Source organism: Amphiprion ocellaris, chromosome 4, assembly GCF_022539595.1.
Source record: "Amphiprion ocellaris isolate individual 3 ecotype Okinawa chromosome 4, ASM2253959v1, whole genome shotgun sequence".
NCBI lineage: Eukaryota > Metazoa > Chordata > Actinopteri > Pomacentridae > Amphiprion > Amphiprion ocellaris.
Genome location: NC_072769.1, coordinates 27,262,179 through 27,333,958, shown reverse-complemented (window position 1 = coordinate 27,333,958; position 71,780 = coordinate 27,262,179). Strand labels below are relative to the sequence as shown.

General features: G+C 39.3%; 3 protein-coding genes and 2 non-coding genes across 9 annotated transcripts in view; 3 read left to right on the top strand and 2 right to left on the bottom strand.

Annotated features, from left to right (window-relative positions):
- Positions 1 to 16,789, top strand: part of LOC111581447 (protein kinase C beta type) — a 42,302-nt gene extending 25,513 nt beyond the window's left edge. Inside the window, exons 7-17 of one of the 2 annotated variants that reach the window (XM_023289628.3) lie at positions 51 to 185; positions 344 to 440; positions 527 to 673; positions 754 to 927; positions 1,078 to 1,169; positions 3,531 to 3,593; positions 3,671 to 3,809; positions 3,892 to 3,972; positions 4,053 to 4,160; positions 6,899 to 7,039; positions 15,165 to 16,789. In XM_023289628.3, the coding sequence (XP_023145396.1) occupies positions 51 to 185; positions 344 to 440; positions 527 to 673; positions 754 to 927; positions 1,078 to 1,169; positions 3,531 to 3,593; positions 3,671 to 3,809; positions 3,892 to 3,972; positions 4,053 to 4,160; positions 6,899 to 7,039; positions 15,165 to 15,317 (1,330 nt within the window). In that variant the 3' untranslated portion in view covers positions 15,318 to 16,789. Of the gene's footprint in view, positions 1 to 50; positions 186 to 343; positions 441 to 526; positions 674 to 753; positions 928 to 1,077; positions 1,170 to 3,530; positions 3,594 to 3,670; positions 3,810 to 3,891; positions 3,973 to 4,052; positions 4,161 to 6,898; positions 7,040 to 7,394; positions 9,743 to 15,164 lie in introns of those variants that run through there. The other variant, XM_023289620.3, reaches the window with a different exon arrangement.
- Positions 16,790 to 23,264: 6,475 nt separating this feature from the next.
- Positions 23,265 to 41,113, top strand: cacng3a (calcium channel, voltage-dependent, gamma subunit 3a). Its single transcript, XM_055009626.1, has 4 exons — positions 23,265 to 24,026; positions 29,724 to 29,807; positions 29,884 to 30,024; positions 38,038 to 41,113. The coding sequence occupies exons 1-4, from the start codon at positions 23,816 to 23,818 to the stop codon at positions 38,595 to 38,597; spliced, it is 996 nt and encodes a 331-aa protein (XP_054865601.1). The 5' UTR covers positions 23,265 to 23,815; the 3' UTR covers positions 38,598 to 41,113.
- A 1,481-nt stretch (positions 41,114 to 42,594) lies between these two features.
- On the bottom strand, positions 42,595 to 42,676 carry trnal-aag (transfer RNA leucine (anticodon AAG)). The gene has a single exon. It is a non-coding gene; the product is annotated as a tRNA-Leu (tRNA).
- Positions 42,677 to 44,246: 1,570 nt separating this feature from the next.
- On the bottom strand, positions 44,247 to 44,328 carry trnal-aag (transfer RNA leucine (anticodon AAG)). Its single transcript has one exon. It is a non-coding gene; the product is annotated as a tRNA-Leu (tRNA).
- A 636-nt stretch (positions 44,329 to 44,964) lies between these two features.
- LOC111580853 (E3 ubiquitin-protein ligase RBBP6-like) lies at positions 44,965 to 61,726 on the top strand. 4 transcript variants are annotated; one of them, XM_023288772.3, is made up of 20 exons: positions 44,965 to 46,099; positions 46,868 to 46,967; positions 47,222 to 47,261; positions 49,807 to 49,848; positions 49,989 to 50,077; positions 50,212 to 50,308; positions 50,440 to 50,582; positions 50,778 to 50,950; positions 51,352 to 51,455; positions 51,905 to 52,257; positions 52,350 to 52,413; positions 53,034 to 53,091; positions 53,182 to 53,230; positions 53,324 to 53,650; positions 53,832 to 53,927; positions 54,096 to 55,674; positions 56,756 to 57,384; positions 57,507 to 57,577; positions 57,673 to 57,760; positions 58,986 to 61,726. In XM_023288772.3, exons 1-20 carry the CDS (start codon positions 45,934 to 45,936, stop codon positions 59,971 to 59,973), a joined length of 5,256 nt encoding a protein of 1,751 aa, XP_023144540.2. In that variant the 5' UTR covers positions 44,965 to 45,933; the 3' UTR covers positions 59,974 to 61,726. The 4 variants fall into 4 exon arrangements, with proteins under 4 accessions (XP_023144540.2, XP_035812466.2, XP_023144539.2 ...); XM_035956573.2 differs by having other exon boundaries at positions 54,042 to 55,674; positions 57,510 to 57,577; XM_023288771.3 differs by having other exon boundaries at positions 54,042 to 55,674; positions 58,989 to 61,726.
- Positions 61,727 to 71,780: the final 10,054 nt, after the last annotated feature.

Sequence of the window (71,780 nt, the reverse complement as noted above, 5' to 3'; positions counted from 1 at the left end):
GATCTTAACTTTCACTTGACCGTCCTCCCCTTTTTGTTCTCACTTCTCAGCAACCTCAAAGAAAGCGACAAAGATCGCCGGCTGTCGCTTGAGGTCTGGGACTGGGATCTGACCAGCAGGAATGACTTCATGGGTTCACTGTCCTTTGGGATCTCAGAGCTACAGAAGCAAGGGATAGATGGATGGTGAGATGTCGAGATGATGGAGGAGGTTTTGCAAAGTTACACAGGTGTAGGCAGAAATAACAAAGGCAGATGGTTCATTATTTAGGGGCTTCATTGTCATAGTAAGCTGATAATCCTGGGTTTTATCTGACACGGCTCTGTTTCGCTCGGGGGTTTAGGTATAAGCTGCTGTCCCAGGAGGAAGGAGAATATTTTAATGTTCCCGTCCAGCCAGATGGAGAGGACGGTAATGAGGAGCTACGACAAAAGTTTGAGGTGAGATGTGCAGAAACGGAGGAGCAAAATGAAAACTGGTTTAATTTGTGGTCCTTCTTATTTATCTTGATTCCGTCTTTCCTCAGAGGGCGAGAGTGGGTCCGGGGAAGCCTACCGACTCCTCCTCCTCCTCCTCCTCCGTGTGCAAGTACGACAGCAACGGCAATCAGGATCGCGTCAAGCTCTCGGACTTCAACTTTGTCATGGTTCTGGGCAAAGGCAGCTTCGGCAAAGTGAGGCTCGTTAGCGTGGACGTGTTAATGGTGGGGAAAACTAAATCGAATCGCTCTGAAGATCATTCATTTCTTCTCAGGTGATGCTGGCGGAGAGGAAAGGTACTGACGAGTTGTATGCCATCAAAATCCTGAAAAAAGACGTGGTGATCCAAGATGACGACGTGGAGTGCACCATGGTGGAGAAGAGAGTCCTCGCTCTGTCTGGAAAACCGCCATTCCTCACTCAGCTGCACTCATGTTTCCAAACCATGGTAGGACACATACAGAAATATGGCGACTTGCAATGAAACCGACATGTCTTGTGTGCATTAGTTTCAAATTGTTGTCATGATTATGCTTTAACTCTGCATAACCCACCCAAAAGCTGCTACATAGAAGGTTCTCTTCATTAATGCTTCCAGGACCGATTGTATTTCGTCATGGAGTATATTAACGGAGGAGACCTCATGTACCAAATCCAACAGGTCGGAAAATTCAAGGAGCCTCATGCTGTGTGAGTAGAAAACCACACCTTGTGGGTGTTAATGCTCCCCAAAATATCTTCCACTTAAAGACCGGTGAGAATCAAACAGGTTTTTTTTGCTATATTGGTGTTTTTTATATGCTGGAAGTCACATCATGAGCGAAATAAGTATTCATGACTGAACATTTCCACCTTGAAACTACAGTGTAACGATGACAAAAACTCACATTCAGACTTCAGAGTTTTGTACTACTAAGCAAGATTAGTGGGTTAGCAGGTATATTGAACAGAAAATCAGAGTTTTAAAAAGTGGTTCCCTTTTTACTGGCTATATCACCATGGTAATTGTTGCTGAGGAGCTAGATCTCCATGGTAACATATGCTGTGGAACTAACCTGGTCCATGTTCTGTTCAGAGTTTCAGATTTAAATTGGCCGTAAAAAGCGTCTCCCTTTATCCAAATCGTTTCCTGACTATTATTTATGAGTGATAGAGATTCTCAGCTGAAGGAAAATGTTTTATCTGCAAACACCTTAAGCTAAATCCATTAAATGAAGCCGTGTAGTTACAGTATCACACACTGTATGCATCGTGTTGCCATGGGAACATATATTTGGTTGGTGATGCAGAAATTGCATAAATATGTTTTCATGTTTGGTCCATTTGCTCTGCTGGTTCTGCAGCTGATAGAACACAGATTAGTTTATTAGTTTTTATTACAGAGAATATTCAATCAGTCACATTAGTTTCACTTCGATTTGGCCACAAATTAAAGTGATTTCCTGCATTATGGGACAGCGTCAGACTGAAATGTACTTCAATACAATATCATGTTTGAATATATGAAGTTGAAAGTTTAACAGTTTTATTGTGCAGCTGTCGGAAATAAACATTGATCAGTAAAATGAATACATTAACACACATTTAACAGTTTTCTGTCAACATTCTTGTCTTGCATCACATCCAGTAGCAGCTTTTTACCGTCACACATTTTTATATTTCTCATTGTTCTCCATTAAGACAACCTGTTGACTGAAGCAGCTGCACATGATCGTTTCATTTACTGCAGAAGAGTCACATGACGTCTTCAACTCCACCTTTTATGTAACAGAGTTTGAAGCAGAAAGTCTGAATTGACAAAGAAAGTTGAAAACCATCTTCATACCTGTTAACTCTGACTGAGGTTTTAGTTTTTGTTGAGCCGACTCACACAAAGGAAATCTGGATATGTTGAACTGGCTTCATAGTTCAGTTCTTTCATACATAACAAACCTACGTAACCGATCCTACCAACTTGCGAGGTGTTTGCTTCTAAATCGTTTTTCTTCAGTATTGGTTTCTAGCTGAAACGTGTGACTGAATTACTCAAATCTTACAATTTTTTTACCGTAGAGTAGTTTTACAGTGTTTAAGGTGAGCTGGAGTGCTCCAGCTGCAGTGTAGTGCAGTGTTTGTTTTTTTGGTGTTGCTTTTACTTTTATTCTTCACATTTTTTTTCTACGTATGAAGCGGACTTGAGAAAGCACACAAAGAATTCCAATGTACCTGTATTGTAATGTACCCCTGCAAATGTCAATGAAAACTCTATTCTATTCCTAATTTAAGCCATTTTAATGCAGGAATGGATTATTTTCAGGGGAAAAAAGTCTTCATATGGAGTTTTAGGGTTAAATCAATGACTGGAGAGGAACTTTAAGGATTCATTTGTTGATTACCAAGATTAAATTTGGTGTCCACACTTGAGCTTCTAGCAGGAAGTTGTCAGGTCAAGATTATCAGGAGAATATTTTATGTATTCCTAATTTATTAAAAATACAAAATCATTTTCTGATTTGCTCTGCTTTGTCCACAGTGGAAATATACATTCCTCTCCTTCAACTTTTTTGGGCTCATCTGATGAAACGACAAAGGGAGTGTAAAGTTTAGATCTTCATAAACCTTCTACCAGACGACAAATCCGCAATTAGCTCCTAACTTGACATTTATGCGCAACGTATATCAATTACTTGCAGCTGCTTCACAGCAAAAGCCCTACAGCTCAGATGATTCATTCACTTCTTGAGCACTTTGCATGTAACTCAACTCATATTTTATGCATAAGCACAGTGTGAGAGTTCTTAAAAGCAGTGTTACCGGGTTGCCTGGTAACGATGTGCTAATGCCACTAATGATGTTTCTCATTCGTAGTGTTTAAGCTACAATAGATGGCAGCAATGGTGTGATACTAATATTACATAGAATTTAAGGAAGAAAAAAAGAAAAATATCCAACAAAGAGCCAGAAATTTGAGATATTAGAGCATCTTCCATCCTTAATAAACTGTATAACATGGATCTGTGTGAATACAGATGAGCTAATGTTGTTCGAAACTGGTGTTTGTCTGTGTTTCAGGTTCTATGCAGCAGAGATCGCCATCGGCCTCTTCTTTCTTCACTCGAAAGGCATCGTGTATCGGTGAGTGAGTTCTGAATCAGCTCGACTTTTCACATGCAGTTTGCAGGTGTGACTAATACCTGTGTGTGTGTTTGCAGAGATCTGAAGCTGGACAACGTGATGCTGGACTCTGAAGGCCACATAAAGATCGCAGACTTCGGCATGTGCAAGGAGAACATGTACGATGGAATTACCACAAAGACTTTTTGCGGAACGCCGGACTACATCGCTCCAGAGGTGCGTTTACAAAGTCATTCAGCGGCCAATAGATCCTTCATTCCTTTAATCTTTTAACCTCTGAATGCCGTCTTCCTCGTAGATCATAGCGTATCAGCCTTATGGGAAGTCGGTGGACTGGTGGGCGTTCGGAGTGCTGCTTTATGAAATGCTTGCTGGACAGGTACATTCGCTGTTAATGAATATTTTACTAAAACGACAAACAAGAAGTGAAAGTGATGCCATGTGTTTGTGCCCCTCCAGCCGCCGTTTGATGGCGAGGATGAAGACGAGCTGTTCCAGTCGATCATGGAGCATCATGTGTCTTATCCTAAATCCATGTCCAAAGAAGCCGTCGCTATCTGCAAGGGGGTAGGAAAGCAGACTTGTATGCACATAAACAAAGAGAATATCTACTAATCTGGTCTGGTGTTATTTATTGTATCTCTAACTGAACGTGTGAGTGCCAGATAATGAAACATCCTCAACATTTAAGCTGCAGCATGCCTGTTTGCATGTAGCAATATCTTTTTATGCTTGGTTTAACATCAAAGTGACTGACAGAACCATGTTTTGTTAGACTTTACATTTAGACATTTTGTAATACTGGGATTTAAGATGCTGATCATGAAGATCTCCATATTCCTGGGTCAATGCCGGAGCAAAGAACCTTCAGGGAAATAAATGCCACCAACATACTTCTAAAAAAATAACATTCTCTAACAGAACAACCAATACCGAGTTATATTAAAGCTTAGAAGTGAAAGTTATACTTAGAAGTGAAAATATGTTATGTCAAGATAAATTATCAGATTTCCCCTAAATACAGTGCCATGAAAAAGTATTTGCCCACCCCACACCCCACGCCATCCACAGTCACATATGATTACTACCAGGCTTGTTGAATCTAAACATCACTAAATAGAACCTGTCTGTCATTGTGAAGTAGCTAAAGGGTCTGAAAAAGCAGCACACGATGCCACGTTCTAAAGAGATTCAATAACAGATGAGAAACAAAGTCATTGACATTTATCAGTCTGGAGGGTTGCAAAGCCATTGATGAAGCTCTGGGACTCCAGAGAACCACAGTGAGAGACATTATCAACACATGGAGAAACATGGAACAGTGGTGAACCTTCCCAGGAGTGGACCAACAACCAACATTTCTCCAAGAGCATCGACATCTAATCCAGGAGGTCACAGAAGAACCCAGACGAATATCTAAAGACTTCGCTGGCCTCAGTTAATAATGAGGAAGACTCTGGGAGAAAATGGATCCATGGGAGAGTTGCAAGGATCAAACCACTACTGACTAAAAAGAACATAAAGGTTCATCTGGTATTTACAAAAAAAAAATATCTGGATGAGCTCCAAGACTTTTTGGATAACATCCTGTGGACTGATGAGTCAGAGGTGGAACTTTCTGGAAGACATGGTTCCGTTACATCTGGTGCAAAGCTAATACTGCATTCCACAAGAAGAACATGATACCAGCAGTGAAACATGGTGGTGGTAGTGTGATGGTTGGAGGACCTGGATGACTTGTCATCACTGATGGAGCCATGAATTCTGCTCTCTATCAGAAAATCCTCCTGGAGAAAATCCACCACCAGTTCATGACCTAAAGCTCAACACTAATGGTTTATGCAGCAAGACAAAGACCCAAAGCACACAAACAAGTCCACCTCTGAGTGGCTCAAAAAGAACTAAATGAAGGTTCTGGAGTGGCCAAGTCAATGTCTGTACTTGAATCTAACTGAGATTCTGTGACAAGACCTTAAAAGGACAGTTCAGTCTGAAACAAATATTTAATTACAGTTGTTGCTGCAAAGGGACCAACCAGTTATTAGGTTCAGGGGGGCAATTACTTTTTCACAGGGGTGATATAGGTTTTCAATAAATCATCCTTTAAAATCTGCATTTTGTGTTTTGTGGGTTATCTCTGTCTAATATTCAATAATCTCATTTTATTTCAATAAAAATAAGTTAGAAAATCTGCAACATTCAACTGTGAGAAATGTGCAGAAATAGAAGATTTCTGTCTGATACTGTTTCACAGCGCCGTATACTTCCTTGCATGTATTTTCTCACATTTTGTAACCCGACCTGCAGAAAGTTCAGTTAAAAAGTACTCCTTGTCAAAAATCAGTGCCTACATTACCCATGATGCAACACAACCGCTGGCACTTGCAGGATTCAAATGCATTATGCTAGTAGTTGCTAACATAGCATTACAGCTGAGGCGTAAGAAGAAGAGCTATTTTTTTTCATCTCCCACTGACCTTCACACACCTTGATATGAAAATAAATCAGTGCAGTTCTTGTAAAAAAAAAAAAGGTTAATTAGGTGTCACTTTTCTTATCTAATACGCATCTATTGAATGTTGTGAGGCAAGTATATTAGTGTCAGTCAGATACTCATCACGTCTGTAATTTTATATTTAATTGTTCATTTTCTGTCCATGGCAGGGAGCAATGACTGTCACACTATTTATTCTGCCTGTTTGTTTATCCCCAACCTCTTAATTAGTAATTTATTCTTTTATTTACTAGTTTATAAACGTGCACATTAATAAACATTGCTGTTTTACATCTAATTACAAATGTAAAAATATCAAACGTGGCATAATTACACTATAATGTTACATACTAATTAAAACTTACAACTCATTAGTGCACAACAAATCACCTGCAAGGCAACAAACTGAAGAGTATTTTAATCAGTTGTAGAAACTGGCACTAAGAGTCTGTGCAGTAACACACCATTTACTACACTGTGTCTTATCTTATGCTGTTTCTACTTATGGTTGTATTTTTAGGTCATATTTTTCTACTTATATTTATACTATAGAACATATTTTTTGACTTTTGTTTATATTTTTAGGTAATTTTTTAAAATTCTGTTCATATTTTTTGAGGATATATTTTTCCACTAATTTTTATATTTTTAGGAAATATTTTTCCACTTATTTTTATGTCATTTTTTTCTACTCATGTTTATATTTTTAGGTCATATTTTTCTACTTATGTTTATATTTTTGTGACTTATTTTTCCACTCATGTTTACCCCAACAAATCTCATCTCATGTTTTATGTCTGTGTGATTTCAGCTGATGACCAAACATCCAGGTAAACGTCTTGGATGTGGTCCAGAGGGCGAGAGAGACATCAAGGAGCACGCCTTCTTCCGCTATATAGACTGGGAAAAATTGGAGAATAAAGAGGTCCAGCCACCTTTCAAACCGAAAGCTGTGAGTATTTTCCGCAAAAACACGCTCGTCCTTCACCGACGGCCTTAGAAATAAAATTTAGTCAAACTTTTGGAGGTAAGTCGTAGAAACGATTAGACCATTCATCCCTTGAACCCAACCATCATCTGCCGTTGGTCACAACTCTGGCAAACTTTTGTGAGAGTCGTCACCAACGAGGAAGCTTAGCTTGCATGTTGAACCAATGGAAATCCGCAGTTTCGGCTGTGAGCGATTTGATTGGTTGACGCCATGTTTTAGTTGTATTTCTCTTTTTTCTCTTTGTTGTTGTTCTTTTGTTCCTCTCATCCATCATCAAACTCTCTCCATCCCCCTCCCCCATCTCTCTCCATGGCAGTGTGGGCGTGAGGCGGAGAACTTTGATCGCTTTTTCACTCGCCACCCCCCAGAGCTGACCCCCCCAGATCAGGAGCTTATAGCCAACCTGGACCAGGAAGAGTTCCAAGGCTTCTCATTTGTTAACCCTGAGTACCCTCACACAACTCACTGACTATGTCACAAATCACTGTGCCGAATTAGTAATCCTGTAAACCTCACAAGCATCCTGTACAGAAACAACAAAAACGACAACAATCACCACAATGTCATATCCAGGCTGCATTCGGCAGGGTGAAACACTGAAGAAATAACACGATATTTTACCACTTTATTTGCTTTCATTCCCAAAGTGCAATGAGTAAAATTATGTCAGTCCAGTGTGGGCATATTAGGTATGGAGGCTGAGTCGGGAAATTATTAGCTTAGCTTAGCATAAAGCTTGGATGCGTTTGGAAACCGCTAACGTGGCCTTCTCAAGGCTCAAACATAAAACAACCAGAACTAAAGCTAGAAATTAATCTTGTTTGCTTTCCAGAAATGTAAAAACCCATGCTACGTTAGCCCTAAAGAGCTAATTCATTAACATTAGCTGCACATGCTAATGATTGAGTACTAAGAAGCAAATTTCAGGTTATCAGCAGAAAACAACACAAGAATTAAACCAGAGCAAAAAATACTTATCAACAAATCAACATGCTATCCCATCACTGAGACTGAAATATTAAAGTTAAAAGCTTCTCCAGCAGTGTCATTTGTATATTTGCTAATTAGCAAAAGTTAGCATGCTAACACACTAATCTATGATAGTAAGCACTACAGACATTTTAGCGGCTGAACATCAGGTTGTTAGTGTTTTAAGTGTTTTACCAATTTAGTTTCTGGGCCTCATAGAGCTGCTAGCATAGCTGTAGATTATTAGTCAGATTCTTTGTCCAGACTGTGTGCACATTAAACAAATTAGATAAAATGTCTGGAACAAGCCTCACTCTTTCCCTCCACCTTCCAGTCCTTATGCTAAAATGAAGCTAATTATCTCCAGGCTGCAGCTCTTTCCCAATCAAATGGCCGATACTAATCATCTCATCTGACACTTGGAAAGAAACCAGATAAGCCTTTCACCCAAAATACCAACTTATTTCTTTAATAATGTTTAGATGGAAACGCAGGTGCCTCAAATGATAATAATCATGAGATATAAATGTGTCAAGGTGACAGTAGGAGGCCAGTCCTGACTTTACAGCAGATTAACTCATCATGTTAGAGTCGCTGCTCTGGATTTGTATCGTTAGTGCAGAAATGTGGCTCTCTCCTGTATGCTGCCCGGCAGGTTAATGTCCGACCTGCTCCGTCTCTGTGTCGCCCTCCCTGTTATTGGTTATTGACTATGACACCCTATCAGTGGTATTGACAAGTGTACTATGATCACATGTTGGTAATTCATACAGTGTAAAGTGAAAACTGACCAATTGCTTTGCTATGATTGTTTGAGTACTAATCAGTTTCCTAATGTTGACTTTACATTTGTCTATAGGACCAAATACTTACAAACTTTCTGTTCAGTCAGTGTTGTAGTGAGCTTAACTGCATTTTTTTCTTTTTGCTGATTAAATTTTTGACCAGAGAACTAGAGATCTACATACAGTCAGCAAGACTTTAAGTCTTCATCAAGTTGAGAGCTCTTTTCTGACAACATTCACCACATTACACTGTGTTTTTAACAACAGAGGACATATCTCTTCGCTTGTACACAAGTATTTTTTGGAGAATATCGTGTATGACTAATTTGTTTAGAGTCTTGTGAAGCTGGTAGTTTGTGAGTTACAGACACAGGATGTCCTAAAGTGCCAATAAGGTTCATAATCACAAGGATGTAAAAAAAAAATAAAAATTTGTCCTCAACAACTGTGATGAAGGGCAGCCATCTTGTGCCATTTTGCAGTACATGTATAATTATTCTAATGTGCATTATTAGCTTAACTGTTCACCTACAATAGAAAACTCTTGGAAAGTCATTTTCATATCTGAATTGTCTAAGTTGTATTATACTTTTGTAACTGTGTACAATGCAGGGTTCTAATGTGTCAAATCTTGTTCTTTGAGCTCGTATCAAAATAACGAGGAGGCGGCAGCAGAGTGACATCAGAGATTTGTTTTACGAAAATGCTCACTGAAAAAGACGGGGAGCTTTTTGTGATGATGGTGACGAATCAAGGCTGAGATAACGAGATAAAATACATATATTGACTTCTGTATCAGAGAGATGTTTGGAGAAATTGTTTCTGGGTGAGAGAGATGCTTCTGTGGATTGTGTAAATGTCCTGTATGACTGGAAACTGATAATATACTCACTGGTGCCTACCAGACTAATCCTGCTGTGTCTGCCTTGTTCCTGCTGCTAACTACACTTGAAATATTTTGGGCACGTTTGTTTATTTTATTTCAGTTTGATCAGAGGATCAGTTTCATTCTTCTATCTGCAGGCAAACATCTGACCAGAAGTGACTAATTTAGCGCCACATAAAGACACAAAACAGCCTAAATCTGACCAAAGGTTAAGAAAAAGCCCCTCAAATGCTCATTAATGGAACAAAAACAAGAAACTCTGACAGAACCAGGCTCAGGAAAGGTAGCTATCTGCCTCGACCAGTTAGGGTGAGGGTGGGGATAGCAGAACAGACAAGCTGATTTTTAATATTTTTGTGACAAACACTTGTGCCTTCTAGCATCATATTAAATTGCTGCTGAGTTGCAGCTAATAAGTTGCTCGGGTTTAAATTGAGACTTTCTTTCTTCTTGGAAATAAAGAATGCCTCCATTTTTCCATATAATTAGTATAAAATCACGTTTTAGTAGTAGAAAACCTGAGTAGAAGCTAAAAAATTATTATATTAGTTGTGAACACATCTGCAGATGCTCTGATGGTTATTGTTTGGACTTCAGTCTGTGCAGCTATAGCTATGTCCAGTATTTGTACCTGCAACACTTCAGTGACAAATGTGAAAACACCACAGGAGTCCAGAAATAAAGTAGATTAAATACAACACTCGGTCAGCACAACCGTCACTCCACACACCCACACAGCAGCTGCATTTAGTCAGCGTTAGAGCCATTAGAATCAAATGTGTCACGATCATAATTGCTGCTACAAGTGCAGCAGACCCAGTGACAGCTCTGTCATCCCAAGGCTGCAGTCATAATTGTCGACAGTCTGTCTGAGTTAGCGGTTAGCGAGAGAGCTGGTGAACAAGCTCCTCTAATTTTCTGTCTGAATACATTCGTACAGACGTGTGCCTGATGGACACGGCTGATGGTGATTAGTGTCACAACAGCAGTAAATAAGAGGCTGAATCTCTGTGGGTCAGAAAAGATGGAAATGTTAAGGCACAGATTTTCATTGTAACCTTTTGAGAGCTCCATGCAAACCTTATTTATCTTGCGATTAAAAATGCAATATTTATTCAAGAGAACGGCGCTTCCTAATGTAACACTAAGACTACCATTAGTTAGCGTTGGTTCTCTTAGCACAGATAGAGCAACTACCCTGTCAAAAGAATTCACGATAAATTTTATCGCAATATCTGTAGAAAAAACTTACAAAATATCAATATTAGTTTTGATATCAGTTTATTGCAATACCCCTGTTGTCAACTGTTTATGTATAAAACTTCTTGTCACTCCATCACAACTGAGCAAACAAGCTGAATTTTTGAACATTTTTATAGTAAGTTTTGAACCTGTTGCAAAAAGATTGTATGTACATATGAAGTGAAGTGGTTTATAACCAACTGCAATGATTTGTAGTAAAACTAATTTATCAGGTGTGTAATAAATTATAATGAAATGTAATGTTTTGACCCAATACTAGACAATGCAGATGCCCGTTGATGCATAAAAGAGAAATTCTTTTTTTTTTGTACTACACATGGTCACATACTCAATATTTGCATTCAATCACAAAATACCCAAGACTATATACTCCTGGTTTTGTTCCACAAGTAAGAAAACCCCATTAAAAATCACATGCAACACTAAAATTACCATTAAAAGTATTGGTTCTTGTAGCACAAAGAGCCATTTTCAACGCAAACATATGTTGAATCTGTTGAAAATTACATATACTTGCTGTGGCAAATGATACATACATTGAAGAAAAGCTGTTTATTTTTTGTTGTTTTTTTGGGGGGGTTTTATTTGTGAAGACACGGCTGTTCAAAATTTTGGGGTCACCCAGACAATTTCGTGTTTTCCATGAAAAGTCACGCTTTTATTCATGTGCTAACATAATAGCACAAGGGTTTTCTAATCATTAATTAGCCTTTCAACACCATTAGCTAACACAATGTAGCATTAGAACACAGGAGTGATGGTTGCTGGAAATGTTCCTCTGTACCTCTATGGAGATATTCCATTAAAAATCAGCTGTTTCCAGCTACAATAGTCATTTACCACATTAACAATGTCTAGAGTGGTTTTCTGATTCATTTAATGTTATCTTCATTGAATAAAACTACTTTTCTTTCAAAAATAAGGATCTTTCTAAGTGACCCCAAACTTTTGAATGGTAGCGTAGATGTGATTTTGAATGAGGTTTTCTTACTTTTGGAACAAAACCTGGAATATATACTCTTGGGCGTTTTGTGAAATAATGCAAATAATACGTTTGTGATCATGTGTAACACAAAAAAACATATTTAATGTTGAATTTCTGTTTGATGAATCATCAACGTGCATCTGCACAGTCTAGTGTTGGATCAAAATATCATATTCTAATTTATTGCACACAATAAATTAGTCATTTGTTGGTTGTAAAACATTTAATAGCTTCACATGCACACACAATCTTTTTGCAGCAGGTTTAAAACTTGTAAATATGTTGAAAATTTTTGCTTATTCACTCAGTTATGATGGAGTGAAGAAGTTTTATAAACAAGAAAAGCACACAGAGAGCGCAGTACTCCACCAAGGCTGCTCAGTCGTATCATTTCCGACAACTGAAATCTTGAAAAAACTCAGGCAGTCCTCTGTGGGCTACCTGGTTGATCCTGCCAGTAGCATAAGCTTGTCTCAAAGATTAAGCCATGCAAGTCTAAGTACACACGGCCGGTACAGTGAAACTGCGAATGGCTCATTAAATCATTTATGGCACAATAGATGTAGCCACAAACAAAATGACATTGCGCTGAGGCATGTGTTAGGCATGTGCACGTTATGTACGAATACCGAATCGCGTGACCTCAGTTTGTAGCAGCTGGCGGGAATTGATGGGACTCAGAAACACCACCACAATTTAATCAAGTGTTCCTTGTTTAATGTTGGACGGATACGTCCACAGTGGTGGATTTGTAATAGGATCACAATCATGATGTTGCGTTCACTTGTCACAGCTACAGTGACACTGTGCTTCTATCTTGCAATGCAATCTTGAACAAATCCGTGGATCTAGACTATAAGCCGCATCACTACCAAAATCTAATCAGGTGATCCTTGTGTCAATTCTGACCTTCCTTGACAATTTCATCCAAATCCATTACTCCGTTTATGAGTTATGTTCCGCACAGACAGAAAAACAAACGTACGCCGTTTGTCTGTTTTCGAAGATATTTACCATATGAAGTACTGATATCATATGAATAATGCAAGTATTGTAAATAACTAACTTTGTTTCCCAGTAGAAGTTGCGATAATATCTTTATTGTGAACTCTTTTGGCTGGGTAGTTGTATGGTGGCTCAAATACCTTAGGATTTCATATCAATGTAAAACATCAATCTACGGATGCTCTGCAGAACTTCAAGCTGTCATTAAATTCAATAAATAACATTTCTGTATCACATCTGCTTCTAGAAATCTATATTATAGTGTGTTCTCCCCATTTATTCCTATTTACTGCTTATTAAAGCTACATACAGGAGCTTTAAAATAAAGTATCGCCCTCAAACCAAACACACCTGCAGGGTCTCACCTGCTGAGTTAGTGGTGAATACATGGACCAGTGTAGAGATGTTTCCTCATTTCAGCTGGATTCCCTGTGATCAGACAGAAGGAGGAGGTAGGAAACTAAACGCTCCGTGTGTGTGTGTGTGTGTGTGTGTGTGTGTGTGTGTGTGTGTGTGTGTGTGTGTGTGTGTGTGTGAGATACATGTGTCTTGCCTGAGGCTCACTGCTTCACTTCCCTGTGTGAAATCCTTTCCGGTTTGTGGTTTGGTCTGCAGCTGCTCTGTTTTATCGATCCTTGTCTGTTCTGCTCTGGAACATTTGCTCTTCCTCTCTCTCTATTTCTATCTGACGTTGGAAGTTTGTCTTAGGTCTTTCTGCATCTGTGCTGTTCAAGTGGTTCTGGTTTGGTCTCCTCCATCTTTTGACTGTTTCTGGGTTTTGTTGGCGGGGTGTGTTTGTTTTTTGTCGACCAGTGTGTTTTTGCTCGGCTTAGACTCACGGTTTACAGGTGATCAGAGGTGAGGATTATACTGGACTTAAAATCAAAACTCGACTCTGATTTAACAACAGCGACTTCACGTAGATTTAAAGTAATAGTTACAGAAACAGGTTTTACTTGCTGTAACTGGTCCTCCTGTTCATACTGGATTTTAAACAGTCTCCTAATATGTGTCTTTAATTATAGTGAAGGCTGCTGGTGAAGGAAATCCTGTTTGTGCAAAAATGAATTCAGATTTGAATCCAGAATGATTCTTCAGGTGTTTGTCAAATCAAGTACAATAATTTTTTTACTATAAAATTCCCTTTATTAGTGTCTACCTGCTGCAAATTTACACAGAAAACTGCTTGCAGGGTCACAAAAAAAGGAGAATTCTGTTCAACAAATAAAACAACTGAGCTCATAAAAGATTCAGATTAGCTTTTGAATACATTTTCTGAAAATAAGGACTCTGCATTGGCAAGACAGGTAATTTTAAAGACCAGTATAAATGGAAGGAACGATTACCAGCAACTCCACCTGTTTTAATGTTCATATGAGCTCTGGATTATCATGTAAAGACACATTTAAAAGACTGTGAACCAGCCCTTAATGGAATGACCCGTTAGCTCCAAAAGACTAACGCTGCACTTATCCACATATTCATATTATGACTCAAATTACAATTTTGTGAAGAGGTTCGCCCACAATTATGACCCAACTCTGCCATTTCCCTCAACTACACAAAGTGTTTCAGGTCATTATTTTGAAGCCTGCGCTGTTACTAGCTGCCGTTCAGCTGCAAGCTTTAATAAACCCACTGAAGGGTTTGAAAATGTTAATGCAATCAAATTAATGCTCCAGATATTTTGCATCGATCCAACAGTGGCCAATCACTCTGCAAAAGCAGAAGAGGAAGGTATCTCTGACGTGGTTCAAAAAACAAACAGCATGTAGCTAATTAAAGTCATTTCTTTACTTCTAATGTGAATTTTCAACATATTCAGTCAACACATGACAAAAACACATCTGTTGGGTAATATATTCTAACTTATTGGGAAAACATGTTTTCAGGGCTTTTAAAATGTTAAACTGACAATCATTTTGCTGAAAGGTCGACTGGTTTTGATTTACAACCCGTAATTTTGGACTTGACCCTTCACTCAACAGACCTGAGAATCTCATGTGTTTTGTAAACTTTGTCCCACCTCTGCAGATTATTAAAATGTGTCTGTGTGTATTTCCTTCATCTTTGTGCTTTTATCAAACACTTGTCCTTATTGCTTCTTCTAAACTGCCTTTTCGTTGCACTGCTGATCCACCCTAACTGTAATTTTCTAACTCTTTCTCTCCGCTTATTGTCTCTCTGTGGCAGAAATCTCGCCGAGATGTCGGGAACTTTGACAAGGAGTTCACAAAGATGGCGGTGGAGCTGACGCCGACCGACAAGCTCTTCATCATGAACCTGGACCAGAACGAGTTCCAAGGCTTCTCCTACACCAACCCCGAGTTTATCATACAAGTGTGAGGAGGACAAAACTTTACTCCAACCCGCACAGCCCAGTTACGTCTCATTGAAAACCTATCCGGCACGTCATCCAACAACCGCGACTCCACATCCCAACCAGACCATCCACCATCACACTCGCTCCACAGTCACAGAACCTGCCGACAGTTTTGGCTGCCGGTCGGTCGCAGAGGGACTGAGTCTGACTTGTGTCGACCGCACGGTTTCCAGAAAACTCCAGGCATGGTCGGAACACGCCGGACCTCATGGCGAGCAGATCGATGCAGCAGGCGGCGATCAGGAGTCGCAGTGGATGGGAAACTGTGTGTGTCGATAAACAACAACATGTTTGTTTACTTGATTTCCTTCTCTTCAGCCTGTAAAAGTTGCGTCATGAACATTCCATGATCAATACGTCAAGTATGTGCTCACACACACACACACACACACACACACACACACACACACACACACACACACACACACACACACACGTCTGTGCAGGCTGCGGAGTGTTTTGAGCGACGATTTATAACCTCATGTCTAAGTTAGTCCTGAACTTAGTCTTAAGCACGTCTCGTCTTCCAAACTGATGCAACAAACAGAAAAAACTAAACAAAAAAAATTAAAATCCCCCCAAAACTCACTGTTTGGCAGTGATATCTTTAAAAAAATGTCTTTCTCTTGCTTAATCTCTCTTTCTCTTTTCTCTATGGCACTGTGTATGCAGTGGGTTAGTGCTGTGTAGGCCTATACAGTCTTTGTGGTGCAGCTCCTCTATGCATGCCATGTCTGTTGGTACAGTAGTTTAAGATTTGCTTTTTGACGTTAACGCGGAGATGATCAACCCGACGAGGTGTCTCCAGTTTTTCGATGCAAGTCCGTTTTGAAATATCCCACGCTCAGATCAAGTTTTCGTTTCCACTCTGAATGCTGTGTGTATCTAAAAGTGTTGAAATATGCTAGAGAGTCGAAGGACTGTTCGGACAGCAAAATACGAGACTCTGTGAAATGAACATATAAAGTCGATGTAATACTTCTGTACGAATTGTGTTTCAGTGTATGTGTAAATAGGAATGGGACTAGAGCTAGAAGTGGTTTTCATGTTATTGTGCACTTCTGCTATTCCTCTGCACTCCAACCCTGCCAGCTGTCACTTTATTCTTTGCTTTCCCATTTTTCTCACTTCCCCCCTCCTCCTCCTCTCCTTCCCTTACAAGTCATCATTCGATCTGCTCTTTCTTCGTCCTTCTCCCGTCCCCAGCTGACATCAGTACATTTTAAAGCAACGAGATAAGTAAGACGAGAGAGGGGAAAGGAAGGGGAGAAGACAGTGTTTACTATGCAAAAGGCAGGAGGAGAAGAGGGCAACTTTTATCAAGCAACCTGAAGAAACAGAGTTTATGGACCGTGTACGTGTTGCATGCGCCGTCTTTACCTGGCGTGAGAAACACCAACAGAGTGATTCATTAAAATGAATTATCATAAAACCATTTCAGTAACTGGTATTTTCCTCTTCATTTGAGCACACTGGAACATAAAATCTAACCTGCAAGATTGCTGCCATTATGACACTGCTAACAGTTGAAAGCTGCAGTAATTGGTTTGAAATTTCTTGAAATTAAAGCAGCTTTAATCAGCATTTTTACATCAGTAATGTACCAAATGGCAGTGTGATAATGTGCAGTTGTGTTGCTGTACAGTATTATTACCTGAATATTTAGCTTTGCAAAACTCTTTAACAACTCGGTGTTCACAACCTGCTCAGCACCAGCGGGGGTTTAGCTAAAACCACATATGCAGTGCTGTGAAAAGGTATTTGCCCCCCTGCAGAAATCTTCAGTTTTTGCATATTTCTCACGCTTAAATGTTCACTTAAATCATCAAACTATTTTTAATACTAGAAAAGCCCTCAGAGAGCGCAGTACTCCGGCTAGGCTGCTCAGTTGACGTATCATTTCCAACAGATGAAATCTTTAATAAAAAATGACCTTGCGCTGAGCACAGGCATGTGTTATGCATGTGCACGTTATGTATGGATACCGAATTGCGTGTAAATTACTCTTATAAAGGTCTGTTGATCAGTTCATCACTTTTGGCAAGCCTTTGTTTTGCTACTGTTAAAATAACCGTTCCCTCCATGCTTTTATTTTGAAGGTGTATTTTTAATGTTACAGGCTTTTATTTTGTCACCCTTCCAGCAGCACAGGAAGTGATTATCTAAGAAGCGGTTTCTTGACATGACGAAGACGCTGCCGAAAAGTCCGAAAATTCACATAAAGATGAAAGACAACAGTTTGACGCTGTTGCTGTTTAGCAAAGGATGTGTCTAAACTTAGAAGCACTTAGCGGGGACAAGGTCTTATGGTGAAGAAATGAGTGAAGGACAGGAAGGTGAATTTGTGTTCAAAATAAGGCTGACGGCTGAACTTAACGTGTCTGGCTGGGGTTTGCTACATTGCGTGACCTAAATATGTAGCGGTTGGCAGGAATTGATGGGACTCAGAAACACCCCACAGTTTAATCATTTGTTCCTGGTATGATTTCCAATAGATAAATCAGAGTCAGTTTGTAGTAGGAACGCAATCATGTGATCGTCAGCAGGTAACTGACACAGTGTTCACGTCATGGTTACAGTGACGCCGTGCCGGCTGCTATATCTGGCAATGGAAAATCCTTAACATATCCGTGGATCCAGACTATAAGCTGCATCACTGTAAAAATCTAATCAGTTGGTCCTTGTGTCATTTCTGACCTTCCCTGAAAATTTCATCCAAATCCGTTAGTCCGTTTTTGAGTAATGTTTCACACAGACAGACAGACAGACAGACAGACAGACAGATTCACAGAAAAACGTACGCCGATCGTCACATAACTCCGCCATTCCTTGGCAGAGTAATTAAACATAGATAATCCACAAAACACAAAATGCAGTATTTAAATTATAGTTGTTTGAAGAATTATTGAAAACCTATACCACCCCTGTGAAAAAGTATTTGCCCCCAATACAGAAATCTATACTTAAACATTCCTGATGATCAAACTAGTGTTTGTATTTATTTAGTATTAGACATAGGTAACCCACAAAACACAAAATACATTTTTAAGTTATGGTTTCTTGAAGATTTATTGAAAACCTATATCACCCTACGAAAAAGTAATTGCCCACTTGAACCTAATAACTCGTCGGTCTCTTGGCAGCAACAACTGCAGTTAAATGTTTGTTCCAGCTTGTGATCAGTCTTTTTCATCACCATGGAGGAATTCTGGTCCACTCTTCTCTGCACAATAATTTTAATTCGTCCACATTAGATGGTTTTCCAGCATGAACTGTCCTTTTTAGGTCTTATCACAGAATCTCAGACAGATTCAAGTCCAGGCTTTGACTCGGCCACTCCAGAACCTTCATTTAGTTCTTTTTGAACCACTCAGAGGTAGACTTGTTTGTGTGCTTTGAGTCCCTGCTGTTGTGTTCTATCTGTAGGGGGGCAAATACTTTTAACAGCACTGTGCAGTACAACTAACAGCTGGTTCAAAAAGAGTTCATTCAGCCGTCTCTTTGGATCAAGTCTTTACGATGGACAAGAGACTTACTGGCAGTGTAATTTTAGCACTTTATATTTGCTTCTTAGAGTAACCTGTGGCTTGTTGTCTTAAAGGTGGAGCCTGCCATTCTGGAGAAGCGTTGTTGCTATTTTGCTAGTTAGCATACTTTGATAGTTGATCTGCCTTAATCCAAGTGCTGTGGACGTCCACATGCAGTTCGGACTGTGCCAGACACACAAATGTGGTGCTGTTTTTTTTTAAAAGTTTTATTTTTTTTTTGGCAGCTTTTTATTGGATAGGTGCAGTGAGAGAGAGACAGGAAACAGGGGAGAAGAGTCAGGGGAAGACATGCAGCAAAGGGCCGCGAGCGGGAATCGAACCCGGGCCAGCTGCGTCGGGGACCAGCCCCTGTACATGGGTCGCCCGCTCAACGCGTTGAGCTATACGGGCGCCATGTGGTGCTGTTTTGAGGAGAAACTGACCAAGGAGACTCTCACATTCTTTGTGACTCATAATTTAAAGAGCTGTAATTGAAATAGTTGCTGCTGGACTTTGGCTTTGATTCATAGCTACACGATCTCTATTTAAGGTGCCCAAACACAGTGGGCAGCTGTAAATTCTTTGGAAATTCTGTGCTCTGTCCGCCAGGAATAATCACACTCACTACTGCAGCTCAATCTGTAACCAGCTGCTATATCACGTAGAAATTCACAGCCAGTCTTTTAGAAACCCCATCTGCAACAGACTGACTCGTACCTTTTGTGTCTTTCATGAACAGAACTGAATGCTTGTACGCTTTCAAATTCTGCGCTGGATGCAGAAACCATGAATTTGCTTTTGCCTTCCCTTTCTCCCTGCAGGAACCTCAAAGTGCACAGCTAAAATAGCGTTGAGTGGGTCATTGCAAAAGCAATTTATATAACAATATTCATAGAATTTGACCAAAAGTGTATTGAATAAGAATTGCATACTCCCTCACATGATGTCTGGCAATTATTTGGCAGCTACTTGGTGCTGGAAGCCACACAGTGAAATAGAGATCATTTGAGTGCAGCAAATGTGTCTCAAGTGACTGTAGTACAAAGACATCTGTATCTGGAAGGTCCTGTCACTGGTGGATAAGTACTTCTGGATATAACTAGAACATGAAGACTAAAAAACACTCCAAGAAACTCTGTGAAAAGGCTGTTGAAAAGTATCAGTCAGGACAATACAAGAAAATGTCCAAGTCACTGAATTTTTCTCAGAGTACAGGTAAATCACAGAAGAATATGGCACATGCAGAAATCTGGCTAGAGCAGGACGTCTTCAAAAACTGAGTGGCAACAAAGAGATGAGTGAGGGTTAGAAGACCACCAAGACGCCTATGAATCCTCTGAAGGAGTTACAAGCTTCAGTGGCTGAGTAGAAACAACCGTTCTTCATCAGTCAAAGCTTTTTGGGTGAGTAAGAAAGAGAAAGCCACTGTTGAAATAAAGCTTAAATCTTGACTACATTTTCTCAGAAGGCATGTGAGAGTCAACTGGAAAAGGGTTCTTTGGCTTGATGAGATCAAATTTGAGCTTTTGGGTCATAAACACAATCTCCATAGTGAAGCACGGTGGTGGCAGCATCATTATGTCAAGCATGGTGGTGGCAGTATCATGATGTGAAGCGTGGTGACGGCATCATTACTCATGGAGGGTAAATCAAAAGACTCAATGTAACTGTGGCAAAAAGTGTTTTCTAAATGCTGAATTGAAGGAGGCTACTTTTTCCTTTACATAATTTTAAGTGCTTGACAATACGTACTTTTTAGAACAACTGTATCCAAAAACACCACGAGGACATTTCAGATGTTTACCTTATCAAATACTGGATTGGACAGTTAAGTGTACCTGTATGGATAAAATACACTTCAAACACCATATGTGCTATTCACTGCAGAGCTCCAAGATAAAACGCCAAGATAAAGCTTTTAAAGTGAATTGACCATGAGGAACCTTATTGGTTTATAGGCTGATTGTTTTTACCTCTGCACACACATGCTCACTCGCTTTCCAAACCATTAAATATTCAAATTCTAATTTATTTTTCTATTCATTCATGCAATTTCCTGGTAGACTGAATCCTAATGAGGAAATTAATTTGAAGGACATGCAATGAGTAAATATTAGCCACAAAAAACCCTTAAAAAAACATATGCCTCAGACTGTTTGTCATTTAGAGTGTTCAAAATGTTCTGGGATAATATTTTATCAACCCGATTAACATGTAAAATTCTGTCAAAGTCTTGAATGGAGATGCAGTTACACTTAAAGCTTTCGGTTTTACTTTTAAGTCCTCACTGGGACCAGGTAGAGGTCATTTGTCTCTACTCTTTTGCAAAACTTTAAAAGAAGCGGACTATTTATCGTGTACAAAGCTTGAGCTATCCATTTCTAACCAACGAGATACAAAAGTGAACAAAACCCGAACAACATACAAGATAAAATTCCCTTGTGTTTCCATCCCAGTGTGTGTTTCCCTGAACAGAAAGAACTGCTCAAAAAAGAAACTCAACTTTGACTGCACCACGTGGTTTGATTCGACTCCTTCAGCATCATCTCATGTGCAACTAACTCTGGAATATTTTGGAATGATGTCTGTGAATTTTATCACATCATTTTCATTTGAAGTGGATTAGAAAAGTATCTCTAAATAGTCAATATGAACAAGATGAATGATCACCGCAACCAAACCTGCTGCATTGTTACATTAAATCTGAAAAACAAGCTAAATTTACCAGCAGGACTCGCAGGTATTGCAGTATTTGAAAACAGTCTGACTTTTAAGTTCAGATCAATACTTAATTTTCCATCATTTAGCAAAATAATGTCCTCATATCACAGTAAAAAGTAACTGGACTTCTCATTTTGGTTCTTGAAGATGTTTCACCTTCACCCAGGAGGCTTTCTCAGTTCTAATGGACTGATCTGGAGTCCCGGATGTTCATTTTTAGCCTCCAATCACATGACTCCAGGCGTTAATGGTGGTGACACTTCAGGTCTGCATTAAAAGTGACCGGTAAGTTGTGTTGTAGGCCACCTCCTCTATTTACAGACGCCTGTTCCAGTTTAAAATTAATGGCTTCTTTAACCGCCGACTCAACTCAAACCATCGACCGTCTTTGTTCAGATTGTTGATTGGTCCTGACATGACCAGGCAGTTTCACCACCATTAACACCTTGAACCAGGTGGGTCTAGGGATATTAGGGAGCACTGAGCCGTGTGATTGGGGAGTGATAATAAATATCTGTCAGTTGTGTCATTTTCGATGGCAGCATAACTCCACCAGAGTGTATTTGTCTTATTATCTGGGACCTAAAACTTTGTTGTGTAAAATATTTTTTACTGAAGGTGTAGAATTACATGAGGAAATTCTGCATTTTCACAAAAGTTCTCAAAGAAACATCTTACACTTGGAGTTATTTTAGGGGTTCAGTATTTCCAGAAATACAATTCCTGCATGCATGAAATTTGGTTAGGACTTGGACAAAGACCTCAAAGTTTTTGAAATGTGAACCAAAGACTATTTTTGGACTGTCTATACCATCTATATATACACACTTACATGAACTCTGTGGGAACCAAATGCCACCCACATTTTAAAATTTTGCATTTTCTTCGATTTTCAAGGGCTGAAAATTACTCCGCCAAGGAATGGCGCAGTTATGTGAAGTTTGACATATCTTTGTATGTCTGTTAGCAACATTACTCAAAAACAAACGGATTTGGATGAAATTTTCGGGGAAGGTCAGAGATGACACAAATACCACCTGATTAGATTTTGACGGTGATGTGGCTTATAGTCTGGATCCACGGATTAGTTAAACATTTCTGTATCACTGCAAGATAGCAGCACAGCGTCACTGTAACTATGACAACAAGTGAACACTACGTCAGCTGCCTACTACAAATCCACGGCTGTGGACTTATAGGGACTTACGCATCGGAAATCATAGAAGGAACAACTGATTAAATTGTGGGGGTGTTTCCGAGTCCCATCAATTCCTGCCGCCCGCTAAATATTTAGGTCACGCAGTTTAGTTTCCGTACATAACGTACACATGCATAACACATGCCTGTGCACAGCGCAAGGTCATTTTGTTTGTGGGTACATCTATATTAAATGACCACATTCTATGGTGCTGTGATTTCTACCATGAATTTTTTTCAAGATTTCAGCCGTCGAAAATGATGCGACTGAGCAGTCTTGGTGGAGTACTGCACTCTGAGTGTTTTTCTAGTTAAAGAATTGGCCTCTATTAGAGTCGTTTGACTCTGCTGGAAATGATTCAGTTGTTTTTTTTCTGTTTTGTTTTGTTTTTTTGTTTCTGACAGTGAATTTACAACAACAACAACAACAACAACAAAAAAGTCAGAGAACTCAATTTTGGGCTCCAAATAACAAATAGATAAACTCTGATGCACCAACATATGTTCTTAATTTTGTCTGAACTGCCATTAACTGACCCACTAGTGACTCCCTACCAGTCCCAGAACCAAAGAGAAGTCCAGCTGCTTTTGACTCTACTCAGACATAATGACCTTAACTTCCTGGTTTGGTGCTGAGCTGGTGGTCCTCAGACCCCACTGGATGCTCAGTGAACATCAGCAGATGCAGGCGGAGTTATCCTGCAGTGTGAGCCTCACCGTGGAGCTCCAACAAACCACAGGAGTCCAGAGAAGCGCTGCAGAAGCTGTTTTCTCCGAACCACCGCGCCGAGGGTTCTGGTTCCTCTCTGGTTCTTCACTTCTTCTTCTGACAGCCTCCAGAGATACTTTTCCTGCATCTCTTTCACGTGGAAACATCTAAACTTTTTTTGCCAAACAAGTTCAGGAGGATGTGTCCCGTCCAGAAAGCTGCATGAGTTTTACTGCAGAAGATGCGTTCAGAGTCTGGATCCGCACCGAGATGAAGCTCCGAGTCTGTAGCCGCCTCTGAAGCCGACATGAGGCTGTGTAACCGGGGCGTGATGATGCTGCTGACCACGGCGGGGGCTTTCTGCGCCTTCAGCCTCATGACCATCGCCGTGGGCACCGACTACTGGCTGTACTCCCGCGGGATGTGCCGCTCCAAGAGCCAGAACGACAACGAGACCGTCCGCAAGAACGAGGAGGTTCTGACCCACTCGGGTCTGTGGAGGACCTGCTGCACGGAGGGTGGGTCACACTGCTGCACATGAGAGAATACAGAATGTTTATCCTGTCTGGAAGATTCTTAGAAATGCTCTACAGTGGTTTAAAAAAAAAGAAGAAGAAAAAAAAGGTCTGAATAACGGTTCGAATCTGGCAGCAAAATTGCCAAAAACTGCGTTACAAATGGTAAAATACTATATCATTTTAGAATGAAAACTAAACGGTGAAAATAGAAGTAAATGTGTGCAAAATATTGATATTTTTGGCTGATCAAAATACAATGCAGCAGTGTCATTTTATGGTCACACATTGTAAAAAGAAAAATTATTATCATTTGTAAAAATATAAACAACAAAATTGGGAAAATCTGTGAAGGAACATCTTTTGTGTTAAATATATAGAATTGGTCTCAACTAAATATCTAGAATAGAATAGAATAGAATAGAATAGAATAGAATAGAATAGAATATGCTTTATTGTCATTATACAGTGTATAACGAAGCTAAAGACCGATCCAACTAAATGGATTGACAAAAAAACTGACTGACAAAAAAACTCCTAAAACTGTAAATATACATACATACATATATATATATATATATATATATATATATATATATATATATATATATATATATATATATATATATATATATATATATATATATATATATATATAAATAAAAAAATATATATATATATAAATAAAAAAACAATGAACATAATAGAAAATATGTGCAAACTACTGATATTTTCAGCTGATTAAAACACAATAAAAGTCAATTTATGGTCAAACTAAAAAAACTGCTATTTGTAATAAGACAGATGTGATATTATTTATAATTGACATTTTTTTTCAGGTGTTGTAGATAAATACTTTTTTCTGTGATTTTACTAGATATCTATAATTTAGCAAGATAGGGGAAATCTGTGAAGCAACAGCTTAAAAAATATAATTTTTTTTGGTTAAATATACATAATTTATCTCTCATCTAAAAATAGTTTAAAAAAACAAAACAAAAAACTAAATTGGAAAAAAATCGTCAAAAAATGGTATAAATCTGGCAGAAAAAAAGTAAGACATATTTGATCTCCCAAAGACTGTAAGAAAAAAGGTCAAAATAAGAGTAAATATCTATAGAATAATTACTTTTTTCTGTTTTGTAAAATAGTAGATTAAAATACAGTAAGATGGTCTCACATTACAAAAGATCAAATTTCTATTTGTAAAAATGCAGATTTTTGATGTGGACATAATTTACAGGTTTGGCCTGTCTGTGTGTAAAAAAATACTTTTTTCTGTGATTTTACTAGATATTAATTTTTAACTTAAGACAGGGAAAATCTGTGAAGCAACGGCTCAAAAAATATTGTCTTTTTGTGGTTAAGTATACATAATTTGTCTCTGAACTAAACATCTGTTCAAATAAAATAAAAGAAGAGAGAAATCCATAAAAAAATGGTAAAAATCTGGCAGACATTGTGCTAGAGAAAAAAGTTCAAATATGGTGAAATACTTTAGCATGCAAAAACTTTAAAAATAAATAAATATTAGCAAATATCTATAGAATAATGACTTATTGACCGATTTAAAGAAAATAATATGGTCACACACTGAGGAAGAATTGATGCAGACATTGCTGACAGTCTTTGCCTGTTTTTAAAATTTTTTATTTTAGTTTTTATTAACAGGTTATTTTCCAGTGAGTTTACTAATTATTACTGTAATTCCACAAAACAAGAGAAATATGTAAAATAACAATAAATTGTTTGAAACAATAAATATTTTTTACAGTGCCTAATAATTTAATGCCTGCATGATACTATTATTAATTAATATCAATAGAATATTATTGCAGATGAATTAATGTTTAAGCAGCGTTTTACTGCAGATGCTTGAGGTGGAGCTACGTTTAACTATTTTATACACTCATTAATATCATCACAAGTTTTCTGTTTACATATTTAATTTGTTAAGTAACTAGTGAGGCTATTAAATAAATAACAGATTTTTAAAAAACACGATATTAAATATGTAATACTGCAGATAGGATGTAATGTTCTGATCAAACCAGATGAACTGTCAAGAAAAGAGGTAAAAAATAAGTTTTAAAGCAACTTTTTACTACTTTTTTACTACTCTTTAACTACTTAATCAGTATAATAATAATAATAATAATAATAATAATAATAATAATAATAATAATAATAATAATAATAATAATAAAGGTTTTTCTTATATTTCTAAGCACCCTTCAAAACCAGTACACAAAACATATTGAACTAAAATATAACAATCCAACCACAGTAGATGGTCAAACCTGCAGAAATACATCAAAAATAAATACAAAAGATTAAATCTATACAAGCTTTTTAGATGTTGACACTAAAACAGACCTGAACTAGCCATTTGCAGATAAAAACAGCAGTAAGCAGTAACAATACATCTGAGGCTTCTTCTTTGTTTTTGTTCTGTTGAAAGCTTTCAGAGGAAACGTGTTCTCCTGAAACATATTTAATCTCAGATGTATTCATGATTAGATTGGACAGATTCATGAGGACGCATCTTAGAGAGAAACAGAGAGGAGATTAAGTCGTGGATATGTGATGGATGGAAATGGCATTTTCAAATATTTATTGCTTTTTAATAGCACCGTTCTTTTCCTTATATCTATATCCTCTGTCTTGCTTTGCCAATAGTCTGAGCGAATAGAAAATGTTCAGCTGTCTTATTTCCTCCTCTGCTGCTGCCCCACTACCTCTAAAAGCTCTAAAATAACTACAAAGCATGCAGAGGACATCAGTGCTGCAGAAACCTGGTGTGTTTGTTCCCAAAAAAAGACACAAACAGAAAGATCCGAAGATGAAAGATGCCATTATGTGCAATAAAAACCTAGGGAGGTGAGTTAGTGTAAAATAATTATTTTTATTTTTATTTATTATCTTTAACCTCCTAAGACCCGAGCTTTGGCTGGGTTTGCATTTTAGATTTCTTCTAGTTATTTGGGATAAGGAGTAACCAATAAATATAATAATCAGATAATATCTCATATCTGATGATTCTGTTTATTATTGTTATTATTATTATTATTATTATTATTATTATTATTATTATTATTATTATTATTATTATTATTATTATTATTATTATTATTATTATTATTATTATTAATAATAATAATAATAATAATAATAATAATAATAATAATAATAATAATAATAATAATATGAACAATATGCTCTTTTCGAAATAACAAATGATGTCCACATATGTGGATGCCAGGTCTTAGGAGGCAACATTTGTTTTTAACGACATGTAATTGATCAAAATACTACAATTCACAGGTTTGCATGAGTCGAGGCACAGCAAAGGAAGGCTAAATAAGAGTTTTATTACGTTTTTGTGGTTATATTTTTCATTACTAGCAGTATTTCCTCCAGTATATTCTTTTAACTTATCCAAAAAAAACACACCAAACACACCAAAAAAAAAAAAAAATATATATCTGTATATATCTGTATATATATATATATATATATATATATATATATATATATATATATATATATATATATATATATATATATATATATATATATATATGCTTTTTTGTATTTATTTTTGTAATATTTTTTGATAACTGGAAGCTGTTTCATCTGATCTGAAACTTAAGAATTTGTATCTGAACAGTTTTTCCTTCATAAATTTATGATTTTAACACTGCTTTTATTGGAGCTGGTTTATTATATGGTTTGTGTAGTTATAGTTGGCCCTCTGTGTGGCACATTTCATAATAGCACAGGTTATTTTAATGTCAAGCTACAACAAAATTCAAGTCTGACGATAGGCTAACATTGTAAAAACATGATTTCTAATGAAAGTGCTCAGAGGAAAGTCTACTCCTGAGAATAACGAGCACAGAGACCTCAGGTTCACATCACGCCGGCCGTAATTTGAATAAATGTTTTCTTGCTGCAGCGCTTTCTTTTCTCTCTGACCTGCTCTCTGCGGCTGAGTTGTAGTATCTTTATTATTGAATGAATTTTGTTTTGGTAACCATGGCGACCGAGTCACACCATCAATACCGGTCAATCAGTGCAGCACATAGAGGGACACATTTATCAATAAAATCCTGTGTGTGCAAATGTTGAAAAGCACTGCTGGGCCAAAGGTTACTGAAAACAGGAAGCGTCAGTACAGCTGATCTTTAAATCTTCAGGCACGCTAAAACACACCAGAGACCTCACAGGTTGTTTTAGAAATAAACAACGGAAAATGTCCAGTGGTAGCAGCCAGGACAGAAATGAGGTGAAAAAGTGAGAACACTTTATAGAAATATGTGCATACCTACAGGCATTCAGTAAAGCTGCAACCAGCATGCAAAGATGGTAAAAAATCTGGCAGATGTACCAGAAAAAAACTGTTAAAATAAAAAATAAAAACAACAACAACAACAGCAACAGTAAATATTGATAGATAGATTGATTGATAGAATAATTACTTTTTAAAAATGTATTTATTTATTTTTAAGCAGATTAAATTACAGTAAAATGGTCAAACATTGAAAAAAAATACTATTTGTAAAAATACAGATTTTTGACATGGACATTTTTTACAGTCATTGTGTATAGAAATACTTTTTCTGTGATTTTACTAGCTATTTTCTATAATTTAACAAAATTTTAAAAAAAAAAATAAAGAATTTATTTCTCAACTGAATATCTGTAAATAATAAATCAATAAATAAGTAAATCCATAGAAAAATTATAAAAATCGGGCAGACATTGTGCCAGAACAAAATGTAAATAAAAAAAGGTTAAAATGACAGTAAATATTTATAAAATAATGACTTTTTAAAAGCAGATTTAAATACAGTAAGATTGTCAAACTTTGAAAAACAACAAATTGCTATTTGTAAAAACATTGATTTTTGATGTGGACATCATTTACAGTTTAATGTCAATAAATACCCTTTCCTGTGATTTTATTAGATCTTATCTATAATTTAACAAAATACTGGAAATCTGTGATGCAACAGCTTTAAAAATATTGACTTTTTTTGACCCCAAACTTTTGATGATTGTAAACATATATTCACTACTAACATTTACGTTATTAAATATTTTCACCACTAAACTTCTAAATTAAATTATTTAAGAAGGAAAGTACATGTTTCCAAAATACATCTATGAAGAAAGGTCACAAGTAGGCGTTAGTTCATGTTAAATAGTCAAATAAATTGTGACTTAAATCAACCAGAAGCAAACTTAAGAACAACCCAGAGCTTCTTTTGTGTGAAAACAAGATGTTTTTGTGTTCACTATGTAGAAGATGCCACAGTTCAGATGGTTGTTGTTCTTAATCTTTCATGTGCATAATAATATAAGATAAGATGAGATAAGATCAACTTTTTTGATCCCACAGTGGGGAAAGTTCACCGTTACAGCAGCTCCAATGGAGAAATAATAATATAACCTGAATCAAAAAGTCAGCAGCTGAACTGGATGAAAAGTAGACAAAAATCAATCCAAAACAGCCCCTCAGATGGCAGCTCATAGCATTTACGTAAATCACTGTGAGCGATTTTTTTATTTTTTAGAAATAATACTCTATGTATGTCATGCTATAAAGTGACAAACAACAATGAGACCGCCCAGAGCCAAATTACTCATGAAACAACGTGCTATAATTTAGTTCTCTGTCCGTTTGTTTCTCTGCAGGAACTTTTCGGGGGGTTTGCAAAGACATCGATCACTTTCCTGACGATGCAGACTACGAGCAGGATGCTGCAGAGTATTTACTACGTGGGTAAAGGCACACTTTGACTGTGAGATCTGACAGGTATAACGGAAATCAAGTATTACATTGTCCTCTCCTCAGGAGCAGTACGAGCCTCCAGCCTCTTCCCCATCCTCAGCGTGGGATTGTTGTTCCTTGGGGGAGTCTGTGTAGCTGCCAGTGAGTTCTACAAGTCACGCTACAACGTCATTCTCAGCGCGGGAATTCTGTTTGTTTCTGCAGGTCAGAACACAAACACTCACTCTTAAACAGCACAAGTATTCACCCCAGTACACTTCATCCAACAAAACCATTAACATGCCTGTAGTACAGTACACTGTAAAACATAACTTCATAACTCTTAACAGAAAATAACAGTGAAAATCTGGCAGCAAAGGTGCCAAAAAAAAAAGAAAGTTAATAAACGTTTCAATACTGTAAAGTTGAAAAACTGTAAAAATAACTATCAACTATCTGAGAAAATAATGATCTATTTTAAAATGTATTTATTTTTACATTTTTATGTTGTTTATTTATTTTCATGTTATTTATATTTATTTATTTATTTTATTTCTTATTATTTCAATAGCATAAAGCATTTAAATAATTACTGTTGTCTTTCTAGATATTAACTAATTTATCAGCACAAGGAAAATCTGTAAATTATTTACCTTTCTCAGTCCTTAATATACATAAGGTTGTTTTTAATAACAGCAAACACCTGTAAAATAATTATCTATTTATTTCTTTATTTATTTTAAAATTATTTCTTTATTATTTTATTTTAATATATTTTAAAATTATTTTTGTTTTATTTATTTTCATTTTTTAATTTTTTTTATTATGATTTAAAAAGGGCTGCACAGTGGCGTAGTGGTTAGCACTTTCGCCTTGCAGCGAGAAGATCCCTGGTTCGTGTCCCGGCTTTCCCGGGATCTTTCTGCATGGAGTTTGCATGTTCTCCCTGTGCATGCGTGGGTTTTCTCCAGGTACTCCGGCTTCCTCCCACAGTCCAAAAATATGCTGAGGTTAATTGATTACTCTAAATTGCCCGTAGGTGTGAATGTGTGAGTGCTTGTTTGTCTTTGTATGTGGCCCTGCGACAGACTGGCGACCTGTCTAGGGTGTCCCCTGCCTTCACCCTAAGTCAGCTGGGATAGGCTCCAGCCCCCCCGCGACCCTAGTGAGGATTAAGCGGTGTATAGATAATGGATGGATGGATGATTTAAAAACAGTAAAACTATAATTTTATAGTCTCAAATTACTATTTGTAAAAATACAGATTTTTTTTTAAGGAGAACATTATGTACAGTTTTGGACCTGTAAAGGTCAGGTAACATGTAAATTTTTTGTGTTTTGTTTTGTTTTGATAGCTAAATAACTAATTTGCCATTTTTTAGTCCGTAATCTACATACACAGTAACATAATTTTACTGTGAAATGCTTTAAAAATAACAAATCACCATTTTTTAAAAATACATATTTTTGAAGTGGCCGTTACTTACAGTTTTGACCTGTATTATAAGGTTAGCATTTAATTAACTACTGTTATCTTTCTAAATAGTACCTGCAATTTAGCGAAACAGGGAAAACCTGTCAATTATTTTTACTCATAGAAAAAATAGTGTAATTTTACATATTTATAATGGAAATGGGAAAATCTTTAAGTTGTTTACCCTTTTCAGTCCAAAATATACACAATTTTGTTTTTAAAATAACAGCAAATATCTGTAAAATCACATTTTTACTCATTTAAATACAGTAAAAAAAAATTTACAATCAAATACATCATTAAATAGTTCTTTAATGTTGACATTATTTACAGTGTTGGCCTGGTTATTTTTGACATCATTTATAATCGTTATGTAAATTCCAGTCAACTTAATGTTGACTGTCCACAGGAAAAGGACAATGAGAGTCGCCCCTGGAGGGCCGTGAAGAGAAAATACAGCATAAAACAGTGACATTGCACTGAAAGAGCTGTGCCATTTTGGACTACACCTCAATTAAATAAAGAAATAAACATTATTATAACATCTTTGTGGCATGTGCTAAACCAGGACCTGCAGTTGTGGAAGCCAGTTTCTGCAAATTAGCAAAAACTGTTCAACTGCGTCTAATATGTAAGAGTTAGTATTAAAGGATGATTTTCCATGACATGATATTTCCATTACATATTATTTACATTTTTAGCCTGTTTTTTAAGATTAACACTTAAATAACTACTTTTACCTTACCAGATATTATCTGTAAATTAACAAAACAGGTAAAATATGTAAATTATGTACCTTTTTCGGCCCTCGCTATACATGATCTTTCTGCCAGTTAGCAAAAACAGTGATGAGAAGTTTAGAGTTGAACTATTCCTCGTATGTCAGAGTTATTATTAGGGTCCGAGCACCGAATGGTGCGAAGACCCTATTGGAATGCAAGGAATTATTTATTATTATTATTATTATTATTATTATTATTCTTTGCCCGCCGGGAAATCGCCATTTTTGGCGGCCTTATCATACCCCAAAACGCGTCAAACTTGGCATGCTCATCAGGACTGGCGAAAAATTTGATATTTTATGGGAGTTGCGCATGTGTGTGGGAAAATGGCTCCATAGCGCACCCTGGAAAATTGAAAATTTGGTCATTAGGCCAACTGGCAAAGTGTTTCATCTACAGCTACAAAATTTTGCAGGCATATTCAGCACATCAGGAAACCCAAAAAAGTCAATCATGGCCACGCCCTAAACCCAACAGGAAGTCGGCCATCTTGAATTAGCTGTAAATTTTTTAAAATTAATAACTCATCGGGGATAAGTCCGAGAGATGTCAAATTTGGCCAATATATGCAAACACGCAACCTGATGAAAAGTTATCAAAATGTTCATCTCATTTCAAAGGGCGTGGCCATGGCGACTCCCAAAAAAATGGATCCTTGCCATGAAACAGGAAGTGGTGTCTAACTCAGCTGTACATGCTCCAATCTGCCTGAAATTTTACATGTGTGATCAATGTCCAGCCCTGACAATATCCATGTGGTTATATACATTCACAGTCATAGCGCCACCTTGTGGTAACAGGAAGTTGACATTTTTCACACTTTGATGTACTATTCTTAGCACGTTGATCAGATTCACCTCACATTTGGTGACATAAGCCAGAACACATTGATGATGATTCCCAGAGAAAATGGTGACTCGTCGTCAAGGGGCGTGTCTGTGGCGGCGCGGCGAATTTCGATTTCTCGCCATGAAAATTTAATTATTAATATCTCAGCTGGAAATGGTCCAATCTGGACCAAACTTGATATGGTGGACACCAGTCCGGGTCTGAACACATCCACACTCATAAATGTGGAAATACTCATAGCGCCACCTATTGGCAACAGGAAGTATTTGTCATTACATTTGCACCTACCATTGCCGGAAACTTTGTCATATCATCTTGAAAATTGGTCAGCTGAGTGGTTACGCCGAGACAATGCCACAGTGTGAAGATTTTGACGAGTCATAAAACACTGTTGCCGTGGCAATGCATCATTGCCGTAATAAACAAAGTACTTTTTGACAGGTTAAAAATGCTCAAATGCTCGCCAAAATTACCACACATATCTGGACCGGCAACCCATTTGATATTTTAGGGAAACTGCATATGTGTGTGGCAAAATGGCTCCATAGCGCCACCTGGAAATTTTCAAACAGTTACTACGGCCAGTACGTTTTAGCTAGAATCATGAAACTTGGTAGGCATATGTAACTCGTCAAGACACACAAAAATGTAATTGACACCCATGCCCAAAACCCAACAGGAAGTCGGCCATTTTGAATTATATGTCATATGTTTTGACAATTTTGGGTCATTTTTAGACATTTTCAAAAGCTATAAACTCAAACAGGGTAACACCGAGAGAGCTGAAATTTGGCCAGGATGTATTCCAGGCATGGGTGATCAAAAGTTATCAAAATGCTCATCTTAAGTCTTAGGGTGTGGCCATGGCGGCCTCGTGAATTTTGATGCTTCGCCATGAAACATCAACTGCTGTGTAACTGCCCTAAACATGCTCCAATCTGCCTGAAATTTTACACGTGTGATCAGAGTCCAGCCCTCATCACATCCATAGGCCGACATGCACTCTCGGTCGCAGCGCCGCCTGGTGGACGTGAGCGGATTCGCCGACCAGCAAGGATGCGATGACCCGTCCAATGTTGCTTGCAGCTGTAATTTTTAACTTGAGTTTTGACTCGACAGTTTTTGTCAGGAGGTTGGTCTTTTGGCTTTGTGCTGGAGGGTTGAACCCTGATTTCCAAGATTTTCAAAGTGTACAGACCTCTTGAGTCCTGAGGAGATGAGCTTTCACACAGTGTGAGGGCTGAAATTTTCGAAGTTTCACAGTAGTTGTCTGTAAACTAGAACCTTCAGATAGTCCAAGGACTCGTGTCTTCTATGTCCATGTGTAGTTGTCTGTTAGTTTGAAATGTCAGATAGTGTGAGGACTGAAATGTGCAAAGTGTCTTAGTACTTCTCTATTAGTTAGAAATTTATGTTTAATCGAAGCCTTAAAAGTAGTGAACATGAGTCTTGATTTCACATTTAGAGTATCCATTTGAGTTTTGGTGAGACGTTCACCTGTGTGCTATTTAGAAATGGTCCAGAAACTTTGATTGTATTCACTGAAAAGTATAGTTAGTGGTGATCAGAAGGTAACATTAGTTTGATCAATGATTTCAACTATTAGTAGACTTTATGAGGGAAGCAGTTTTGAGAAAAGAGTTATTAGTAAATCAATTCATAGTGCAACCCAGAACATTGAAAGAGGAAGTGTTTGAAGAAACAACCAGATGTTTTTGTTTCAGAATAGAAAACGTTTTAAGATATGTAAATTAATTTATTTTCTGGATTTTGTTATTGTGTCTTCTGTGTAATTAGATATTCAAAAGTGTCACTGGTGTTTTTCCAATTTTTTGTCTGTTTTTAGATTAATCTTAAAAGTTTAGTTTTGGTCTTTTGTCATTCTTCATGATTTTATAATATTAGATTAGATGTACAACTGTTTTGTCTTTTTAATGTGTAATTGTTGAGTGAAAAGTATTATTGGATGTGATGAGTAAAAATATTATTTTCAATATTAAATGTTTAGATAAACTGTTGTAGTTTGTAATTGTAAGAACTTGTAGTAGATTTTAATGTGTAATTGTATATTTAAAGTTTTCATAGTAAATTGTGTTTAATTCCTAGTAAAAGTGTTATTGTGTTTAAGATGTTATTTTGTAAACAAACATTTAACAATTTAAATAAGTGTAGTAGTGTCTTTCACTTTTTGTTTGTATAGACGTAGTGAGAGACAGCTAGACAACGGGGTAGAAATAAGAATGAGAGCACATCATACAGCACGGGGTTGCGAGCGGGAATCGAACCCGGGCGTCACCGTCGGAGACCTAATACATATGTCAGTGGCTTAACCCGTAGAGCTATATGGGTACACATGTGATGTGCTTTAAAACATGTTTAAATGCAATAGAATGTCTAGGGGTAGGGTTAGGGTTAGAAAGGCAGGTCCTTACAGTTGTAATACAAAAATAGGGTTAAATAATATGTATACAATTTTATTTTTAATGTCCAAACGAAGCAGCCGAATATTAAGAGAAATTAATCCCCGGTTTTCCCGTTGGGTGTTGGCTGGTCTATATCATATAGCACGGCCAACATCCACCGGGAAAACCCCAGCTTTATTTTAAGAATTTTTTGGCTAGTTTGACTTAATATTAAATTATGAAAATATGTAAAATTTAATATCCATTTTTGGCTCATTGCTACTGTCAGGACCTTCCTCTGTAACCCTAACCCTACCCCTAGACTTTCTATTGGATGAATACACTTTTAAAAGCACATAACATGTGTGTCCATATAGCTCAACGGGTTAAGCCCCTCACGCATGTACTAGAGCCCCAACGCTGAGGCCCGGGTTCGATTCCCGTTCGCATCCCCGTGCTGTATGACTTGCCCTCATTCTTATTTCTACCCCGTTATCTGCCTGTCTCTCACTACACCTATCGATCAAATAAGTGAAATAGACTAGAACACTTCTTTACAAAGTTACATCTTTACTTAATAAATAAACTTCTTAAATTACTTCGACTTTTAGATTTTCCTACTTTATAAATGTTTTCTTGTCTCAAATTTTTCCCTTTGATTTAATGGCATTTTGTTATGTCGTTTCTTTCTTGATTCTTCTTCTTCTGACAACATTTTAACCCCAACCAGGGGTGTATTGGCCATCTGGCGTACCGGGCGATGCCCGGTGGGCCGAAGCACATTTTTGGGCCGGCACAGGGGGTGTCATAATTTAACCATCATATATAAATATAAATCCTGTTTGTCGATCGCGACGGCACATTGGTTGATTTTCTTGAAGGACATTGGACTAATCCAATGAAATCTCTCAGCCCTCCTCGGCCCGCCCCTCCCCGGCCTCTTGACCAAAGTCATCAAATTTTGCCGTTTGAGTTGGCCGGAAGTGGAGAGGAGCAAAGATGGAGAAACGGCCCAAACGAAAGGGGGGCGCTGAAAAATTGCGCGAATAAACGCTTAAAAGCCTGCAAGTCGATGCAGCAAAATGCTGCTAAATAAGTGACATGTTTGCCGTTGCTTCCACTACTTCACCTGCGGCAGCGACTGCTTAAAAATGGTCATATGCTCGCCAAAATTGCCACACTCAGCAGGACTGCTGAGATATTTGATATTTTAGATGAATTGCACATGACTGTTGCAAAATGGCTCCATAGCGCCACCTGGAAAATTTCAAACAGTTACTACGGCCAGTACGTGTCACCTAGAATTATGAAACTTGGTAGGCATATGTAACTCGTCAAGATGCACAAAAATGTAATTGACACCCATGGCCAAAGTCAAGCAGGAAGTCGGCCATTTTGAATTATATGTCATATGTTTTGACGATTTGGGGTCATTTTTAGACATTTTCAAAAGCTATAATCTCAAATAGGGTAACACTGAGAGAGCTGGAATTTGGCCAGGATGTACTCCAGGCATGGTTGATCAAAAGTTATCAAAATGCTCCGCAAAAGTCTGACGGCGTGGCCATGGCGGCCTCCTGAATTTTGGTGCTTTGCCATGAAACATCAACTGCTGTGTAACTGCCCTAAACATGCTCCAATCTGCCTCAAACTTTACATGTATGATCAGAGTCCAGCCCTGATGACATTCACATGCTGAAATACAGTCATAGCGCCACCTGTTGGATTCAAGGAAATGTTCTATAACTAGCCTGTACATGGTCCAATCTGCCTGAAATTTTGTATGTGTGATCAGAGTCCGACCCTGATCACATCCATAGGCCAATATACACTCTCGGTTGCAGCGCCACCTGGTGGATGGACAGGAAAAGCTCTATAAGTAGCCTGAACATGCTCCAATCTGCCTGAAATTTTACACGTGTGATCAGAGTCCGGCCCTCATCGCATCCGTAGGCCGACATGCACGCTCGGTCGCAGCGCCGCCTGGTGGACGTGCGCGGATTCGCCGACCAGCAAGGATGCGAGGACCCGTCCAACGCTGCTTGCAGCTTTAATTATTAAAATTGTAGTTCATTACATGACATTTGACTCAAACCAGCTCTAGTTCATTTTGTATTTACCATTTTGGACAAGATTAGCATACTATTTTTCCTCTTTTAGCCTTGGTTTACAATACAATACAATACAATACAATGACTTTATTAATCCCCGAAGGGAAATTCAATGGTTTGGACTCAACCGTCTTCTGGCCCTCGGCAGCTAAATGCTAATCAGTAACTTGGTCTGTCTTTTTCACTCTTGTACAGTTCTACAGTGTCATTTAACAGACGCTTTTATCCAAAGTGACGTATATCTGAGAATAGATACAGCAATAACCTGGATGAGCGCCATAGAAATAGTTCCATCTACAAAGACGACTACAGATTACCAACCGAACCATGCGGCGTCACAGTTATATTGAACATTTTGAAAGTGTGTACTCTGGTACTTGCACTTTGCCCAAATTAATGAAGTGTTCATGATGAAATTCTGGCATTGGTTTTCTGTACAATTCTACAATTTCAGTTCGCAGACACTTTTATCCAAAGCGACGTACACCTGAGAGTAGATACAGCACAAGCAAGGATCTAGTCAGTAGAAAACAACCTAGATAAGTGCCACAGAACAAGTTGAAGTTTGATAATGAAAATGAACATTTGACTGATCTTCATCCTTCTAAACTTTTCTGCAGGTCTCAGCAACATCATTGGCATCATCGTGTACATATCAGCCAACTCCGGTGACCCGAGCCAGAGCGACAACAAGAAGAGCTACTCCTACGGATGGTCCTTCTACTTCGGAGCTCTGTCCTTCGTGCTGGCTGAGATGGTGGGCGTCCTGGCCGTACACGTGTTCATAGAAAAACACAGACAGCTGCGCACCAAAGGCCGGCCGTCGCTCATGAAGCCGCCCAGTTCCCGCGGCTCATCGTATTACCGCAACCGCTACTACCACAACCGCAGCCGGCGGTCCAGTTACAGGAGCAACCACAGCGCCGGGGACTCGGCCTCCTTCCGGGCGTCTTTGGTGCGAGACCGAGAACCATCCATCTCAGCCGAGTCTAAAGTCTCAGCCATGGCAGGTTTGCCGACACCTGTGGCAGTGGGCTCAGAGTTCATGCTCTACACCTTGACCTCGCCTCTCAAAGACGATAAGATTGATGTGGCTGTGGACGGTTTAACAGCTGCTCACAACAACACAGAGATGCTGCCTGGAAACTGTGCTTCTAGCAGAAGGACCACGCCTGTCTGAGAGCAACCGCAGGAAAAAACTTGAGAGTTAAAATGAAGAAATCCTCTCACGTTGTTGGTATAGAAAGAGGAAAGACTTCGGAGATCGGACTAGACCTGCATCGATCTGTCAAATATTTTTTTAAATGACTCATTCAGTCAACGAAATGTCAAAAAATAGTGAAAAAAAATCCCAAAGCCTGACCAAGAGACCAAAGCAAAATCAATAAAGCAAATGTTTATCTGTCATTTTTCACTTGGAAAATGTCTAAAGAGTTGAGGCAGTTATCAAAGTACTTATATTTCTGTCCATCAACTAATCGTTCCAGTTCAATCAGTTGATGTAGTGTTGTCAAGCTCTGAGGAAATTAGAAGAAGAAAACAAGAACACAGTTTTGACGTCTACCCAGAGGAAAATCTTACTGCTCTAAATTTGCTCTTCTACAGCTCAAGAGATGATTCTTATTTTAGCTTTGATGTTGTCTGATATGTCTCTAATATTGTTCTCCTAAAATTCACCAGAAGATCTATGTGAGAAAGGAGGAGAACAATTGGCAACAGGAGTCAGACTTGAGATTCAAAGGAGATAAGTTAACTAATGGCTCCATTTTTTTCTCAGGTGAGCTACATGTGAACTGAATATTAGCTTTATTTTGTATAAATATAATACAACCACTGTACTGAGTTATACTGAGAGGTCTTCTGAATATTTTGTCATCTTTGTCATCTTTTATTTTTTAATGTTTTCAATGAATGTGAAGATTTTCCCTTCAAAAAGTTTGAAGGAAATCAAAACAATCCTTCCTGAAAAAAAAGCACACTTAAAATGTCCTAAAAAGTGGATTTTCCAGCTCATTTTAGGATTGATGCAGCACCAAATGACATTTTGATCTGACAAAACTATTTTCAGGAAGAAGAGTTTCTACCCACAACTAAAAATTTGGTTGGAACTGAGTGAATATTATCCATCACAATGGATGTGAAATAAAACAATCAAGATGTAAAAAAGTTAAAAAAGGTGCAGGGCACATCTAAAATGTGTTGTAATTCCTCCACCATTCACCTGAATTGGATGTGAAAACCCTCAAATTAAAGCTGAAAGTCTGCACTTAAAGCACATCTTGATTGTTTCATTTCAAACCCATTGTGGTGGTGGACAGAGCTCAAATGTCCAAATATTTATGGACCTGACTGTATAGGTACATATTGATAGAAATGTACATGTATATATACATATGCATCTATAGCTCACATTGAGAAAAAATGTATTTTGCATTCGTCAAATTATCTCTTTTACATCTCAAGTTTGACTCCTGCTGCTATATGTTCTCCTCCTTTCTCATCTATATCTCCTTATGAAAAGAGAAAAATACGAAAAACATAGCAGACAAAATCGAAGCAAAAATAAGAACCACAGTTTTGTCTCCTAAGCTGTAGAGAAGCAAACTTTGAGCAGTAAGATTTTCCTCTGGGTGATACCGTTGCTCTTTGTGTGTGGTTCTGCTTGGCTATTACAGAAGCTTTTGTGCGAATAAGTGTGTATAGAAATAGGAATGTGTGGCAGAGAGAGACAGAGAGGAGCATCTGTCTGTAAAAATAAGAAACACAGAAAGACAAGACAACACAGAGGTACAGCTGAGAATTACACAACCAACCATGTCCAGTTCCTGTCCTCGTTTCTGTGGACCTCCGCTCCAAATCGAAACCCCATTAAATGCATTAGAACTCTCTCTCACGCTGAGTGTGTTTTTGCGTCACAGTGCGACCATCCATAAGTGTAACAAAAGATTCTGCCCTTATGCTTATGTCACTGAGTCTGTTTACATCGAAATAAAGCTGAGACATTAACAGAATCTCACAAAATGTGCTTTGGAGAGACGTGAGAGCGGTTCAAGGTGTCTTATTGTTGCCTTTGTGATCTTGCAGGGCGTGTCAGGTGTGTGAAGAGAGAGAGAATATTCAAATATCTGCCCTTGCATAAGTGAGAACATAAGCAAATGTCCAAGTCGAGTACAAACAGATCAACAAAAGGTACAAACAAAATAATTGCCCCCCTCCCTTCTCTGTACTGAAACATTTGAAGGCTTGTGTGTGCATGAATAAACTGTGTTACAGATGAAGACAAACAGTTTCATCAGCAGAACAGCGGGCGAACTGAGAAACCTGAATCGTTACCATGGCAGCAGCAGCAGCATTCAGACGAATGCTCAAGGCAGTGGCAATGAAAATGTACGGACAAGAAATTACCTCGCAATGCCGTCACTTTTACTTTGGCTACCACCTCACATCAAGCACATTTATCTCTTATTCCATAATGTCTATTGCCTACAAGAGAAGGCCGCACAAACTGAGCTGAGAGCAAAGTTATTCAAGGCTCTTCTGCTGTTTCAGAGCTGTTCATAATAAAATCCTGGCCCTAAAGCGCCTTGGACCGCTCGGCCACACTACCTCTGGAAGGTTGTGTTAGTCAAGTCATTGTACATTTAAGGACACTGAAGAAAAACGAAATGAGTCTGGAATAAATTATATGCAACATCACATGTGGATCAAACCAGCATCCATTCATTTTTCTCCTTTTCATTGCCATTTAGGGGCAGCACATACAACATATTATCTATGTGCTTTTAGCTTTGGTTTGATTTGCATTATCTTCTGAGGGAATAGTCTGCCTCTTTAGCAGATAAAGATGAATCAACAGCTGGTTTCAACAGATATTTAACCTTTTCTGATGAAAACAGCTGCTGTTGAATCTGGAACTACAGTTGATGAAAGAAGAAAAACTGTATCAAAACAGCAAAGTTCATCATCCCTCAAAATGCACATCCTCATTCTGTTACATAAGCTGCTGTAACAATGTAAATTTCCCCTGGAGTGGGGAGAAATAAAGAACTTTATCTTATCTTATCTTATCTGTTCTTTGTAAAAAAAATAAAAAAAAAAAGTCGTGTTTATTCTTTTTGATTGACGCAGCTTTATGTGAGTGTTTTTCACCCTGTATCTAATAGTTGTGATTGGACATTGTATTCTCTGAACACACCATCACAAAGACTACAGAATACCAATTTGACCACGTCACAGTCGCATTCCACATTTTGGAATTTCTTTAATAGTGTCTTGCACTTTGCCCATTAATATTTTGAGCTGAGAGTTGCCTTCCTATGAGGTTGTTTAAGGTTCTTGAGCTATTCTGGAGCTGTTCATGATCAAAACCTGGCAGCAGTAGGATTCGAACCCACACCCCCAAAGAGACTGGAACCTTAGTCCAGCACCTTAGACTGCTCTGCCATGCTACCACTGAAATGAAAGTAGAAGCTGTTGTTCCGCTCGCTGTATATGGACTATCCAGTTGTTTTCAGGCAGATAATATGTCTTGTAGTAATATTTAAATGTTACATAAATATAGAATGAAAGCTTGATAGGTTAAAGATTGTAGCTGCACCTATGGAACTGATTTATTAACTAAACGATTAAATATTTGTTGTTACTCAATGACTTTGGCCATGTTCCAGTATCAATACTACCATATTATGTAGTAAATCAGAAAAGCACTTAGTATGTCCCATTACATACATAGTATGTCAAACATTGCACAGCAAGTATAATGATGAATTAGTTTGGCCCAACTGTCTGCATACAACACGTTTATTTGAATTTTTCTGATGAAAACCGCTGTCTGTTGCATCTGGAAATGGGGTTAATCGGACTAAAAGTTGATCAAGCTCCAAAACCCAACAAGGAAGCTGAAAGTGCTCTGTAGAGCTGCAGAAAGAGGTGATGATCTGTGGTTTCATCCCTACTGACAACTTGGACATACTCATTTGGTCTTTTGTGCAAGAAGTCCTTTTGATTCGTGCAGTTTTTTCTTGATTGTTCAATCTTCTCATAGGTCCTCAATGACAACAACAAACAGCGTCCAACCTCACGAGACCATCACAAATACTGCATATTAGCAGCTTAACCACGACACAGTTTACATTTTGAGATGGTCCTTCCACATACATGTTGTGACTGTAAAATCCTGGCAGCGGTGGAATTCGAACCCACACCCCTGGCGGGACTGGAGCCTTAATCCAGCACCTTGGACCGCTCGGCCACGCTACCTCTTTAAGGCCATCTCATTGTAGTCTTCACGGAGGTAGGATAGTATTAAAGCACAATGCGGGAGAATTAAATGATCTAGATCAAACCAGCATTCATGCATTCATTTTTTCCTTTTCATTGCCCTTTGGGTGTAGCACAAACATATTATCTGTCTGCTTCTAGCTTTGGTTTGGTGTGCACCAATCTTCTGAGGAAAATGTCTACCTCTGCAGCAGCAAAAGACAAATCAACAGCTGGTTTATTGAAAAAAATGTAGGAGCTTCAGTCGAAATCAACTGGACTTCTCTTGTATGTTCCTGCTTCACCTTCATCCAAGAAGTTTCTTCAGTTCTGACTGATGGGGAGTTACAGAATTTATAGTAACTCCAGCTCACGTGGCTAATGGCCCATTAATGACCAAGACTCACAGCCTCATTGTGTGAATTGTTGTGACATACAACAAAGGATGTTAATCTGCCAAATCAGGAGTTGTGTTTTGGTGTTTTATCCTTGGGGTGAACCAGTTTTTGTCTTAGAGTGTTGCTTGGTCTGATGTGCACTGGTATGTTATGTTTGGAGAAAATTCTGCTGAGTTTTTCAGATACTCCAGCTATGTATTGTTGTTCCTCCTGTTCTTCTTTTCTTTGTTGTTTATCATGGTGTTGTGTTTGTTTTCTAGATCTTTTGTTAATTTGATGAAGGCCCAGTTGTGGTAACCACAGCTCCTTGGGTGCTTTTCTAATGTGAATATACTCCTTCTTTCCCTCTGTGTTGGAAGCAACATTCTCAGCCTGGTGCTTTAAAGTTCTGATGACCCTCAGTTTATGTTCCAGTAGGTGCTGGGAATCGAACAGCAGGCATTGGTCTGTGTTGTAGGTTTGCTGTAGACGTTAGTGTTGAGGCTTCACAGCATAGTCCAAAAAAGGCAGTTGGTTATACTTCATATCTTTCCTAGTGAACTTGGTGTTGCTGTCCACCAAGTTAATGTGCTCTGTGAAGGCTTCTGATGCCCGGGCTTTGATTTTGACCCAGGTGTCATCCACATATCTGAAACTGGGCTGTAGTGATTATACATTCTGTAACTGCCCATCAGTCATTTAGAATTGAAGAAGCCTCTTGGTTGAAGGTGAAACGTCTTCAAGAACCTACAAGAGAAGTCCAGCTGATTTCTACTAAAGCTCCTACGATTAACATGACCTGGATTACTGAGAATGTACAGATTTATTTTAAAAAGCGGTCTGCATATCTGTAGTAACTGGAGAGAGGTCATAATATCTGTGGTTTTGTCATTAGAAACACCTCTCACAATGCACATACTTCTCTGGTTCTTTGTTAAAAAAAATTTGCTTTTGACTGAAACAGCTTTATGTGAGTATTTTCCGCTCTGTATTATCTCAACACACCATCGCAATAGCAGTTTAACCACATCACAATCTGATTGGGCATTTTGGTATTTATTCATCTTTTCTTGCTATTACAAAGATTTTCTTGACCTTGGAGCATTAGTATTTTAGATCTAAACTGAAAGTTGTCTTCCTGTGAGGTTATTTAAGGTTCTTGTGCTATTCCAACGCTGTTCATGATAAAATCCTGGCAGCGGTGGGATTCGAACCCACGCCCCCGAAGAGACTGGAGCCTTAATCCAGCGCCTTAGACCGCTCGGCCACGCTACCTCTAACAGAAACGAACGAAATCGGTCCAATCGTTTCAGTCGGTCTATATGGTCGATTGTTTTATGATTGATATTTCATAAAACAAAAATGATTCAACACGATAAAAGCTAGGTTTTCCATTTCACTGTCCTTGTCTCACCGTCAAGAAACCCCGAAGATTCAGCGAGGCTCCATAACGCCAGGAAACAACCAAAGAGCAGCAGCCAACTAAGATAAGTAAGATAAGTCATCGTGAAGCCTCGTTTTGCTAATGGCTGCTTGAAGGCTAGCATAGGATGGGCTGGTGCAATGAGACATGTATTTTATAGGAATGTGATGTATTCATGAAATAAATGAAGAAACAAAAAAAATTAAAAGTAAACACCTGCCGTGCTAGACAGAAGCCAAGTTTGGACATTAAACACTGAAAACTAGGTTGAAAAAACATCTAAATTGAGTTTTGGGAACGCTCTAACCAAAATACTAATATAGCTATCATTGGCACATTTTCTGACTTAATAATAGCATATCTCTGTAATTTGTACTAGCTGTAGATAGTCAGAACATTTATTGTTTTTTAAAAATTATTATTATTTTAACTGGAGATAACTCTTGCCTTCATATATACTCTTTGGTAGAACCCTCGATACTTCCGGTTCCGTCCTGCGCCATTTTGATGAAACGACGAGGAGAGTAGCAGCCTGGATCATCGACATGGATTTTAAGGATTTAAACTGAAGATTTCGACTGGATACCCGACTTTCAGTTTTTCGTGGTGGAGAGTTACCGTGGACCGAGGAGGAAGCTTTGCGTTCTGACTGCGTAACTGGTGGATTTGGTCAGATTAGTCGATAGCTAAACGTGGCATCATTGTTAGCATAGCATCGTTAGCTTTTGTTAGGCCAGTGCAATTTTCATGTGTTGAGTAGCGAGGCAACGGTTAGCTAATCTCGAGGTGTAGCATGTTAGCCTTGGCATTAGCTAATTTAACATTTACACAATACTTAGGGATTCAAGAGTAGTCATTTTTTGAGGGCAGTAAACCCCGTGGACTCCACGCAGTTTTGTGGACTTTTTGTGGAGCTCGTCGGTGTTTGTCTACACTCAATAAAAGAGAACTGCTAAAACGGTAAAACAATACCGTGAGGACTGATGTTCGGGAAACCCCAGGCCCGCTGCTAGCTACATTAGCGGCTCGCAGCGCGGCGGTCCGGGCGTTCCATCAAGGACATTTCACGACGGACTTGGCCTCGTTTGCTTCCATGAGATAGATTAACACTGTGCTGCATGGACTCGCTTGGATTTGGTGGCACCTTGTTGTGTTTTATCGGACTGTAAAGGACTGGCGGGGCACACGGCGCCACTCAATGGCGCTCTGGCCTCAAACCTCGAATATTTTTCTTTGCCAATCATAAGGACTCTGTCGTCATCCGGAGCTGAACCTCTCAGCACTTTAGTCCTTTCTTTGTCCATAGTGTTTCAGCGAACATAAAGAGGGTTTACCTATTAAAGTCAGCAGATTTAGCCTCCTGTGTTCAGTGTTGACGCTGTTTCATTTTGTTATACCAGGCCTGTGTTTTTTTTTCTCCCCCTTGTGCTTGATTAACTTGACTTAGACCTGTAAAAATGTCGTGTGTTCACTATAAGTTTTCTTCCAAACTGGACTACAACACAGTCACTTTCGATGGGCTGCATATCACCCTCAACGAGCTTAAGAGGCAGATTATGGCCCGGGAGCGCCTCAAGGCCACAGACTGCGACCTGCAGATCACCAATGCGCAGACTCGAGAAGGTACAATATCAGCTGACACACTGCATGAAGCCAGAGAAATGTCCAATCCAATATTTTGGGGGCGTTGGATGATATGCAGACATTTTCGCAATTAACAGAAGGATTTAAAGGGGCAAAAAACAAAGAAATGGGGGATATTTATTTAGAATATATACTGTGATGCTGCAGTATTTTAATAGTTGCTGAGTAATCTGATTCCTCTCAAATTATTGTTTAGCCTGTATTAAATCAGTATGGAAACAGAAGACTGGAAACCCAATTACAACACTCACGAGTATATCAGTAATTTATTATAGCTATCAAACAGTTGACTTATATTGAACTTGCAAAAGTTGCTGATTAGTTCTGTCATATTTGTGAGCCTGATTTTCTATGAAATGTCTAAACTCTTAATGTCAAGTGAAAATGGTAATGGATTGCCCACCCAGTCTGTTATGGGTGTAGCCCACTCAAAAAAGATTCATTGTATAAAACAAAACAATTATTAAAACTGCTTTGTGTGTCAAATTAGCTGTTCTTATTATTATGTCCATTGCTTTTGTTGAAGTTATGAGATCGTCCAAGCTCTAAATTTGTCCATAATCTCAGGGTTTGCTCATATTTTAACAAAAAGGTCAGAAATTGTTGTCTTTGGCAGTAAAATGCATGTGTAATTTACGTTGTACAGGTAATTGAAGTTCTATAAATGCTTTTGGTTCTGATTAACAAATTTAGGTGACATTGCTAATGTGTCATGATGATTTATGATTTGTCTGTCTTGTTTTGTAGAGTACACAGATGATGAAGCCCACATCCCGAAACACTCATCTGTGATCGTCCGCCGCACTCCAATTGGTGGAGTAAAGCCCGCTGGCAGGACGTTCATTGTGTATGTATCTTTAAATTTAAAATTAGATGCTGTGTCATCTTTTGAGCAGTATGAGCACTAATAATTTAAAGTTATATAGAGATTTTCTCTAGATTTCAAATAATATTTCTTTTGAATATAGATCAGAAGGCTTAAATGATACTTTGTGTAATCTAGTATAGGTCTTAGCAATTCTGTTAGTGTTGAAAACTTGATCTTGTAGTTGGCTGTCGAGGTTTGTCAGCAAGTGATGGTTTCTCTCTTTGTTTCTTCAGAGATCGTTCTGACACAGCTGTGGTTGGATCTTCTAGACCCGTATGTAAAACAAACCCAAAAACAACACACTCTCATCACCCCTCTCTCTCTCTCTGCCCCCCTGTTTCTGGCTTTAGTCACCTTTCTCAAGAACATTCTGTCAACAAAGATCAAGTTGTACCTTCTGTTCACTGTGTGTGTTAGCTACATTTGTGTTGAGATCTCGACCTCTATATGTTATTTGATGTCTTTTTGGGGGAGGGTTTCCTGGGGTCACCACATAAAATAGTTTGTTGTTTCTCTGCAAACACTGATTTTCTGTTTCTTTTTTGAAACTAGCAGATTAAAGTACATTGTGGGTGAACGAGATGAGATTGATAAGAGAAACAACAGACTAGCCATCACTGTTTATTTTAATGCTCTGAACTGACCAACTGTTGAACTGTTGCCACATTATTATTGTCTGAGAAATAATTTAAACTGTTAATGACTGTATTTCATAATGAAATGGTGTTGTAGCCTGCTCCAGGCCAGACAATGTATTTTAAAGGGGTTTGTAAAAGAAAATATGGTATTTTTGTACTGATAATCCATTGTCATTTATTTTCTGTGAAAATATTTTATTTATTATGTGGTTTAGAACCCAAAGAAGTAACGTGTGGCTGGGATTGATTGTAATTAACTTTGATTACAATTACAAGACTAAAATTGTGTGAGTGGAATAGATTTGCCAGTGGATTTTATTTCATACGCTTATTCTGCTAAAGGTAGACATTCTCAGATCTGTTGTTCAATAACAGTTACCAATGTGAATTGTTTTGTCTTGTACAATTTCATCATGAAGATGTTCTGTTCTGCTTTGCGTATGGACTGCACATAACCCCTAAACCGTAAAGGCTCACATATTTACCCTGCTTAGTTAAACTGAATTATTCAGATTCCTGAGTGCCTGTTTTGCAAAGAAACGGGTCCCAGTTTAAAGTGTTTTGTTACAACTGTGGTTTGTGGGATCAGTAAGAAGCTAGTTTTGATAAGCGAGATGCTGTGACATGATCACAAAGTACTAGGACACATAATCGGTGAAGTATCCTGTCAATCTCTGGAGGCCTTCCATGGTTGCTGCAGTGAGAAGTATGCTGGTGTAGTGTGTCCTGTAAGCTGTAAGCTGCAGAACCTGTCAATAAAGTTCAGTGGTTCAGTGTCAGAACCGCTTGCACCAGATCCCTGTGTGTTCCCTCCACAGCATTCTGCAATACCCCGTGTTTCCTCTGAGCCCTGTGTATCCCGATGCACACCCCGATCATGCTCGCTTGTTTATTTAATAACAGACCTTTTCATAAGTAGGCAGAGCAGCTTTTTCTTTCAGTTGGTGTAAAATATGACTTTGGTCCATGCTTGAGACTTAATTTTCTTGGTTCACTGACTTCTGACCTACTTTACAAAGACATCCCTCCTGCTGCTTTCACCATTCACCCTGTTGTGCTGCAGGGCTGTTTTATGGAGACATTTGAAGGAACACTTGACAACAGTTGTTACTTTTCTTTTTCTTCATCAGGCACTTTTTTTGAAAGAAAGATCTCTACATTTGTGTCTTATCAGCTCTACATATTTGACAGATTACAGTGCTAGCACTTTTTAAATGGGTTGGCACCACTCCACGCTAGCTCATTAATTTACACAAGGCAATCTTGAACTGTTTCTGATGAGTTTGTAACAGTCATGACAACTGCTTTCAACAAGCCGGTGCAAAAAAAACCCCCTAAATTACTGTGGCCTGGTGAAGGGAAACTGCATACTAAAATTAAATGTCAAGTATTCCTTTGAGAAAATTGCTCTCTATTGCAGGAAAAGCTTTAGGGTATAGGATAGAGAGGGATATGCCAGTAGTGTATATTTTGAATGTGCTGATAAGCCCAAATAGTTAAGAAGATTTTAAGTGTTTAAGCAGAAGGTCTTGGACGTTCCCATAGTTGGAACTTAAAGGCTGAGGATATAAGCAGATCTGGACGTGTGTATGTGAAAGAGTAGTTGGAGTACAAGTTCGCTTCACTTGTTTTAAAGTTTCTGCAGCTTGGTAGCATTGAATGATTTCCAAACGGTGACAGTCATAAATGAATTTGTCATCTAGATTTCTAGAAACTTTCAAATAAATTTACAAATTTAGAATTGAGCAGACTACATTCAGAATGGACTTTTTTTTTCTTTTTTGTTTATCACAGCTCTATCTTTGGGTATTTTTTTCCTTTATTCTCCGAACAATCAGCACCTTTTTAATGTTAACAGCTCTGAAAAGAAACAAGCTTAGATGAGACTTTGACAGCAATAAACGTTTTTTTAATTTTTAAAGAACGGAGTCAGTACAAGGATCAACATCACACATGACTTGTAATCCATGTCCTGATATAAATGCTCACTTTTCTATTATTAAATCCTGCACTCTGAGTGCTCAGCAAAGGCCGTAATTTTGTTGTGAAGACTTAGACGAAGACTCTTAAGAGACTGGACACAGATGTGGTGGGAAACTATATGGGCTCATATCTTCCACTGTATGTCTCTTAGGTATCATGTTAACATCGTTAATATATGTACTCTGATTCTCCTGCAGACGGATTCTTCTCCTTCTTTGTCACTCGCCCAACTCGCCAAGGTACTGCTTCTGTGCTTGTTAACTGTACTTGGAGAAAATGTTTCCACAAGTTGACTAGATAGGATGTATTTTTTTTTACTTTTCTTGAGAGGGTTGATGTCCTCGTTTCTTATTTCTTGTCTCTCTGTTATGTGTTTTAGACTCCTAACCTGGTTGACGCAAATGCATCAGAGGAGGACAAGATTAAAGCCATGATGTCGCAGTCGAACCATGAATATGATCCGATACAGTTAGTGCACACACACACACGCCTGCACGTCTTCTGATGAAACTTCTGTGCATTTAAAGCTTATGAATCTTTACTCAGCATTATTCTCTAGCTGTGGATAGGTTTAACAAATTTAACCCAACTTGTCTCTCTAGTTATTCCAAGAAGGCAATTGGACCTCCGCCTGCTCATTATACCTGCTATCGTTGTGGAAAGGCCGGTCACTACATTCGGCAATGCCCCTTGCTGATGGTAAGTATAATATTAAAATGTACAGCTTTTGGTTTTTTTTTTATTGTCTTGTTAATATTTACTACATTGTTGTAAGTAACCCTATTCACAGTCTAAATGATGATTGCTCATTTTGTTTTTTAAATTTTTAGGTGCAGGATAAGAGTGTGGAGGGTCCCAAGCCTGTAAGAATTAGTAAGGGCATACCACAGAGCTTCATGGTGAAAGCGGAGCCAGGCACCAAGGGAGCCATGTTAACCAGCACTGGAGAATATGCAATACCTGCTATAGATGCGTAGGTGTCAACCAACGACACGCACAAACACACGCTTTTTACTAGCCTTGTATCGCACATTAAGTAGTGTCATATTTGTCATTAACCATTTTGATCTGTGTCCTCTTAAAGGATAAGTATCCACAAGTACATTATTGGTGCTACTTTCCTTTTTGTTTTGGATATACTTCTCAAAAATTAAATCTCTATTAATAGGGAGGCATATGCCCAAGGAAAGAAGGAGCGCCCTCCATTTGTTCCACATGACCAGTCATCGTCTGAGGATGATACAGACCCAATCCCTGATGAACTCTTGTGTCCAATCTGCAATGACCTGATGACAGACGCTGTAGTAATACCCTGCTGTGGGAACAGTTACTGCGATGACTGTAAGTCCTTACTCATTGCACATTAGTAATAAAAATCTAACTGTGCACAGTAAAGTAAAATGAATCTTTCCCCAGCAGAGAATTAATAACCGTCTCCCTTTATAGGTCCCATATAACTTATGTGTTATAAACCTTCATTTGGTATAAACATTGTACAGAAATAAATTATTTATCCAGGAGTTACCTCTCTATAGTAATCCAGCTCCAGGACATGTTTTATTTTTAAGTAGTTGTTCAAACTCTTAATTTCACAGCTGCATTAGGATGATTTTTCCACTCGGTCTGTGTGAGTATCAGTGTTGAAAAGTAGAAAATTGTGCACTGAAACAGATTAAGAGGTTGAGGGGAAATGCTTGTCATGAAATATGTGTATTATGTTTGTAATGAATGTCTGTCTTCAGGTATCAGGACTGCTTTGTTGGACTCAGAGGAGCACATCTGCTACACATGCAAGCAGTCGGATGTTTCACCAGATAATCTTATTGCAAACAAGTTCCTTCGACAGGTATGCCCTTCAAATGCATGCATTCTAAATGGGACTGGGGTTCTTTAGCCTTCAGACAGTTTTTTGGGGGCCTCATATCAAATTTTTACTCATTTTGGGCTCATTTTTCACTGCACTATAAAGGATGGAAGCAGCACAAGCACGGCTGAAGTTGAGAGAACTTAAAAATTTCTTTTGTGCAATATGATGAAACTATTGTGCTTCAAATCATTTTTAAAAATCCCCTCTTTATTTTACAATAAAAAGGATGTGTCTAGGTGCTCACAGGTGCTCTTCTGGACAAAAAAAATTAGGAGCTCTGCATACTGCTGTAGATATTTTACTACTTAGATTCATAATTTGTTTCCACACTTGTCTTCTCTGTGCTCTGTGTAAATGCTGCCTGCAGCTCAGCCGACTTTATAAGCAGATTTTTTTAAAGGAGGAATCATCTGTTTGTTTTCATGCAGGCTGTGAACAACTTTAAGAATGAGACAGGATACACCAAACATGTGCGCAAGCAGGTCCAGCATGCCGCCCCACCTCCACCGCGCCCACAGTTGGTCCGACCTCTGCACTCGAGACAGCAGGACCCGCTGTTGGCCAATGCCACTCAGCCTCCGACAAGCGTACCTGCTGCAGCAACCCCTCCTCAAGCACAGGTTCCACCTCCTGCATCCACTTCTGCTGCTGTCACTTGTCCTACTCCTCCTCATGCTGCTGATGCTGTTGAAGGACAAGATGCTTCACCAGCACCAGCACCTGCTGTCGACTCCCATTCTCCGATGCATTCTAGCAGCCAGGATGAACCTCCCCCACCGGGGTAAGTGCAGCCTAATGCAGTGCATATACCGTCAGGAAAAACACAAAAAGTGACAGCATTTTTACTAATCGATTTTTCTGTTTATTTTTTAGGGAGACAGATACAGAACGTACTGTGACACCAGACTCATTGGGAACCTCAGAGAGTGGATCACAGGTTGTGCACCTTTATCCTATCTATCTTATTGACTTGTAAAAGCACACTCTGTAAGTGATTGTGCAGATAATCCTGTGTCACTGGTTATTTCTATTTGATCCCATTATGAAAAGTAAAGATAACAACTCAGTGTTTAAAATCTTAGGGTGGACCTTAAGGCTAAAAGAGCTTTAAATACCATTGATATTTATTATTATCATTACTTTTGTGCCACTTCATGCCACTTTATCTCATGATCATGTTTTCATTTCACTCAGTTCTGCTTTTCTTAGTTGTTAGTTGTTGCTTAGTTCTAGTTTTGCTTGCTACCTGATTTTTGCTTTCTAGTTCTTAATTTACTTAGTTTTTTAAAAATCTTTTTAAAAAATATATATTTCTAAATTTATATTTGTTTTTTTTATATCAGAACCTTCTTAGTATTTCTTTAATGTCTACTGTTGCACGAAGAGAGAGTAATTAATTATGATCCTTGGTATGTCATGTACATATTAAGAATTGACAATAAAGCTGACTTTGATTTTGACTTTGAACTTTGTCTCTAGCTGATACATATGCATCCCTCAGAATCTGCAACTTCTCTTGAATCTAGCTGCTTTTTGTGGCTGTATTTTCTCCCATAGAGTTACAGTTTACCAGTCATTGGCCACCTGCCACCTGCAAGGCCGCCTCATCCATCAGGTCAGAGACTTAATGCATTTATCTTAGGAGATTTAATGAGTTTAAAGAGAAGACACTCAGCAACTAACAGGCTGTCTCTCTGATCTATAGGTCACCAGTCAAGGCCCAACCACTCTCACAGAGGAGGTGGCAGACACTGGTAAGACCCATCTCTGGGACTATCTCATCTAATAAACACTTCCATTGTAATGTGTCGGCCTCATAAAGCTTTGTGTCCCTCTCCTTAAACCAGGTACAGAAGTAGAGGAGAGCACCCCTCCACTCACCTCCAGACAGCTCCACCACCTGCACCTGCTCCTCCGGTGTATCCATCTCCATCCCTGTACCCACCACCACCACAGCCCTACCCACCTCCATACACCTCAGGCTCTGGCCTCATCCCTCCACCTCCCATCAGTTACCAGCCTCAGCCTGTTTATGCCCCTGGACCCCCAGGGCTGAACCCTCCCTGGGTCGCTCCCGGCACCCAGCCTCCTCTTGTCCCACTTCCGCCGTCCCTCTTGCAGCCCCCTCTCTCAAAGGAAGACTTCTACAGACAGAGGCATCACCGACAGGACAAGTGAGTTGTTTTTTTTTTTTTAGGTTTTCAAGCAACTACAGCGGCTACTATAGCTCAAGGGAAAAATTACAGTGAATATTATTGAGGGTTATGATTATGAACAATTAGGAGATGAGTACAGTAAAAGCTTTTGAGGCTTCACGCTTAAAAACATTGTGTATTTTTATCTTTGTATCCACAGAGTTACATCTAAACTGGATGAATTTACTAAAGACTTCCACAAAGAGCTTATGAAGTATAGAAATGCACCAAAGAGACGAAGACCGTCTTACTCCAGGTAACTTCAAAAATGAATCACAGTTCGTACATCAGTTACATATGCACAACACTTGAAGCCATTTCTTACATCTTTTGTACAATTGTCTTTCTCCCTTGTTTCATTCTATTCCAGGTCTCCATCATACAGTCGTTCTCCTTTCAGCCGCTCTCCTTACTCTCGTTCTAGATCAAGATCAAGGTCAAGATCTAGATCACGATCAAGATCCAGGTCTTACTCTTATTCTCCCAGTCGATCCCGGTCTCGTTCACGCTCCCATGGCCGTTCCTATCCCCGTTCCCCTTATTCTAGACGTAATGGACGCAGCTACGGACGCTCACGGACAAGGTCCCGCTCTCGATCAAGGTCTTACGGGTACCGGCGCTCCGGCTCACCACGCTCTCCTCCCTCATACAGGGGAGGAGCCTGGGAGGGAGCAGAAGGAGCAGGACCCTACAGGTCGAGGACGCGGTCTCGCTCCCCTGGTGGCTACCGGAGCCGCAGCCCTGGTGGACGAAAGCCACCACCTCGGGAGTTAGCGCCGTATGAACTGAAGGGTCCAAGTCCTGGAGGCCATGAGCGCTGGGAAAGAGAGAGGTATCGACAGTGGGAGAAGGAGTATGCAGACTGGTACAACAAGTACTACAAAGACTATGACAACCAACATCCCTCACTGCATCACAGAGGTCATGGCAGCAGAGACAGAGAGAGGGACAGACTGTCCCCATTATCCAGAGATTATTCACCCCAGGGGAGAGGGAGAAGAGGGAGAGATGAGAGAGGAGTTCCTCCTCACCATCCCCCATCATCTTCCTCATCAGGGACCAAATCCAGCACCAAAGTCTTGAAAACAAAGAAGGTGAAAAAGAAGAAGACTGGAGAAGAAACAGAGCCGTCACAACAGTCAGTGGACAGAGGTGACGCTACTCCTGTCAGAGATGAACCGATGGATGAAATGCCTTCCCACACTAAAACGCCTCCCATCTCCTCAAGGCCTCCAGTTGGCACTACAGCCTCTAAAGCTCCAGCCTCTAAAAGCGCTGCTGCACCTGTTAAACCCTCAACCAAGTCAACATCGAAGACTCTGTCTGATAAAACAAAGAAAGAGAAGGGTCCGAAGGTAAAAGCTAAAGTCAAGACGGAGAGTGTGAAAAGTGTAAAGAGTGACAAAGTGAAGAAAAAGACTGGAGAAGCAGTAGTGACCAAAAAGAAAGACTCGACCTCAACCTCCTCCTCCTCTTCTGTTGCTAAACCGTTAAAGACCGTTAAACCCAAACCAGAGGATGCCTCCAACTCAACTACCCCAAAAAAGGAAAAGGGTAAAAGCTCTACTGTGAGGCCTGCTCCAATGAAGACCCCCCCACTGTCCTCCCACAATGCACCAGCACCTCATCCCTTTCTCCATGATGTCCTTCGATCCAGTCACGACATACGTGGAAGAAGAGATCTTCCACAGGGCGGTGGTCTCCTCGCCATCCCCCATCCACACGGCCCCCCACTCCTCCACCGACCTCCATCTCCAGTGGACAGTCGGAGGAGGATGGGGGAGGAGGGCCGCTCTATACTCGGAGCTCCTCCTGGAAAGCTGAGAAGAATCGACGGGCTGGGAGGCGGAGGTGATGCCATCTCCCACTCACACCTGCCTCATCAGCCCCCACTCCACAGACTCCCAGCGCCTTCCGATAGACCTGGTCCTCTGCCGGGGAGCCGGGACCTGGGCCGGGGAGACGGAGATCGAGGTTCCATTAGACCTTTGATGGACATTCAGGTAGGTCTGTTGCTTAGAACAGAGATTAGTGGGTTAGTGAAGCAGTTTGAGCAGAAAGTCAGAGTTTTCAGTATCACAAAGGTGGTTCTCTTTTAACCTGCTAGATCTCCATGGTAACAAATGCTGTGGAGCTAACCTGGTCCAGGTTTTGTTCAGATTTTGGTTTTAAATCGACTGTAAAAAACGTCTCCCTTTAAGCAAATCGTGTCCTGATGATTATTTATGGGCGATAAAGATTCTCAGCTGAGTGGAAACTCCTTGAGTTGTATATTATTAAAACCACTGAATGAAGCTTTTACAGTATCACATACTGTGTGCATCGCGTTGCCATGGGAACCCAACATGTATTTAGCTGGTGATGCAGAAATTGTATAAATATGTTTGGTCCGTTTATTCTGCTGGTTCTGCAGCTGATCGAGCACAGATTAGAAAACTGATTATTCTACTGACTTTATTGCAGAGAATATTCAATCAGTAACATTAGTTTCACTTTGATTTGGCCATAAATTAAAGTAATTTCCTGCATTATGGGACAGTGTCAGACCTAAATGCACTTCCTCACAATATTGTGTTTATATATGAAGTTTAAAGTTTAAGAACTTTATTGTGCAGCTGTCAGTTAGAAATAATCAGCTGCATGGATCAGTAAAATAAATATATTATGCAAGTTTGACAGTTTTCTTCCAGCATTCTTGTCTTGCATCATTTCCAGTAACGGCTTTTTACTGTCACACATTTTTATATTCCTCATTGTTCTCCATTAACACAACCTGTTGACTGATGCAGCTGCACACGATCATTTCATTTTGTGCGGAAGAAGCATCAAATAACGTGTTAAACTCCTCCCTTTATGTCAACAGAGTTTGAAGCAGAAAGTCTAAGTTGACAGCCTGTTAACTCTGAAGTTTTAGTTAGTTTTTAGAGCCGACTTGCACAAAGAAAACCTGGATATGTTGAACTTGCTTCGTAGTGCTGCCATCAGGTTAACTAAGATTTGTTTTTAGTGATGTTGATTTTTTTGGTGTTTAGTGAGTTTTTAATGGTTTTTATGTTTGTTTCTTTTGCGTCTGTTTACGAGCAGTTGAAGCCACCAAGAAGGATCAAGTTGAACAGAGATCTGGGGAGGAAGGACAGCACCGAGACAGCGGCCTCAGACAGAACGCCAGCAGCTCCTGAGAAGACGACCTCCACCTCAGAACGATCAACTGCTGCCAGCAGCTCAGAGGGAGACCGACCCAGTAGTACAGTAGAGGGAGCTGGAAGAAAGGAGCGATCGGCGTCTGCAGATAGAGGCATCTCCAGAGAGCGACCAAGCAGTGCCACGGAGAGACAACACTGCTCTGACAGAGAGCAGGACAGAAGCTCTGGAGCAGACCGAGAGCGAGATAGACCTTCTGGTTCAGAACGAGACCGAGACAGGGAAAGAAGTCAGGGCTCTGAGCGAGAGAGGGAAAGAGTCTCAGGGTCTGGCTTGCAGAAGAAAGCAGTTTCAGCAGAGAGAGACACCGAAGGAGAGAGGTCAGGAAAAACAGAACGAAAGAGCTCCAGTGGTGGAGGTGGAAGTGGAGGTGCGAGGTCGGTCTGTCTGGACAAAATGACGATCGCAGAGAAGTCTGCCATCAGCAGGAGAGTGGTAGACCATCACGAGAAGCAGAGTGCATCATCCAAGGAGAGGGGAGAGGAGTCAGAAAGAGCTGCTAAATCTGACAGGTTTGTTTTTCGACTGATTGTCAAACCACCATCTATTTCTATGACTGAAAGAATGATGGTCCAGTGGTTCTATCTGTAAACACAGTTGTTAATGTGTGTAATTATATTCTCTTATTTCCCAGAAGTGTGTCCAAGGACAGAACAGAGAGGAGTGTCCCCTCAGGAGAGAAACCAGCTGCTGCTCACAGAGAAGGTAATTTGAAGTAATGCATGAGTGCAGCGAGAGATAACTTTGATTTTGTCTTGATCTGTCTAATTAAGTAATCGTCCCTCCCTCCCTGACAACAGGGGGCAAAGACTGTCAGGAGACGGCTGTGAAGACCAGACCTCGGATCAGTCGAAAGACTCTCACAAGTCACACAACAAGCTCCACCAGGTGAGTCGTTGAGTTTTTACATTATTTTAATAATGGTTTTGAATTTGTTGTTGACTGTTGGTGTTGCATTCCTGTGATATGTGTTTGCAGATTTCCTTTTGGGAAAACAAGAGAATCACCGTTGGTTGTATACACGTTAACTTTGGAGTTTTTTTTCAATAAGAAATGAATTTAATCATATTTATAATGGTTATATGTGAAAAGGTGTGGAGTTGGTTTTTGAAGTACTAAAATCTGGTTTTAAATGAGATGTCTAGTCAGAAGCACAATTCCTGTATTATATTCTGTATTTAAACTAGTTAAATTATGCCAGTGTTGCTGTTATTGCTGTCAATAGTGTGATAATTTGTCTTTTGAATTATTCCTTTAGCAAAAATGTTACTTTGCTCCTACTTTAATCGTCCAGAGTTGCAGCTGTTCTTTGTATGGTCCAAAAAATATTAAGATGTCTCCACTTTTTGATGTTTTGATATTTTGTAGACCAAAACAGTTTATTAATCTAGAACAGTGGTCCCCAACCACCGGGCTGTGGGTCATTTGGTATCAGGCTGCACAGAAAGAACAAAAAAATTGTATTTTTAACATTTTTTTTCCAGTGGAATTGGTGTTTTACTTTGAAAACTGAATACATGGTCTTCCCGTCACTTCCGTTTGTGCTTGTTTCCCGCACTTTGTCAGGTTTTACGCCCAGCCGTTAAATGAAGCTGTCAATTAATAGCAAAACAAACATCTCGGGAGAGCTTCTTTAAAAAGAGTGAGAGACTCGATGCTGAGACAGAATAAAAAGTAAATACATATTTGGCAATAAAAACTAATTTTATTCTTTTCGGACTTTTTTTTTTTAAATAAGAAAAACCTCAACAATTATTATTTGTTGTGTGCGTGATGACAGCTCCGTAGAAAATTGTCATACTTCTCCATGGTGCAAAAAAGCTTGGAGACCGCTGATCTTTTTTATTCAAACTGTTCTTCTATTTGCTGCTGTTGCACTGCAAATTTCAATAAAGGTTTTATCTATCTATCTGGAAGATGCAGCAGATAAATTGGTGATGAGCAAAGAGGAAACGGGCTCCACAGAGTAAACTAAAAATCCGTATTCAAACTAGGGTTTTGTTTAGTTTTGTTACTAATACTAAAATATTTTAAATTCCTCTCAGTCCTGTTTCTGTGTTTGTACATAACTAGTCATGTTTCCCAGTCACCTAAAAAGTGTTTTTCTCAACAGCAGGACAAATCAAGATACAAAGCAGGAGCCAGAAAAAGACCAGAAGAGTGTATCCTCTAAACCTGCAGAGCAGCCTCCGTCTAGCCCTGTGAACAGCCGTGGTCGCAGCCCAAGCGTCAGTCCACCACGCAGCCCGGTTGTGGAGGAGCCGCTCATCCAGCCTCCTCCTCGCTCCAAATGGGAGAGAGAAGATGACGAAGAAGGTCAAGAAAACGGAGTTAGTGCACCCAAGGAGCCCTCACCAGTGTTGCAGAGAAGCCGAGGCAGAGAGGGGCAACCTGAAGCCCTTAAACCCACCAGGAGCGAAGGCCGGGATGCTACGAGGGAGGAGAGGAGAGGAGCGGTGAGGGAGGAGAAGAAAGGGAGAACACAGAGGGAGGAGAGTAATAAGGGTGGCAGGATGTCACAGACAAATTTGGACAAACCAACTAAAACAAAAATCGTAAGGGAGGAGGGTAGAGGGGTGAGAGAAGAAGGAAGAGCTGCAGCGAGAGAAGAGGAAAGAAGAGGTGGAGGAAGAGAGGAAGGGCGAGGAGGGACAGGGAAGGAGGAGAGGGCAGCAGAAGGCAGAGGTGGAGGAGGACGAGAGGAGAGTCGTGGCCCGGAGCCAAGGAGACAGCGTTTGTGTTCGGATTTGGGTCGTGAGACGGACGAGGCGGCGTTTGTGCCCGACTACAGCGAAGGTGAAGGCTCAGAGCCAGAGAGAGCGCGGAGCGGCAGCCCCAGTCCGTCCCTCAGCCAGCTCTCCAACAGCCCCACCCCGAGCAACAACAATGGCTCCACCACCAACACGTCAGACAAGAAGAAGAAGAAACACAAGAAGCATAAAAAACACAAAAAGCACAAGAAACACAGCAGCCAGGACAAAGAGGGAGAACAGAAGGAGCACAAGCACAAACACAAGAAGAAGAAACACAAAAAGAACAAAGACAAAGATGCGGAGGAAGAGGGTAAGAGCGAGAAAGCAGAGGAAGAGGCTCCGTGCTAACAGAGGTTTCCCTAAGCTTGATGAGCAAAAGATGAAACATTCTTTGGTAATGAGGAGATGAGGACGTATCTAGAAATAATGGCTGGTGCTCTGCTCCACGTACCACTAAGGGAATGGTTGAAATGTGTCTTTGACCATCTGTGACACTGATGGAGAGCTGTCTGGCAGTTCCTCTAATCGTTACTGTCAGTGCAACTCTCCAGATCCACATGGTACTTTGTTGTGCCTGAATTGCAGCATTACGGCTGCTGCTGAAGTCTCTTTAATGTTTCATGTCAACCTCTTTGCTGACTCTGGGTCAGGAAAAACTGGGGAGCGACGCTGTGCTGCACTGTTGTCATCGACCAAGAGCTGACCGGAAAGGACTCGACGATAACTGATCACAGCAGTGAATATAAATGATAGGAATAACAAGTGCTGTACTCAGGGTTGTGATTGCTTCTTTGTAGAGGAGGAATTGCCGTTTTCGCTGCCTCCAATTCATTTGTAAATAGAGATGAACTCTTGCTTCACATAATAAGTTCTCAGTTTTTTTGTGCTCACATCCCTGTGTGCTGTTCAAGGCTTAAATATTGAATAACCTTCATTCCTATGAGGGCAGTTGTAAGCTCTTTTTGAAGGACTGTACAAGCAGTTTTGCACGTTTTAGCACATTAACTGCAAGTTGTATAGTTTCCATCATTTCTTAACCCTTTTCAATGTTTAGAATTTCATTCTAAGGCCACTGTTGGTTTAGTTCATGCTAATAGTTTGTTTGAAGTTGATGTCAAGGCAACAAAATGTTCTTGGATCGACGACCCACCTAAACAAGGTTAAATCTCATAAAGTCCCAGTTGATGTTACTACTAAATGTAAAAATAAATCAAATCCATTAGCTACATGAAGCTCTTTGGAGATGGTTCACAGTAAAATGTTTGTGATTAATCAGCTAAAACTTATGAAATCACAAATGTAGTCCTTGAAGTTACAGCAGATCTTTCTTCATTCTTGCTACACTGGACTGTGTAAATCTAGGACTTGTTTATTAGTAATTGACAAATCAGTCTGCATGTTTTCGTTCCAAAGGTGCAGTAGCTGTCTACCACATTGTGTCAGTGAGTGAAAGTGTGTGTGCTGGTGCGAAAGTGAAATGTGACAGAAATGGAACAAATTAGAGGACAGTTGTTCTTATGAATTAGTTCCTTTTTTTTGTTTGTTTTTTTAAATTAAACTGTTTTGACCTGATGAAAATGTCTTTGTGTTTTATTAGTAGTCGACCTCTTGGGTGTTTAATGACTACACAAATTAAGGATCTCGCCACTGTGTTGAAACATTTGAGGCTGAAGTACAACATTTTAGTGCTTCATCTGCTTGTAATTAAATGTTGTAATATTGAAATTGAGCCCAAAAGTACTAGATTAAAGATTAGTCACAAGTATGAGGTCATGGGAAAACTTAAGTACAGTTTGGAGTACATAGACTTGTCTCTTTTTAATTTTACACAGTGGAATTATTACAAAAATGGGATTCACAATACAAATGATAAAAATCTAGTAAATCACTACATGGGTACAATAGCTTCACTAGGGAGGAAAACATGCTCATAAACTGGTATACTAAAAACTGTAACATGTGATGTTAATAATGTAAATAATCCAGTAACTGAAGAAGACTGAAGATTCATGCTCTGACTCTCTACCTCCCTACATGTGTATTTTGAGTTTATTTCATTCACCAAAAAACAAAGCACAATAAAAGTTAAAGATGAACTTGACCGATTGCGTTATGATTATTTTTTTTAGATTTTGTGACAATGGTGGGAATTCTTTTGGTAGTATTTTTCCAGGCTGTTTGCTAAACCCTTTGAGTTGATTTTTTTCTTGTATGAATGTAATTAGCTGGACGGTTATTTCTGTGTATTCCCGTGCTTTTCGGTGCAAATTTACTTTCTCAAGCAGTCACACTAATGCGTATTATAGACATAAATAGTTCTACAAAGAATTTTTCAAAAAATTAGATCTTTATTCACTTTATTTTAGTACAGTAGTAACCTTTCAACCACATTCTAACTCACTTCATTAAGAACAAACTTATGTTCTGCAGATTGTATAAAAAGCCACTATGAATGTAATAAACAACAAATAATATAAATGGGTTAGTTTATTTTTGTATTGACTGGTGGGTTAGACCTTTTTAAGTGTTAACTATGCGCCGCTGTTGATATTTGTCACAATAAAGTCTGAAATGTCAGAGGGACAAATACATGAACGGCACGTGCCTCATAAATAAAATAAAAGATTCAGGATGTACTGCAGCACGTCAGATGTATTCGGAAACAGCTGGATTAGTCAGAGAGGATGGAATATGCGTCAAGCAGCACCTCAGACACAATCTTGACTTTCAGGGTCTTTGGCAGTTCATTCCCTTACAAACATGAATTATTAAAGTCAAGCGTCCCGAAAGGAAGCGTGCAGTGAGACAGACTGAACACTGTGTGGTGCTCCAAGTCCTGCAACTTTTTAGTGGGGGAGGGAAACTGATTAACAATAAAAATAAATAAATAAAAAAATCTTCTCTCACAGGCCTCAGCTCCAAAATACAACTCCACATGTCACTACCTCCCTCTGCCTCCCAGAGCAGACGGCAATAAGCTTCATTGTGCGTGTGTGTGAGTGTGTGTACCTTGTCGGAGGGATGGCGTGACTGCTGGTTCACAGAGGAAACAGGCTGAAGGCTGGAGATGGGTTCACAGACGGGTTGAAGGAACGTTGAGAAAGAGAGCAGCAGCAGATGTAGTTCTCAAACAGCAGCAACAAAAAGCTCATTGTCAGCTTAGTCCATGCAAGTGTGTGTGTGTGTGTGTGTGTGTGTGTGTGTGTGTGTGTGTGTAAATATATAAGGTCAACCTTAATGGACTCAGAGATCAGTGGTACCATTAGAGAAGATTAATATATTGTTTTAACCCCTGTCCAGATTATCATCACAACTCATTATTCCTCTCATCCACCATCCTGTGTGTGTGTGTGTGTGTGTGTGTGTGTGTGTGTGTGTGTGTGTGTGTGTGTGTGTGCGTGCGTGCACCTGTTATCTGTCTGTGCATTTGTGCGTCTGTGCCTCTGTTTTGTCTCATAAGCATGACATCATTTCCTGCCATCAAGGCCAAAGGTTGCTAAGCAACTTCACTGCTGCCGATTGACAGAAAAGATCTTGGTCCGCTGGCGAGCTTACAACCAAACTCTGTCTTTATCTTCTGTCATAAACGTAAGATGCCGGCTGTGTTCTGCTTGACTGCCCGTGCATTTCTATGGACCAGTGTACATTTATGCTTACAAATAGGGTACAAAAAAAATACAAAATGCAGCAGGGAGAGACAGAGAGGGTGGAAATGTACCATCTGACAGATTCCTGATTCTTGGAAATAATAAAAAGGATGAGTCAGTAACGTTGCTGCGTGATACAACCCTCCAAATATAACACAGCAAAACACCTGAGCTTTAGCAGCTTATGAAACCCACAAAAAAAACCCCTCTTAATTAAACTTGTACATTGTCATACTGCGATTACAAATGCATGAAACTGACTGCATATATAGACGCAGGCTGTATATACAGTCCATGGTAACACAATGGTTGACATTAGAGCTTAAAAATTAAATACTTTACATTTAAATGCTCTCAATGAAATAGTTTCTGTGTATGGGACAGGTGTGAGGAACAAAACAAGCAATTACTGTATAAGGAGGTAACATCTGTGTGTTGAATGGACATAGAACAGAGACGATGTACTGTTTAAATCATCAGTTAACCTCCTGTGTATTTCTTGGGTCTGTGGGAAGAAACACTCAGAGAAAACCCACACAGGCATGGAGAGAACATACAAACCCAAACCTAGAACCTCCTGGTTGCAAGGTTAACGTGCTAACCACTGTGACACCCGCTTCAGATAAAAACACAGGTCATTTAAATGCTGCCTTTGTGCAAAATATCATCAACATCATTGCCTGTAAAATAAAAACAGCAGCTGCTTTTTGTTTTGTCAGTTAAATAATGAATTTGTCAAATCTTTGCTGAGCTTTTGGAAAGTCTCTAGGCATCATTTCCTAAAAGCTCTTCAAACTCTGAGCTCCAATGTTTAGAAGACGTTAAAAGGTTTAAGCTTTTTTTGGATGAACTGTAGTTTGTTTTGGAGACATGCTCATTCCACCATGTTGGTTTTAGTGATCAGCCCTCTCGTGTTTTTAAAGTGTGGAGAGAACCATATTTTCCGAATAATCTGCCGTTTATCTGTTCCATCATCATTCCACTTCAGACTTTATGGTGGCCTCACGATGAAGTTTCATCTTAATTACAGAACCGAGCAGCTGTTTCGCTGAAAGTAGATATCATGTCTAGAAATTCTGCAAGGCACTAAAAGGTTTCTCCAGATTGTTGCAGCTGTGTTTCAGTCAGTTTATTCTGCCAACTTGTTATAAAGCAACAGCTTTTCCACTACACAAAGAGCTTGAAAATATTTGTTGGAGAACTTTCTCGTTTTGGATCTCCAGTCTGGACTTTGTTAGATGTATTCAGATAAAATACATCTATGTTAGACCGTTTAAATGGTGCCTGTTTTTTTTTGTTTTTTTTAATCGGAATGGGATGACACAGTGGGACAGGATAGACTAAATTTAGCTGCCACTTAAATATAATGCAAAGTATTCCACAATCTACAGCCTCCAAAATGACCATAAAGTTGATCAGTGTCTCTGAAACAGTTCAAACTAAACATTATCAACTTCCTGAGTGTATTGCAGCACTTCTGTATTGGATTGCATTAGTTGTGAGGAGGTAATAAACCGAGAGTCTGCAGCCACACTAGCAGCTCTGTGAGCCCAGAGCTGAATGTCAGCATCCTGATGTACTCACAACAACCACATGGTGATGTGAATAATATGCACCATTTCCCCACCTTAGCGTCACGCTTCAGCATACACACACCGGAACCTGCAGCCACATTTCAGGGTAATTTTATTGGTAGTGGTTGAGACATTTTAGGACTGAAGTGATGGACCAGCTGCCATGCCCAGAGCCATCGCTAGCTAAAAACACAAGCTATACATATTTCAACAATGTACCTTAGAATTCATGTGTCCCAGACGTTTTCTCTTTTTTGACTCTGGTGTCATTTAATTTTAATCAGCTTGTGTGTAAAAACTTCTTTTTTAAGATTAATTATGCCAGAATTGTTTTATAGTTTCCACAGAATGTCAGAATTGTCACCCAGTTTCTCACACACTGGTCCCTTTTATTTATCCTACAATTATTACTTCAATATGTATTTACAGTGCAGTTCCATTACATTTACATCTTCTCCCCTACTAATGTGTCACTCCATTATTTCCTTTTCAAATTTATGCTGCTTTGTTTTACGTGCAGTTTAATGTTTTTGTTGACTCTCTCAGTCCGTGATTCATGTTGGATTGAATATGAGTCTTTAATTGTTTTTTTCTCACCCCCCCCCCAGCAAGTCTTTTATTGTCGTCTAAACCTCAGCTGCGAACGACACCACAAGTAAAATTAAAGTTAAGGACTCAGGGGTGGAGGAGACGGATTTACAGTCAACAGAGACACATAATTGCTGTTGTTTCCTTTGTCAGCCTGCTCTGAAAACTGAAACTTGAAGACGCTGACACTGACACCGCCGACCGTGCAACGTGTGTGTGTGTGTGTGCGTGTGTGTGTGTGTGTGTGTGTGTGTGTGTGTGCGTGTGTGTGTGCGTGTGTGCGTGTGCATGCGGGTGTGTGTTCTGTTGACCTCTTCATGTACTTCTACCCCTCTAACCAGGTCAAGGAAAGGAGCAGGCAGGCTCAGTGTTGGACCTCTCACATGTTTCTGCATGTACACTGCCTCTGCTCTGTATCAGGATGTGTCCTTGGGGGGCTGCTATAGCAATTTCAATGATTGATCAGGATTATTGATCTGTAATCGAATTCCCATAGTGTGTGCATGCGCGTGCGTCCGTAACCATGCCATGGAATAAAACACTTCCCAGTATATAATGTTATGTGATGGTCACCATGGTAACACACCCGAGGGGCGCCTACCGCACACTGATAATAATGTTTGGCCTAGATACCCATCCTCGACCGATAACAGAGGGAATGCATTTCTGTGTGTGCGCGCATTTCAGTACTAATGTAAAACAACATTTGAACACACCACGGTGAGAGAGCTGCAGTGAAAAATGCATGAAATTATTCCGTGGAGCAGAAAGAGTCTTGCATGAGTTACACAAGACAGTAAGTGTGAGAAGGAAGGATGAGATGAGCTGGAAGGAGAGGGGCAAACGAATGGGAGAGGAAACGCACAGTGAGGGAAACCCAATAACAACCGATTACAACCAACGCACAAACACACAGGCTTCAAACAATGCTCATCCGTTTCCTGCTCCAGGAGAGCAAGATATTAGCTGCAGAGGTCTGTGCGGGAGTGTGGCTGAAAGTGTCCTAGATATCTTAAAACTGTGTTCTTGAGATACACTAAATCTTTGATGTCTGCTGTAGTTGTAAGAGTTATTATAGCTGTGAGGAGTCTGTCTGTCTGTGGTGGCCACTGATTGGGTATTGCACAGTGTTTCCCTACTCTGAGTGAAAATCTAATCTTAGCTCTCAGTCACACTAGGAGTGAATCCACTGTTTGTCTGCGAGTCCAGCTCTAGGTCCAGACTAAAATATATCTTAATAATCAGGTGCACGCATTCTGAGCGTAGAGAATGACTCAGACCGACTCAGGTTACTTCGTACTTCCGCTTTGGTTTATGACAAAAAATTAATGGGGGACAAATTAAAGGCAAACGCAGCATAAAGTGTCTTTGGAAGTTATCGCAATCCTCCAGGACAGTTTCAATGTCACAGTTTTTTTTTTCTGGAACTGATGAGATGGAACTCATTCATGCAAAAGATAGTTCCTCCCTTTTGTGTTTTGATGACGCTGATGTAAAGCGATGTCGAACATGCCAGTCCATACTCATTAAATCATCTATTGAACCCTTGTGCCCCCTATGCATTTTGCATTTGTAATGCTTCTCTACTCATTTATTCAAGTTTTTAATCTGTACCTGTCTGTACGGAAAACCAAACAACAAATTCCCATCAACCTCAGCTGTACTTGGAGGGCAAACATTCTTAACCTCATTGTGTTACAGTAAACTGAGGTGATTTTACCTGGATGAGCTGTATAATGATAAGGTTTACTTTTAAATCTAACTTTCAACGTGTTAACCGATGGTACAAAAACTGATTCCTCATCACTAGTAGCCTCAGCCACTCCTTCATTTGCAGAGCTGCTGCCATCAAAACCCTCCAATATCAAAGAAAAAGCTGCTCTGAACAAAACCTGCGCCCCAGCTGCAGCACATTATGTTACCATGACAACAAGGCAAATAAACACAATTCAGTATAATTTATTATTTTTTTCTGGGTTTGGGCATCGGAACAGTGAGACAACACTTTGACCAGGGGGTCAAAATTGAAATGACAGCATTTCCCTCTACAATTCCACCCAGCATACTGGACTTCCAAAAAACGTCCAAATTACAACCTGAGATAACAGTTCAGGTAAAAGCAGTATAATTTTTGACATTTTGACATCGTTGTACGGTTAAAAAAAAACAAAAACCCTGCAGTTAAAATCGAGTTTTTCACCTTGTCAACGTGTCCATGTAGTGTTTTTTTTACATGCAAGAAGACACATCATGAGTAAAATAAGGAGAGGCTGAACATTTCCTTTTTGAAACTGCACTGTCTCAAAAATACAAGTGTTCTCAGTAATCAGTCCTGTCAGATGGAACTGTTCGACTTTCCAAATCATTCCATATCAGTTTCCAAATTGTGCAATAACGTTGCAGTGTTTTAACAGAGTGAGCTGATGTGCTAGGGCTGCAGTGAATATGGAGACAAGCAACAGAGTAGAGTCATATCCAAGCCGTTTCAAGGGAAGAAAGGATTATATTCAAAGAAAAAAAATCTTATAATATGTAACCTTTACAAACAGATATGAGTTTTTAAAGGTTAAAGCCACAACTTTAAGGAATCACCGGAGCTACTGGAAATCATCCAGAGGGGAACATGTGCTCCAGATTTCATGGCAATCCATCTGATAGTTGTCGAGACATTTGACTCTAAACACAAATATCAACCTTGAAGTGGCACCAGGGGAAAAGTCAGGCATTATTTTTTTTTTTATAAAAAGCTAGTTTGAAACTTTGATGGAGTCTTGAGAGGTTCAATCAATGGCAAGTGAGAGACTTAAAATAAAAATAGTTTGAGCAATATCAGGGAGTAGAGTGCATAATTGAAAAAAAAAATCATTAACACAAGGTATGAAAAAGTTCAGACTTAAATAACTTAAATCATGTAACATATATGGTATGATATTGTACTGTAAAGCATTTAGTAACTCTGGTTTAGAAAGACACTATGGAAATATTATTATTAAGTTTAACACAACAAAGAAGTAAACAACATCATTCACAGAAAATACAGTTAAAGTATGATGTATATATAAAATATAACATATATTTGCACACATACATGCACACACACAGACATACATGCATACATACACAAATACAAATTACACAATGTGATATGAATGCCAGTCTGTACAGATGGGTTATTTAGCCCTAATACGGCTGACACTGATAAACTAATAAAAGCTGAGTAAATATGAAGCAAATTTCCTGATACATGTGCAAATTTGCCTCTTGGGGTATTTTCTGCAGCTTTTGTTTGCCTCATACAGCCAAAGAACCAAGTGCGTATACATCGGCTGTAAATAACTCGCATAATTTGCACTGTGTGTGTAGACTATGCCTTTTTGGGTAACTCGGATCACAAAACTCCCCAAAGAATCTCAGATATGTCTGTTAATTCCCTATAGTCTCTCTCCTCTCTTTCTTTTCCCCACCACTTGTATTTGCACATTCACTGAGAAAAGTGTGATTTCCTCACTCAAGCAGAGTCCACTGCATGCCCCCACTAAAACCTGATTTGCATTCATTCTGAGCCCTTTGATGTTACACAGCGCTGCCAGACAATCTGAGGTGTCCACAATGGCCACTACACAAGATGATAAATCCTCCTGATTTAAGCAAACACAATGCATGACTTTTCCTCCGGCATAGCAAACTTTACAGTTCCCCACTGCTAGTACGGCCTAAGAATAGCATAGTTGTCTATTTTTACTTCATCCCAATTTGTATTCAAGCACCTAATGAGCATTATAGCCTCACACAGCCATTACCGCGGGACCCTTGTTTTCTGTCTAATGGAGTGTAAACATCAAACAAAACATCCCCCGGAAAATTATTTTGAGGCCACATGTAGATATTAAAAAATAGCAGGAGAGCATTTAAGACTAGTGGTCCCCGTAAGCTGTTTGCTCAGACCTACAGTGTGCTGTACAGCTCCAGTATCTGCTCTCAAAGTGGGATCCAGGGACCGCCAGGGCCTTCAGGGACTTGCAGGGAGCCCCCAGAAAAATGAGCAGTTTGTTTAGTTTCGGCGCTATTTTAGGATTTCTGGGATGTTTATTCTGCCTTTTTTCATTCTCTGCCTGGTGTCACTGCAGAGTCACCTGATGCAATATATACATGTCTGTTCATAAGAACTGCTGCAGAGCAAGCACGTTATTTCTAATAAGAAGTGGAGGTAGGTTAAGTGAAAGTCAATGACACGTGATGCTCTTGATATATCACAGCGACATTGTGATGTGCACGTCGCAGGAAGTGTGATGTTAAGTAAGACAAATGACATGTACATTTTCTTGTGAGTGTGTTCGCATGCAGGCTCCACATGTGCTCAGCGATATGAGGGAAGAACATGAAAGAAACACTGAAGAGGAAGATTTTATTGTCAGTCGTGTGGAAATATTTCATCTACAGAATGGATGACGTTGACCAGCAACTACACGAGGTCAAATCTGAATATTAATTAAAGCAAAACACTTTTTTGGATGCCTCTGTCAGTTCTACGCCACACGAGAAAGGCTCCACAAGTTTTATTTTCTATGCAAATGGACCCCTTCAAAATAAAACCCAATCTTTGCAGAATGATTTATTATTTGCAAATGTTTTTTTGTCATTTGGTGAAAATTTCTGGATTTCTAATATATATCGCAGAAATATTAACTATCACAATGTCAGTTTTGTACAATATCTTGCAGCCCTACTGTAAAGCAACAAAAGCAAAAATTTTCTGCCTCTTTGTACTTCCACTATACCACAAATCAGAAAGACAATTGACTTTTGACTCAATACTTTGCCTCATTTGTAGTTTGAAACTACTTTTAAAGCTACAGTTCTGACCCAATGTATGATTAGCTGATGAATATATATTATCATAGATTGAACTATCCATCAATGAATCCACTTTGCGTGTGATACAAAGTGATACAGCATTAAAACATTAATCATAGATGTTTTTGTCAGGCTCAGAATGAACATTTGTGACCGGTCCGCCTACCCAGAGGATAATCTTACTGCTCAAAGTTTGCTCCTCTACAGCTTGGGAGACAAAATTGTGATTCTCATTTTAGTTTTGACTTTGTCTGAAATGTTTCTCATATATTTCTCCTAAAATTCACCAGGAGATGTAGGTGAGAAAGGAGGAGAACAATTAACAGCAGGAGTCATACTTTAGATTTACAAGAGATAATTCAACTAATGGCTCCAATTTTTCTCAATGTGAGCTGTATGCATATAAGTATCTCTATATATATTTATTTAAAATAGAATTCACAAAATATTAGGAAGACCTCTCAGTATAATTCAGTGCAGTAGCTGTATCGTATTTGTATAAAATAAAGCTCATATTCAGCTCACATATAGCTCCACTAAGAAAAAATTAATCCATTAGTGAAATTATCTCCTTTAAATCTCAAGTATGACTCCTGTTGCTAATTGTTCTTCTCCTTTCTCACCTATATCTCCTTGTGAATGATAGGAGAAAAATATAAGAAACATATCAGAATAAAAAACTAAAACAAGGCTGAAATGAGAATCACAATTGTGCCTTCTGAGCTAAAGAGCAGCAAACTTTGAGCAGTAAGATTTTCCTCTAGGTACAATAAAGACAATGGGTCTGTTTTAACTTATCTCGACAGAAAATTGTGCATTTTCCTGATATTTCTGACATCTGATATGCAAAAATGTCTTTTTTCATTTCTCATCATTTCCCTGTGAAGGTAAAAGCTCTTTGGGGGGCGACAAAAATCCCTCTATTCACAACAAACCCGGAGCAATCATCAAACCACATCATGTATTTAAAACTTTATGAAAGAGGTTGTTCCACATAATTGCTACCTGTTCTTTTGCACAAGGGACTCATAGTGGTGATGACTAGAATTTTACACTTTGTTACAGTTGCTGTTACCGAAGAGTCTAGATTCTTCCACCACTATTATGAACATCTTAGCTTGTAGTATCAGTCATTAGTAATCCCCTGTCCTCTGAAACCTGACATAGCATATAAGCTGATTTGAAGGTATTGTGTTGGAGCTCTGTGGGTTTAGTGAGTCGATACCCCTGCTGAGTGTGACTGTGGAGCATCATGCCATATATGACAGCATCCTCCGCCTCCACACACACACACACATTCACACTCACACACACTCACTCTGTCCGGCTGTGAGAGAACAGCCAGGCGGAGACAGAAGCAGGGATGTCGGGATGGGGATGTACAGCCAGGCGGAGGAGATCGAGGGGACAAGTCACATGCTCTGACTCACTCCGTCAGTGTCAAGTTATCCAGCGTTGAGAAGAAGCTGCTGCAGTCACACGTTTCAAAATA

What these genes read in the sequence shown, in the direction of transcription:
- LOC111580853 (XM_023288770.3), top strand. Translation starts at nt 45,934, where the DNA reads ATGTCGTGTGTTCACTATAAGTTTTCTTCCAAACTGGACTACAACACA. An exon ending in GATGAACCTCCCCCACCGGG is followed by an intron (nt 52,258 to 52,349) that starts GTAAGTGCAGCC and finishes TTTATTTTTTAG; the next exon opens with GGAGACAGATACAGAACGTA. An exon ending in AAGGCCGCCTCATCCATCAG is followed by an intron (nt 53,092 to 53,181) that starts GTCAGAGACTTA and finishes TCTGATCTATAG; the next exon opens with GTCACCAGTCAAGGCCCAAC.
- cacng3a (XM_055009626.1), top strand. Translation starts at nt 23,816, where the DNA reads ATGAGGCTGTGTAACCGGGGCGTGATGATGCTGCTGACCACGGCGGGG. An exon ending in TGCTGCAGAGTATTTACTAC is followed by an intron (nt 29,808 to 29,883) that starts GTGGGTAAAGGC and finishes TCCTCTCCTCAG; the next exon opens with GAGCAGTACGAGCCTCCAGC. An exon ending in AATTCTGTTTGTTTCTGCAG is followed by an intron (nt 30,025 to 38,037) that starts GTCAGAACACAA and finishes ACTTTTCTGCAG; the next exon opens with GTCTCAGCAACATCATTGGC.